General features: G+C 27.9%; 1 protein-coding gene across 2 annotated transcripts; it reads left to right on the top strand.

Annotated features, from left to right (window-relative positions):
- The first annotated feature begins 31,678 nt into the window (after nucleotides 1-31,678).
- LOC129987880 (adenylate cyclase type 5-like) lies at nucleotides 31,679-66,670 on the top strand. 2 transcript variants are annotated; one of them, XM_056095862.1, is made up of 18 exons: nucleotides 31,679-31,766; nucleotides 35,521-36,341; nucleotides 36,495-36,644; nucleotides 37,444-37,565; nucleotides 38,389-38,628; nucleotides 40,605-40,763; nucleotides 41,964-42,194; nucleotides 43,175-43,322; nucleotides 45,641-45,738; nucleotides 48,805-48,889; nucleotides 52,493-52,621; nucleotides 52,960-53,076; nucleotides 55,362-55,525; nucleotides 57,102-57,348; nucleotides 59,896-60,042; nucleotides 61,593-61,797; nucleotides 64,195-64,319; nucleotides 65,782-66,670. In XM_056095862.1, exons 2-18 carry the CDS (start codon nucleotides 35,739-35,741, stop codon nucleotides 65,929-65,931), a joined length of 3,120 nt encoding a protein of 1,039 aa, XP_055951837.1. In that variant the 5' UTR covers nucleotides 31,679-31,766; nucleotides 35,521-35,738; the 3' UTR covers nucleotides 65,932-66,670. The 2 variants fall into 2 exon arrangements, with proteins under 2 accessions (XP_055951837.1, XP_055951836.1); XM_056095861.1 differs by lacking the exon at nucleotides 31,679-31,766 and adding an exon at nucleotides 33,598-33,671.
- The last annotated feature ends 5,419 nt before the right edge of the window (nucleotides 66,671-72,089 follow it).

Here is a 72,089-nt window from a genome sequence, read left to right as displayed (position 1 = left end):
TACTGAAACAAAGCATTTTTTTATAATCTGATTACTGAAATAGAGTCACTCAGAGTTTAAATTTTATGGGCACTAAAGAATATCTTTTTTAATTTATGTAATATCTCATGAATTTATCAACAAAATTTTCTCAGATTCATCATGAACGGATCGATAAATTAACAATTTATAATTTTAAATGCATCAAACACTAAGAAAATAAAATGAATCGTTTAAAATAATCGGTCTAAAACAGGTTTAAAAAAACTACTTAAAAAACGATGTACTTAAAACTATAAGCATATACAAAAAAATATATAACTAATTTAATTACAAAAGCATGCAACTAACCTAAAAATAATTTAAATCATTGAAAACAGGTTAAAAAAAACTACTTAAAAAACGATGTACTTAAAACTATAAGCATATACAAAAAATATATAACTAACATAAATAAAATTTACTTACAAAAGCATGCAACTAACCGAAAAATAATTTAAATCATCCGTTGAGAATGGTTGTCATCACAACAATCAGAATACAATACGCATGCGTGAATTTTCTTCGCCAGTTATGCTAAAGCAAATGCGTGAATTTTTCTACGCCAGTTGGGGTAACGCTATGCAGATTATACATTTTTAATTTCCTTTATTCTGTGTTATTTTAATTCAAAAGTACTTCAGAATGAATCTGAAACATGGATTAATTAACAATGTTTAATTTTAAATGCATAAAACATTAAGAAAATAAACAGAATCGTTTGAAATAATCCGCGGAAAAATGTTAACCCTAGCCTCATTACTGTTGGGAGAAAAGAAAACTGGAGCCTTACTCATTTGGCGGTGGGAAAAATGGAAGATTATTTTGGCGGAAAAATTGGCGGTGGGGAAAATGGAAGATTTTTTTGGCGGGAAAGTTAGTTTTTAATTAATAATTAAAATTATAATTAAAATTTTACAAAAAGGGACCCCAGGTGCACATTCCCGACCTCTAAGGTATACATGTACCAAATTTGGTAGCTGTAAGGTGAATGGTCTGGCCTGTAGAGCGCCAACACACACACACACATTGAGCTTTATTATAAGTATAGATTACACTTCGTTATTTGCAGTAAACTGTTTTAATCGAATTCATGTGTTATAGTCATATCAAATTATAAAGTGAAATGTTTTTTTAAAGAAATGCATTCACATTAATAATCTAACAATCTAAAGAGTCAGTAATCTAGGTGAACACACTGGTAGCCAAAGGCAGCTAGAATTTTGTTAATACTAATCGAATTCATATGTTTTAATCGTATCGAATTACTGCTTTTCTTAAATAAATGCATCCATATTAATAATGTAACACTCTAATGAGTCAGTTATCTAGGCGAACAAACTGGTAGCCAAAGACAGCTAGTATTTTATTTATCTTAAATGTCCATAATTTAATGAATGTATTAATTATTAATTATTTCATCTTCATCCAATACCGCTGTGTCATTAAAAATTAGTATTCAAATACTCATTAGCACAGAAAATATTCTTTGACCAAGTAACTAAAACGATGGAAGAAAAACAAGTGAGTTCGGAATACCGACAGTCCGAAATGGTCTACAACTCAGCACAACTCGCATTACGGAAGAAGTGCAAAAACACAGGAAAAAAATGCATACAGGTGTGAGAGAATAAATAAATATAAAGATGGTTGAGATTTTATGATCACGAAAGACATAAAGAACGTGAACTAATTATCTACTGAACCAACAACCTTGCGTTTTAGAGGCATAAAGACTAAAGTATAGTAATAATAAAAAAGTCAGCTAAGTAATACTTTTAAGCAAAATGAATATTTAAAACCCACTAGCATTAACATAAAGACATTCTGCTTATAGATAAGGGGACAGTAGACTTTGAAATAAGCAAAAATGGAAATTTTATTTTTATCGTTTCATCACCAAAATGTATATTTATATTCAACTTAAATAGTATTATAAAATCTATTGTTCAATAAAATAAATATTTGAAGAGTTAAGAGGGGGGGAAAAGCACATCTTAATTACTTTTCTTAAAATGATATTGTATTTAGATTTCAATATCTTTGAAATCTCCTAGGTGTCTTACTTTTTGAAGAAATTAAATGAAATCGATAATAAATCTTTCAGTCAAACATTAAAAAAAAATGGGTTATGCATTCTATGTTTCGAGTTTTTATCGCTAGTTAAAAGTCAATTTCAGTTCTAGAAAAACATAAAATTTCTATGAAAATTCAGCGTGCGCATAAAAATATTTCTAAAAAATTAGTATTTAATTCGAATTACAAAATCATATATAGCTTCGTTCCTAATAAATTTACATTGGGTGATAAGAAAAAACAGTAAAAGTTTACAATTGGGTGCCCCTTGATTTTTTTGGCGATTTTTTTGACGCCAAGATCGGAGCCAAGGGGATTTTCGGTCGGTAACCCAACAGTAACGTCAATGAAAACAAAACATTAAGGAAACCAGAAGTAGTGCTTCATCGCTGAAATGTGTCGCCAATCGAGGGGGCACCCAAATCTACAATAGAAACGAAAAAAATAATAGAAAAATTAAAAATTAAGTCGCCTGGAATATTTTGAAATTTTTAAAAATTATGTATCTTTTAATTTTTTTAAAAAATAATATATTTCGTTTAAAAATATTTTTTAAAGAAATTTCACTTATTTTTATTTTAATACATATACATAAAAAATTTCATAACCTTAAATGAATAATTCTCAGAAGTGCCTAAAAGAGTCCACTGTCACCTTAATTTCTAAAGATTCTGATGAGTACCGATGTTTCAAACATCATTGGGTTCTAAACTATATTTTTGGAATGGCTGTATGTAAGTGTATATGTGTGTCTGTATGTATGTACTTTTCTAAATAAAATTTCAATTTTTTTTTTCGCTATAAAAATTAAATAAAAAGGATGACAAATTTACCAAAATTATTTTAGCATTTTTATTAATGGAAGGGACCAAAATTATTTTAGCATAAATTGAAGGGTCCTATACAAATGAAGGGTGGTGATTTATATTTCAAGATTTGTCCATGTGGATAGTAAAAATTTGAGACGATTGGTTGTTTTCGAACATATTGAAATGTTTTCATGTTTTTCTCAAAAATTTTTTATTTGTATTTAAATTTTTAAATTTTAAATAATGAAATTTATGTAAACACGCCTTTATGTATGACAAAAATGTAAAAATAAATTTTGCACCTTTTTGAAATTTAAATTAGTTTTTTTTTAAATTTATTTTGTATTCATTTTTTTAGTTTATATTTTTTATTCATTTTTATATATTTATATGTAATAAAAACATTTCATCTTAGTATGTATTCCTTAGAAGTCGCTTTGTCTCTCTCTCTCTCTCTCTCTCTCTCTCTCTTTCTCTCTGTGTGTGTGTGTGTATGTATGTGTGTGTGTGTGTGATGGTGCTTTGCTAGCCAGACCGTTTGACCTACAATTAAATTTTGCACGCATAAGGTGCGAACGTGTACCTCAGAGCGATTTTTCCTAAAGTTTAAATTATTCTTTTAGTTAATAAAAATTAAACTGAATTTTAGAGTTTTCCCTGTGATAACTTCCGAAGTTATTATTACATAAAAATAAATTTTACACCTTTTCGAAATTTAAATTAGTTTTTTTTAATTTATTTTGTATTCATTTTTTTAGTTTATATTTTTTATTCATTTTTATATATTTATATGTAATAAAAACATTTCATCTTAGTATGTATTCCTTAGAAGTCACTTTGTCTCTCTCTCTCTCTCTCTCTCTCTGTGTGTGTGTGTGTGATGGTGCTCTGCTAGCCAGACCGTTTGACCTACAATTAAATTTTGCACGCATAAGGTGCAAACGTGTACCTCAGAGCAATTTTTCCTAAAGTTTAAATTATTCTTTTAATTAATAAAAATTAAACTGAATTTTAGAGTTTTCCCTGTGATAACTTCCGAAGTTATTATTATATAAAAATGAATTTTACACCATCTCGAAATTTAAATCAGTTTTTTTTATTTATTTTGTATTTATTTTTATAGTTTATATTTTTTATTCGATTTTATATATTTATATGTAATAAATACATTTTATCTTAGCATGTATTCCTTACAAATCGCTTTGTCTCTCTCTTTTTCTCTCTCTGTGTGTGTGTGTGTAATGGTGCTCTGCTAGCCAGACCGTTTGCCCTACAATTAAATTGGGTACACATAGTGAGGGAACATGCACCTCAGAGCGATTTTTTTAAATTTAAATTTGCCTTTTAATTAATCAAAATTAAGCTGAATTTTAGAGGTTTTTTTCCCTGTGATAACTTCCGAAGTTATTATTGCATATAAAGGAATTTTACACCGTTTCGAAATTTAAATTAGCTTTTTTTTATTTAATTTGCATTTATTTTTATAGTTTATATTTTTATTCATTTTTATATATTTATGTGATTGTTATTTTTTATATATTTATATAGTAATTATTTTTTATTCATTTTTATATATTTATATAGTAATTATTTTTTATTCATTTTTATAATTTATACTTTTTATTCATTTTTATATATTTATATAGTAATATTTACATTTTTATAGTTTTATTTATTTTTTATTCATATTTTTAAATTATACTATATAGGGCAATTTGTATATATTACCCAATATATACAAATTTTTCCTAAAATTTTGCATTTTTTTTTTTTAATTTGCTTAATTTTCAACAATAGATTACAAAAATTAAACTCTTAAAGCTAAAGCAGGTAACCTCTGGCTACAAATTATTAACTCTTCATTAGTGCTTTGTAATATGCTATTTATCAATCAAATTTTAGAAAAGTCTGTTTTCCTTTTATTTAAAATGTATACAAAGTGAAACTGATTAATTTTCGATAAAACATAAAATAACCTTTCAAAGCTATTGTATTCTTATGTTTAACTGATCTTTCCGAGTCCAAAAATAGATTTCACTCGAGAATTAACGAGGATTGTAAATCCAATTAAACACAAAATAAAGAATGCCCTGGAGAAATGACTCACTCGTTAACGGATCACGATTTTCTACGAAATCCTTCGGCGTATTCTAACAGAATACGACTTCTGAATTCTTGATTCGCCTAATGAATGTCTCGGCTGAGAGAGCCAAGATAAGATTGAGATGTAGTGAAGATTCCATTCTTATCCAAGAATAATCAATAGCAATTATTGCCGGTGCAAATTTGTAACACTTTCTATATAAAGTAAATAATTAGGATGGTTCTCTTACTATTTCATACGTAAAAACGGTAAATACTCTTTTTTGGCGACCTGAAAGAATTATAACCTGAAACCTGAAAGACCTGAATTATAAGACCTGAAAATCTTATATAACTTGTCAAAAATGATTGGGCTTATATTAACCCATTAACTGCCATGATCCAATTGAGATTTTTTTTTTAAATTTTACGTACACCATTCAGCGCCAAAAATATATATGGTGCACCTGACAGTTTAGTTTCATCCTATATATATATATTGTATCTGTCAATATTGTGTGTACTAGAAAGTGTGCATTCTGTGTTTCATTTATTTACCAAAAGCGAGCAAATTTGAAATTCTTTCAATTCTGTTCTAAATATGGAACAGAATGACGTATTTGAAGTATTATATTTTTGGTTTAATTTTTATGTTATAATGTGACATGAATCGAATGTTACTTGAGCATGAATAGAATTTATTAAAATTCGATTGAATTGTTTTCAAATACAAGTAATTTGTCTACAGGGTGTCCCAAAATGTTATATACAAACTTTAAGAGTAATTTAAGCATGCGGAGAGTTGATTTGTGCAATAAAGCACGGAATCGGAACGTAAAAGATGCTACCGAGGGATTTTGTATGAGTTAAATAAAATACACTTTTTTAACTGCACACCGCAAATTTAATGGTAAATAAATTCACAATAGATCAAAGAAGAACAAATTTATATAAGAACTTAGAACATATATATATTATAAAACAAAGTTGTATAAATAACACCGTTGCCTGTCATAATCAATACGACATTTACAATCTACAGTTATCCTCACTCTACATAAGCTTCCGGAGTAATTGAATAGCGACTAAAGTTGAGTCCAAATGGCCATCCCTGTCCTTGTTATAACTATTCCAGTAAAAGATACAACCCGCCATGGAAGAGTAGGTAACTCGAACCCAGAGCCTTATGCGCTCACAGAGGAAACCAAAACCAACCACCATGCAGGAAACGCCCCAATTCTCACATCTGAAGTGCATTCGATGAAATAAATGCAGTAGATGTAGGATTCAACATCAGCAACAAAAATGTTTTAAATCCAAGTCCTTAAAATAAATGTTTAAAAACCTTGCCATATGCAGCGATATATGGCAACAGCACACTTCGCCGTATATTCCTACAAATAGTTTGTCACGCAATTATCAATTTACATTCTGTTATAATCGTATTGCATATTTTATCTGATGCGTCCTTTTCTTTAACCGCTTAACTGTTTGCCCGAGTGCCATACATGCATCTATTTATCGAATTTTGATGGTTGTAAGCAAAAAATAAACCATTCATAACAATTATAATTCGATATTAAAATTACTTCGAATACATAGATAAGTCATGCATTCAATGGATTTCCATTTGAATCAAAATGAGAAAATATTTCCAAAATACAAGGGCTTATCTTATTAGATAGTAAGTCAGCCATCTGACTCTCCGACCCGCCACGAAGGCACACGGATTTAAACCATAAAAATGGATAATCGGACCGCCACAACAGCAACAGTGGCGGGAACTGTGATTGTGTCCTAAGGGCCATCACCGGCCGCGGTACAACCCTCCCCGAAGGAAGTACGTCCCGTCATCGATGGGAGGAGTTAGATCCCCCACCTATTTGTGTACCCTCCAGGGTGGCGAGATCCAACCACCATGCCGGAAGCATCTCATCCTCATTTCGAGGTACCCCCCGGGGGCTCTTATTAGATAGTAAAGAAAATGAAGCAGTTAAGGGGTTAATTTACTTCGCTTCATTTGCATTTTAAATGCCATATTTTATTGCAAAAATGTCTTATGCAAATGTCTTGCAATGTAATGCAAGAAGTCTTTTACCATTTTGTTCGTCTTACTATATAGTACTATTTCCTTAGTTTTCTGTCTAAATTTTTATACGTCCAACTGTATAGCAGCAACAAGCAATAATACTGAAAAAAACCTATTTTAAAATGAAAATGATTCTTTGTTTAAATTTTTTTAAAAATTTTAAAAATGCATTAAAAAATTTTTTAATTTTATTTTTGCTTGATTTTGAAATTAAATCTTAGTTGTGGCTGCAACTAATTACAAAAAAGCATGCCTTATATACATAAGGAAAAATAAGTGATATCTTCAAATATTGAATGTATGAAAAGTCTGGATTAAATAGTAATAGCAACAATGAAAACAATATGAAATTCATTTAAACAATGAAATATATAGCTGTAAATACATATAAGCACGTATTGGCGCCTCTAGGTCACACACAGATACACACACGCATTCATTTTTATTATTAGTATAGATTCTGCCCATTCGCATAATTAATAAGCCCTTTTTGCGGTAATTCTAAAAGAATAAAATCAATTATTAAAATAAAAGAACACGAAAAGAAATTCATTAACCATTAAGTGCCCTACTAAAACAAGCAATAAACACCCACGTGTCAATGGAAAGGAATATATAAGATAAATCTTTCAGTAAATAAATGAAAATACCTGCTAAAGAGAGAGAAGAGCTCTTAGCGGCAGTTTAATTAAACAGTTGTTAAACAGATAATTTAATTACATTATCTAGAACTAATTTATCAGGTAAATGCGAAAAGGGAGAACGAGATACCTCCCTTAAGGGCTAAAAAAATAAATAAGTAAGTAATTGAAAGGAAAGCATTGCAAAAACCAATTGTCTCATTAATTTTCAATCGACTCTCTAATGAAACGAATGTCTGAATAAAGGCCATAACACTTTATCTTAAAACTTTAGTAAATTTTATAACTTTTCTTGTTATTTTCTCATATATGAAGTATACGAGAAAATACAAAAAGAGTATACAAAATACATACGATACAAAATACAATACAAAAAATATAGAGAGAGAGAAGTCACTGTAATAGTCAAAAAATTCGACTTCGAGATATCAACGTACCTCCACCTTTCAGATCTCTCTGAATCCGAAAAACTCATTTTCGGTATCACATCTATGAACACGATAATTAAAAAATGCTACGAGCTAAATGGATGAAATTTGGTATATAGGCTTAAACAAAACATATAAATTTCTATTAAATTTTAATCGAAATCCATTTAGAGGAAGTCTGTATGTCTAGTTGCATGAGTGTGAGTTAACAAGATAATAACAAAACACAAAAGAACTAGATAGATAAATGCAGAATCTATAAAGTGTATCTATATTTATTTTCATATCAAATTTGGGACAATATCCATTAAAAGATTGACCGTCTGTCGATCTGTATTTTCTCATACAAGTATAAGAGATCACTCAAAAGCTCAATAATTTAAAAAATGAAATTCGGTAAGTAATTTTGTAACTACAGTTGCAATTCTATATCAACTTTGATTTCAATCAGACGGTAAAAAGTATTTGGCATGCATATTTGATTTTCTTTGTATCTGTGCATTAACTTAATATCAGCGATTCGTCGCCAAAGATCACAATTAGATCTTGACCATCGAAAATATTGGTGATCACGGCTTGATTCAGTAAAACTATAGAGACACACACCAAGAATTGATGTTTTATAATTATTGCTCGCCAATAGCATGCAGTTAATAATACACAAATACCGATTTTCTTCATTATATTACAAAATAAACAATTTTTAAGAATTATAATAAAAATCCGAGCACTCGCATAGTTCACAAACTGGGCCAAGGTCCATAATTTTGAGCTAAAGAAGGAGGGGGGGAGGGGATTTTTAATAGAAAATATATTGGAAATTTCAGGGAGAATACTCTTGGTGATGTTTTTGTGTGAGCATTGCACATTATGTACGAGAGTTCTCCATTGCGTCTATGTTAATATTACTACATTAAGGAATAAAAAAATATTGGAAATCACTTCGAGTAAAGTCTCTTTGATTTTGACATATGCTAAAATTATGCTTAAACATATTGTCTACTACATTCGAAAATTTCTAGAATAGTTTAAATACAGAAAAGCATTTTTTATATAACTTTCAAGATATTAACAAAAAAAAAACCGGTGTATAAATGAAAAGTTGTATAATAGAAATTGTAATAAGCAGTTTTGTTTATTAAGTACTAGCCGCCTTTGGCGACCAACCGGTTTGCCAATCTTAATGTTCGTTAAAATTTTAATAATTAAATATTTTATGTAATTCCTTCTTTAATAGCTTCTTCATCAAAATATTTTAAAACTTCAAATTTTGATAGTCATATAATTCACTCATAATATTATAAAGGCCTTCAGTCATAACGTAATATGTATCTCTCTAAGTTTCTGTTAGCTACCGTAGAATTTATGCTTTAAATTAAAGTGGAAATGATTAATCTGCAATTAATATAATAATATTTTTTACTGAAACAAAGCATTTTTTTTATAATATCATTACTGAAAATAGAGTCACTCAGCGTTTAAACTTTATGGGCACTAACGAATATCTTTTTTTAATTTATGTAATATCTCAAGAGTTTGTCAGCAAAATTTTCTCAGATTCATCATGAGCAGATCGATTCATTAACAATGTTTAATTTTAAATGCATCAAACACTAAGAAAATGAACAGAATCGCTTAAAACAATCGGTCGAAAACAGGTTTAAAAAACTACTTAAAAAACGATGTACTTAAAACTATAAGCATATACAAAAAATATATATAACTAACATAAATACAATTTAATTACAAAAGCATACAACTAACCTAAAAATAATTTAAATCAAGTCCGCATCCGTTGAAAATAGTTGTCAACAATCAGATCACAATGCGCATGCGCAAACTTTCAACACCAGTTGGGGTAACGCTATGCAGATTAGAAATTTTTATTCTGCATAATCTGTTTTATTTTAATTCAAAAGTACTTCAGAATGAATCTGAAAGATCTATTAATTAAAAATGTTTAAATGCATCAAACATTAAAAAAATAAACAGAATCATTTGAAATTATCGGCCGAAAAATGGTAAGCCTAGCCTCAATAGCGTGGGAAAAAACTGAAGCCTGACTCATTTGGCGGTGAGGAAAATGAAAAGATATTTTTGGCGGGAAAGTTAGTTTTTAATTATGAATTAAAATTCAAATTAAAAATTAAAAAACTGACCCAGGTGCACATTCCCGACCTCTAAGGTATACATGTACCAAATTTGATAGCTGTAGGTCAAACGGTCTGGCCTATAGAGCGCCAACACACACACATTGAGCTTTATTATAAGTATAGATTAATGTAAAAATTCCATTTGATGCTGCTAATGTAATAAATTAATGTTTTTTAAAGTAGTAAGTATTATTTTATCAGAACATAATACTGTAACAGTATTGAAAATACTATTAAAAATTATATAACTAAGAACTTTTTATAAAAGTGAAAAATTATGCTTTTATTACATACTAGCCTCCTTTAGTAACCAGTGGTTTGCCTGTTTTAAAGATTGCTAAAAATTCTAATTAAATAATTTTTGTAACTCTGGTCTTAATGGCTTTTTTAGCAAAATATTTTTAAATTTCAAATTTTGAAAAACTTACAACTCCTACAAATTTAGAAGCTTTATGCTACAATATGTACATTTTGCTATACATTTCTCTGATTTTTTATGCATTTATACATTCTAGTTGTGGTTTTTTATATATTACAAAAAAGAATAATTTCGTTGAAAAAACTAGCTTGCTTAAAAGATTAATCGCCTTTTTTTTTATTTTGGAGTTAAAGAGTCAACATTAGAATAAAAAGTTGACAAACAGTCAACATTCCAATAAAAATAATCGACTTACTTTTTTTTGTTTCATAAAAAATTAAAAGAAAGAATTTATATAATCTAGCGAATTCTGAAAGGTAATCATCTTATATCTACGCATTTTCAATTCGTTCAGTGAAAGACAGAAAGGTCATTTTCATTTCAGAAAGGTCAGAATTCATTTTCGGCCAAAAAATTCATAAAAACGTAAGAAAATTCTACAAAACAACATTTCTAAATAAAATGAAATCAAACGATTCTAAATAGCATATACAAAAGAATTCTGATGAAATAATTAAATTAATAAAATTTGTCCATTAGATGTCAAAAAACGCAAATTATTTTTTATTTTTTTCAAATTCGAAATTAATGTTTAACTTCGTTTAGTTTCTTTACAACTCAATATGGAAAATTATTGCAATGAATTGTGACTTGAATGTTTACATCGCTTTATTGTCGATACATTTCTTTGTTGAAGATTCTAGAATTCAGTCTATGATATATTTTTCTGCAATTTTATTATAACTTTACCACATTCTATATTATTGATTTTTATAAAGAATTTAGAATTTATTATTTTTATATTATATATAGAATTTATTTCATAGTAACATATTTTTATTAATTCTATTAAAAACGAAATTAAGATCCATTATTAAAAACAAACGATTCAAAATAACGTATACAAAAGAATTTCGTGGAGTTTAGTTTAATTTAGTTATATTAACGTCTCGTTGTAAAGCAACACTAGGGCTATTTTGGGACGGTCCTCGTAATTTTGAACCGCGGTCAGATGACGAGGACGACACTTGAGCTGGCACCCCCCTCTCCACAGCGCACCACACCAGCGGGAGGACGTTTGGTCTGACGGATTACGTGCAACAGACCCCCTTACACGACGGTTCTTCAGTGGAATTGGATCACGAACCTGAAACCCTACGGCTCACAAGCCGAGACCTTACCAGGCCACAGCGGCCCTAAGAATTTCGTGAAAACTAACAAATTAAAATAAAAATTGTTTGTTAGCAAGAAATGGCACAAAAAATGTTTTTAATTGAAAACAATGTTAAAATAATGTCAAGAAAATTACTGCAGCCATTGTGGCTTAAATTGTTAGGACGCCATATTGACGATTCCTTTGATAAGAATTCCAGTTTTCAATCCATGATACATATTTTTTCTGTGGATATAATATAATTTTAGCTCATTCTATATATATAGCAGAATAGCGCAATTTTTGTGTATTAACCCTAAAATAAATCAAAAATTGCATGAAACTGAAAAATCTTTCTCGCTTTTCTCGAAATTAGAGTACCACTATTTTGAATCTAAAGCGAATATCTCCAGTTCACATATTCATAACTGCTCATGGAGAAAGTAAGAGATTTCTTCCTTGAAACAAGCCATAAAAATGGATTCTAGTGTTTACTTTTTGTCGCGTATAGTAGGAGAGAAAAAAAAATCCTAGCATGCTCAGCTAAGCGAAAATTTATCTTATCCTTTCTCAATAAAAGTTTTCCACTAACCTTTTCGTTCTTAATCCGATTTACGCCTTCTTCTTCAAATAAAATATTTTTTTCTTTCCTTTTTCTTTTCGCTTTTTGTCGAGATTCAGATTAAACTTTGCTGTGAGTTCCGAAAGCTCTTCGGGATATGTCTTCATCGAATAATACACAATCCTAAGTAGGGGTTTAGGAAGTTACTGTGTTTAGTGTAAAAAGACATAAATAGGCATCTTTACTGTGAGCTTAAGAAGAATAAAATAAAACTGGAAATAGACTGAATCAAGAAGCACCCACATGTGTTTTCGCTGTGGAACCGTAAGGAAGTGTAGGTATATTTGTATTTAAATATATTCACTAAGAAACAAGCAAATAAACGAATACCTGGGGTATATTTACCCACCTTCTGGTATACACCCACAACATTCAGCGCTTTATCTTTAGAATCGTATTTAGGGAAGAGAATCCAATATTGCATTTTAGCCTTTTCCCTCTTTTTTGACTACCAAATTTAGTTTATTTAACTTTTCGTGGTTTTACTTTTTCGTATTAAAAGTATAGAGAAAATATTGTTATCGTCAAAAAAATTACTCCTTGAGATCGAAAGACACATTTTTGGAAAATATGCGTCTGTCTGTGACAAAGATAACTCAAAACTCCTTTGATCTAGACGAATGAAATTTGGTATACGATCTTCACACCAAATTTGTAGATTTCTTTCAAATTTGGAATAAAATCCATTTAGATCAAATCGGTCTGTCCGGTTGTTTGAATATAAATCAACACTATAATTACAAAAAGAAGAAATCTAGCTGAATAGAATTCAATTCACATATTTAATATCTATACTGTTGATGCCTGTCAAATTTTGAGCTAAATCCAACAAAGTTTTGATCCTCTGTCTCACTATACTTTGAGAACCATCAAAATACTATAACAAAAACGCAGTGACTTAAATATATCAAATTTGGTATGGGATTTTGCAACTACAAGCGTGATTGTTTGTCAAATTTGGTGTTTCAATCGGTTGGGCGCTTCAACGCATGTTCAACGCGTCTAAAACAAAATTCAATTTTCTGATATTATTAAGGTGTACGTACACACTTGAAGATTTTTTTTTTAAAATTTAACTTTAAAAATCCAGTTTTTTCACAGTAGGTCATTAATATATGTTTAAACTCATTTCAGTGACAAAAAACCATATTACACTAATTATTGATTAATTAAATAATATTTAATGAGCTAATTAGCCTATTTTTTGAAACATGATATCTTAAATTCTAATTTGAACAGACACATAATTCTAGTTGGAAGTTATACCTAATATTAGTCTTCATGTTGTCTTCCTCAATCAAGTTATAAAAGTATATAGTTTTTTTTAAAACATTTTTTTCATCAACAATGAATAGAAAAAGCGAGATTTTTTCTGTCATTTTAACTTTTAAATAGCTATAAAAATTTATTTCTATATATATAACTTTGATTGAGGCACAAAACATCCGCTATTTCATACAGATTATTTTGATATATAAATAATTGTATTTGGTTCATTTCTTGTTGAGTTATGATTGTTTTAATGAAGCAACATAGTGGAAAAATACCATTCTTCATAAAATGAGTTTTGAAAACACCGTAACTAGAGTTTTTAATGAAAGCACCTCAAGAAAAATAATTATAACTCGAGAAATATTTCGAATATTGACAATATCTTGGTATTGTTTGAAAACTAAAGGATCAGACAACATTATTAAGCCATAAAAAAATATTCGATATTTTGAGCGATTTTCGAAGTTTCAAGTGTGTAACATACACCTTAACCATTAAAGGGAATAATCGCCAAAGAACTCGCCAAGAATGGCATGATAGATGTAGTAAAAATGCTATATTCGTGCCAAAGGTTAATATTTCGTAGCTATTGCACGCCAATGCCATGCAAGGCGTTCTCTGGGTTAACACCTTTATTAGGGAGAATGCGAGAAATAATTGGGACATATAACTTAAATACGAAAAACTTTTATAGATAACATCAATATAACCGTTTTATACTGCAATAGAAGCATTGTCAAAAGAATCACTGAAGATAAATCCAATAGAGATATCCCATAATCAAAGAGCATTCTTTTCTAAATTTTCATTCATTAATTAATATTTCTCTTTTGTTTCGCCTCATTCATGTGCCAAATTTCTAAATAGACTAGACTCGTCTCATTTTATATTCCCATCTTATTCAGGATATTAAAGAGCAATTTAATATCCCTGGAGAAAGTTTATATTCGTTTTTACCTTAAAACGCATCTTACAAAAGAAATAATCTGAAATAAAGATAAATCCTCATCAAACACACAGGATAATCTCGTAAAAATAATATAATATTAAAAATCGTTTTCAAGATAGGAATGAGAAAATAATAATAATAAATTTAAAAGTGCATTAAAGGATCATTGACAAAGCCGTTTTTTTCCAAGCTGCGTAATAAAATTTTTCTTCCACATCAATTTTAAAAGTGCAACGCTTATTCTTCACATGCTTTTGTCTTCCTTAGTCGCTCGACAGCTAGCAAAATATCTGCTTTGATGTCTCTTATTCTTCTTACTTTTCACTTTTCTCAATCCTATCTTTGTGAATTTACGAATAGGAGACTATTATATTAATCATTAATTTTGTAATACGCAGGCGCAGAATTTATATAAGCGCATTTTATTCATTGAGAGCGCCGCGGTGGCCTGGTGGTAAGGTCTCGGCTTCGGAACCGGAGGGTTTCAGGTTCGTGACCCGATTCCACCTAAGACCGTCGTGTAAGGGGGTCTGTTGCACGTTAAATCCGTCCTGACCAAACGTCCTCCCGCTGGTGTGGTGTAGAGAGGGGGGTGCCAGCTCAGGTGTCGTCCTCGTCATCTGACCGCGGTTCAAAATTACGAGGCCCGTCCCAAAATAGCCCTAGTGTTGCTTTGAAATAATATAACCAAATATAACCAACCGTTAATATAACCAAACCAAACCAAACTATTCATTGAGTATCGCTATTTCTTGCAATATTACGAATACAGATCAAATGGCGAATTTAAAAATTTTGAGTCCCTAAGCAAGGTACATTATGAAACTCTTCCTTTTGGTCAATTTAATTACATATATCTGCACATCTTTAACTTATTTAATATTTTTATTATTTATTTTAGGTTGATTTTTTTATTTAATATCTTTGAAAAATACATAATTTTTTTTTATTTTATTGTGACATAAGACTGCACGATTTCCATCTTTGTACTGAAACTTATCTAATAGTATGTTTTATATTAATAATGAAACAAATAAGTTATTGGCCAATCATACTTAAAAAGTACTAGCACTGCCTTTATATGTTTTATAATTAACAGAATTTTTATTTTTCACAAATTTAATTGGCACCAAAATTAATAATATATATATTTTTTTAATTTAACTGTTTGCCACTCATTTCAATCAAACATCCCTAGAAAGTTGCATATTCTCCCTTATTCTTAAGAGTGCAGGGGAAAAAACCGAGTCTGGATAACTAAAGTAATTTTGCTTGGATTTTAACTGGCTTGGAATATGTTAGAAATGTAAAAATCTCGGACGAGTTCGTAAACGACCCATCTAGCTCAAAGGGGTGGAAATGTTGCGGGGCAAAAATTTTCATTTCACTATAACTTTTCTAATATTGCAGATAGAAAAATAAATCCAGTTAGTCAAAATAGCGCCTCATTAAGACAAACAACTATTGTATTTAAAATGTTTCGACAAATTCAATATCTTTGAAGTTTGGGACTGAAAGGTGATTTTCAAATCCTAACTTCGGTTGTTTCTGACATCAACAATTTATCTTGCCAGATAGTAATTTAGATGCCGGCGTCCTGGTCTAGGGGTCACGCGTCTTCCCCGTGATCTAGGCGTTCCCCGTTCGAGTCCTGGTTCGGGCATGGTTGTTCTCTTCCTTGTGTTCTATCTGTGAGATGCGTGAATGAGCCCCCCTGTAAAAAGGGGTTGTGCAAGCGAGTGTGTGTGTGCTATCTTCATTTGAGCTAGAAGTCAGACATCTGCCCTCGGGTGCTCAGGGGCCTTTACCCTCAGAAGGTACTGCGCAAAAATTTGGCTTAAAATAGTCACACGGCAAAAAAAATAAATAAGTAAATAACTTAGATGTAAAGGAATCAACCTTTACATTCCAGCTTACTGAGAGGAATTTTTTTGTGTTATCGTAGATGAACTGTCAGACTTTGCATAAATGTCCAAAATTAGTTAGAAATCTGCGAATTTGATGAAAAGTGAACGCACTAAATCCCATGCCAGCCCACCTTTTGTTCATAGACAGATATAATTCCAGGAATATGTTTTTCGGATTCATAGAAATCTGAAATGTGGAGGTTAATCGAAATCTGGTCATCGGAATTTTTGAAGATTACAATATTTTTTTTCTATTTTTTGTCTACGATAAAATTAAAAGTGGGAAAAAGGTAATGGATAAATTTCGATTCTATGAATTTTCTTTATAACGAAATGGAGACAAGATACTAGACTGTACTTTATTCATAAGAAGAAAAAGAAATTCGTTCCTTGTTTCATTTTATAAGAAATTCTTTTATATGCTGTAAATAATTAGAGATATCTTTTCTCACTGTCTTAAATTAGATTATACAAAAATAATCAATAGGAATGCCTGAAAAGTAGAGATCCCAAGAATTCCCGAGATCGAATTTTTTGACGATAACAATACTTCCTCGCTGTATATGCATGTAATACAAACTTTTTTTTATTTTCTCGTATACGTGGTATAGAGAAAATACAGTAATAATCAAAAAATTCGAACTAGGGGTTTTGACAAATTTTTACATTTTAGACTCCTTGAGTTCAAAAAGCACAGAATAGGTAGAAATGTCCGTCTTTTTTTTAATTAAATTTTTCAAAAGTGTCCGTCTGTCTGTTTGTCTGGGACAAAGATAAATAAAAAACACTTCAAATTAGAGGAAATGAAATTTGGTATACTGTCTTTATACCGAATTCGCAGATTTCTATCAAATGTTGAGCAAAATCCGTTCAGATGGAAATCGCCTGTCCGAATGTTCGAATATAAGCTAACACGATAATTACGAAACGAAGAGAGCTAGATGGATGAAATTCGGTACATTAATTTACATCTATAGTGAAGAGACTTGTCAAATTTTCAACGAAATCCAACAGTGAATAAAGTGTCGGTCTGTACTTTCAGAAGCGCGATAATTCAGAAACTCAATAATTTAAATGTATCAAATTTGGTATGGGATTTTGTGATAACATTTCTGTATTGAATTTTTGTTTCAATCGTTGAAAAAAACTCGTTTAAAGCAAGAATTCAATTTTTGAATACCATTGACCACATGCCAGGGATTAATCGCCAAATCCTCACACGACAGATTCAGTAAAAAGGAAAAAAATCACGCCAAAAGTGTAGTTAAAAATGCACGCCAAAGTTAAAAATGTTCTTTGGCATGACAAGTTTATTAGAGGTTTGGTTTGGTTATATTAACCTCCCGTTTGAAGCAACACTAGGGCTATTTTGGGACGGAACTCATAATTTTGAACCGCGGTCAGATGACGAAGACGACGCCTGAGCTGGCACCCCCCTCTCCACACCACACCACACCAGCGGGAGGACGTTTGGTCATGACGGATTTAACGTGCAACAGACCCCCTTACACGACGGTTCTTCGGTGGAATCGGGTCTCGAACCTGAAACCTCCGGTTCCGAAGCAGAGACCTTACCACCAGGCCACCACGGCAAGTTTATTAGAGAGTATGCGAGAAAGTTTTAAGGAGACCACTCACTTTGTTTTTTTCCTTGTTTTTATAACTTTATGTACAATTTTCATTAATGAATTTTCTTTATAACGAAAAGATACTCAACATACATTTGTATTTTATTCGTAGGATTGAAATTAAATATTCTTTCAATTAAAATTTATAGAAAGTTCAAAGAAAATTAAATTCCTTTTTCCAATTTCAAATTTTTTTATATATATTAAATTGTTGCCGGAAATAATTAGAAGTATCTTTTCTATTATTTTAGATTAGATGAAATAATAGAGAAGCCTGAAAAGTAGAGATGTGTGAAAATCTCGAGGCTGAATTTTCTGACGTTTACATTTTTTTTTTTTTTTTTTTATACGTCGTATATAAGAATATTTTTATATAAGAGTATTTTTCCCCTCGCTTTTATCACTTTATGTACAAATTTCTATTCAACGTATTTTCTGTATAACGAAAAGAGACTAAGCACTTGGCTGCACTTCATTCATGCATAAGAAATTAAATATTCTCGTAATTTCCTTTTCCAATTGGAAGTATGTTAAAATATTGCCCGAGATAATTAGATTTAGGTAATGGAAATAATTGTATTTTCCGTTATCTTGATTAGATAAAATAATAAATAAGGAGATCTGAAACTTGGAAATTCGTCAAATTTTCTGAAAATACTTTTACTTTCCCTTTTTAGACTATTCGTAAAAGAAAATAAATAGACCTCATTTAAACAAGTCTTCGAAAAAAGCAAGAATTTTTTCATTTCAATCTTAACGTATAACTATATATGAAAATATATCTTGTAATATAGAAAAAAAAATTTTATGAGAATTTTTATTAGATTGCATACTATTTATAAATTGCGACATGCAAGATAAAAGAAAAAAATTGTAGCAAACGTTGTGCATGGCAGACCTTAAAAATTAAAATAGTGCAAAATAGACATATTGCTTTTAATAAGCTGTTGCTAAGGAAGGTTTTGAAGATCTTAATTAGATTTTTAATTAAAAGTTAATGAAAATTTTAACTCTTTGACTCAATAATTTCAAAGCTGATTATAAAGCAAAAACCCTTTTAACATTTTTTTTAATTAGAATTTTATGAAACACTTTTTAATGATTATTTTATTTCTCTTTTATTTTAATAGTTTTCTAAAAAAAATTTCGGCATATTTTACAACATTTCTTTCAATATTTTATCTACTGGATTTATACTTACAAGCAATTCGATATTGAATGCATTTTTTGCGTACGTATTATCACTGACATATAAATAAAGTAAATTCAAAAAAATAAAATAAAGATGATCGAATTCATCATGGTCATTATCATAATTCAGTTTTTTTTTTAGTTTAGTTATATTAACGTCCCGTTTTAAAGCAACACTAGGGCTATTTTGGGACGGACCTCGTCATTTTGAACCGCGGTCAGATGACGAGGACGACACCTGAGCTGGCACCCCGTCTCCACACCACACCAGCGGGAGGACGTTTGGCATGACGGATTTAGCTTGCAACAGACCCCCTTACACGACGGTTCTTCGGTGGAATCGGGTCTCGAACCGGAAACCCCATGGCTCACAAGCCGAGACTTTACCACCAGGCCACCGCGGCCTATATCATAATTCAGACTAGAGATTCGAATTTACTTTAATTTTTTTAAAGATATTACGCCATCAAATGTTTTCGATCGACACTTATAAAATTCCTCTAACATTGTCAAAGTTATCTTTTCCTCAAAGGTATATTACTCTCTAGTTTGTTTGTTTTTATCCCTTCCCATTTTTTTTTTTTTCTTTTTCTTATTAGAAATTTGTAAAGCAAAAATATTGTAATCTTTAAAAAATGTTACCTTTAGATTTTGATGGATCTCCATGCATTGATGCAGGATCCCCCAGTGCCTGCATTTAGAATGATGTCTACCATCTTGTCCTCTGTGAATAAATAACTTAAAACCGCATTGCACCAAACGGATAAAATTTGGTCTGTAGTTATTTTTATCACCAGAAAAATAAATTTGCATTAATTTTAGTGCCAAACTTACAGTTAACTATCTGCCTGTTTGCCTAACATCATTTACTTATCATTTCAGATTTCAGTATGTATCACTTTTGGATGAATTTACTCCTCATAGGGGTAATACACAATAAAAGGGTAGTTTTCAAAAATTCTTTATTAGATTTGTAATATTTTGTTTCAATTAACGTTTCTACATACTACACAGTAAAAAAATAAATATCTCCTCCTCCATCAGCCATCCTAAATCCAATTTTAGTAAAATCAAAACCCACTGACACGTACGCAGAAGCGCAAAAACTTCCCTACCCTTCTATCTTACATACAGGGTGTCCCAAAAAAATGTATACACATTTTAGTAGCTGATAACTAAGTTATTTCTTCTTTCTTTACAAACTGAACCCATTGAACCGAGTGATGGCAGACAGACTTGAATTTGAAGAAAGGAAATTTATTCTAAAATGCTACTGGAAGTATGAAAATGCAGTAGAAGTGCAAAGACAATTTAAGAGGGAGTTTAACAAAGAACCACCAACACGAGTTACCATCACTCGAATTAGAGATAAGTTTGAAGCTGATGGAACTGTTCAGGACGTCCATAAACCTGCAACAGTTGTTCAATTGAGGGCAACCATTGAACATGAATGTACGAATATCCCAAGGGAATTGTTCCATCATGTGTGCTATTCCATCGTTTCGCGTTGTCAGCAGTGTCTGGAGCAGAACGGACATCAGTTTGAGAACATGCGATAACAAGACAATAGAATGATATTTGTAGAATCTTTTACATGTTGAAAATTATTCGAATTATAATAAACCCCAAATTTACAATTATTTAAAGTGTGTATACATTCTTTTGGGACACCCTGTATATGAAACCGATAATATGTGAATGCGTTAATTCAAGTAGATTAGTGGTTCTTTCCAAAACGTTCACGTACACTCTCTAATAAAGGTGCTATTTTCCTCCCTGCATAAAATTTTCAAGGCCACGAATGCCTTGCATGGTACTGGTGAACAATAGTTATGAAATATTGATCTTTTAATTAAATTTATCATTTTTACTAAATCCGTCGTGTAATCCTTGGCAATTTTTTATGATTAATCCCCGGTATGCGGATAATAGCATCCGAAAATCTAATTTATGTTTTAGATGCGTTTTTTAAATCGGTCGAAATCAAAATTTGATTCTGAACTGCAATTGTAGTTACAAAATCTCATGCCCAATTTGATATATTTAAATCATTGCGTTGTTATGTTATCGTGTTCATATATTTGTGAAAGTACAGCCCGAAAGAAGTAACATCCTTGACCCATTTGTTTCTAATTTGATAAATATTCACTCTTTAGAAGTTAAATCAACGTCCCAAATTTTATCTATCTAGCTCTCTTCGTTTTGAAGTTAACATATTCGGACAACCGGGTATACAGACTTCCTCTGAATGGATTTCTCTCAAAATTTGATAGAAATCTACAAATTTGTTGTAAAGACCATGTACCACATTTCACCTGTCTAGCTCAGAGCGCTGTTGGGTTATTTTTTGTCACAGAGACAGATATAATGCCAGAACTGACTTTTTTGTACTCGGAAAAGTTTAAAATATGGACATTTTGTCAAAATTTTGAGTTTAAATTTTTTGACGATTACAATAATTTTTCTATATTTCGTATACGAAAAAATAAAAAAATAAATAAATAATAAATAAAAAAAGCATAGAAAAATAGAATTCGATAAATTGTCTTGTTAATTAATAAATAAAAATAAAAGAATGAATTTTAATCAAATTTTGGTGAAAAGGAAAACTTTCTAAATCCATACTCCAGCTGTGATTTTCTGCGTCAGACAAAATAGTTATCGCTTTCAAATTCCAGTGAATATATATACACACAAAGGATTCACTCATAGTCAGATTTGGTCAAAAAGGAAATGAATATCTAAAGTTCTGAGGATTTTCATTTTTTCATATTTCAAATTTCTTCCACCTAGATTTTTGCGTTCTATTATCGTATTCACAAATATACGTACAGATATACGGAAATACATTCCCTTCTACAGATTTCGTACAAATTTTGGACGCAGTTTACAAAATAAGTGTTAATACCACAGTATAATTTCATTGCTGTAGCTCGAGGCGGTTTTGAATTATCGTGTTCATAAACAAACAGAAATAATTCCAAACCACCTGGAGTTGTCTCACCAAAACTTTCTCGCATATTTTTTAATAAAGGAGTTATTCCAGCGAACGACTAGCATAGCATTGGCGTAAAATGACTAACTTTTGGCGTGAATTTAGCATTTTTACTTAATCTATCGAGTGAGTTCTAAATTGATGAGTTCTATCTGAATCTGTCTTGGGAGTTTTATAGGGATTAATACCCGGGATGCAATTAATAGTATTCGAAATCGAATCTGGGTTCTAGACTTGTTGTTTCCAACCGTTTGATATAAAAATACATAGAGCTACAACTGAAGCCACAAAATCTCATACCTAATTTGATATATTTAAGGCACTGCGTTTTTGAATTATCATGTTTATATGTTTCTGAAAGTATAAACCAACAGACTGTCAACCTGCATTTGGCACAAAATTTTATAAAAGTCAGTACCATAAATGTTAAATCTGTGCACCGAATATTATTAATCTAGTTTTTTCCGTTTTGTAGTTATTTAGTTACCTTATATTTAAACAACCGGACAGACAGGCGTCCTCTGAACAAATTTTGCTCAAAAGTCGATAGAATTCTGCAAATTTAGTGTAAAGATCGTATACCAAATTTCAACCGTGTAGTCTATAGCGTTTTTGAGATATTTTTGTCACTGTTAGACAGACTGACGGACTTTTTCCAAAAATGCATTTTTCGAACTCAGAGAAGTCAATATATAGACTCAGATAAGTCAATTACGTGACAATACATCAAAATCTCGAGTTCGATTTTTTTTTTTTTAATCATTACAATACTTTCTCTGTAATACGTATTTCTATAATGTAAAAATATGTTTCTCAGACTGGAAAAAGGCCTAAAATGTAAAAATTGGTCAAATTCTCAGCGGAATTTTTTATTTATGATTACAATATTTTTTCTTCATATACGAAGATTAACAATAAGCATAATGTTTATTTTACTTACAGTGTATTGCAAACTTATTAAAATGGAGATTTTTAATTTCATTAAACCCGATTATTTGCTTCCTCCTAGGGAATATTTAAACTCTAGGAAGGTTGATATCCTAATCATTTTCATGCAGCATTCCTCAAAATTTATCACTGTTTTTGCCCGCTAGTATTAGAAATGACTAAGCCTGGATCCTCCCAATTCTGAGAACCGCTCAAGACAATCTAACAATTTATATCAAGACGTCTACGAGATTAGATTAGCCAAGACTTTTATCTTTTTTCGTGCTGTCACCATATCTTTGTGACAGAAAATCAAGGGTGGGGTTTTCCGTGTATGAGTCTGCACACGTCCTTAGATTCAACATATTCCATAATCCGGCAGCGATCGAGCCGCTCGTGGAATTTTTTCGGTTGGTTGTTGAACATCCAAATCCAAAAAGTGACAAATATAATCGAAATGTTTTGATAAATTTTTAAAATCTTATCGATCAATCCTCTAATTTATATATCCCATGTAAAAATGATTGGCAAGATTGAAATCGAATCAGCAGAAGGGGTCTTCCTGGAATTTTCTCATGTATTTTGTCATAAATGTACTTGTGTATTAACCGCATGCCATTGATGAATAATAGTTACGAAAGAGCTTATTAGAGTGCGATCTTTGATGATTCATCGCTGTAATGCTATTGATGCACAATAAATTAGAGAAAAAATTCTTTGTTTTATAATTCTTTTTTCCAATCGATTAAAACCAAAATTTGACAAATAAAACATTGACATTTATAATATGATCATATACCAAATTTCATATATCTAAGCCACTGCCGTTTTAAGTTATCACGTTGGCATGTTTATGAAAATGCAAATAAAAAACATCTGAGCGGATTTGGTTTCAGTTTGATAAGTATCTACCCTTTAGATATTAAATGCATGAGAAAAATTTTATTTATCTGTCACACGGGATTCTAATGAATGAAGTGAATGCATAAAATTTTCTGAAACTAACAAAAAAAATTGAAAGTTCCATAAATTTGTAATGATTTTCAGAAAAAGGCTCTCTAACTATCATGAAATTAAGAGTTTTCATTTTCTTTTTCAATTCCTACTAATATTTTACACTCTCCTTATATATATACTAGCCGCCTTTGGCGACCAGCCGGTTCGCCAATCTTAATGTTCGTTAAAATTTTAATAATTAACTATTTTATGCAATTTCTACTTTAATAGCTTCTTCATCAAAATATTTTAAAACTTCAAATTTTGATTATCATATAATTCATTCATAATATTATAAAGGCCTTCAGTCATAACGTAATATGTATCTCTCTCATTTTCTGTTAGCACCCGTAGAATTTATGCTTTAAATTAAAGTGGAAAAAATTTATCTTCAATTAATATAATAATATTTTTTACTGAAACAAAGCATTTTTTTATAATCTGATTACTGAAAATAGAGTCACTCAGCGTTTAAACTTTATGGGCACTAAAGAATATCTTTTTAATTTATGTAATATCTCAAGAGTTGGTCAAAAAAATTTTCTTAGATTCATTATGAGCAGATCGATTAATTAACAATGTTTAAATTTAAATGCATCAAACACTAAGAAAATAAAACGAATCGTTTAAAATAAACGGTTGAAAACAGGTTTTAAAAAAACTACTTAAAAAACGATGTACTTAAAACTATAAGCATATACAAAAAATATATAACTAACATAAATACAATTTACTTACAAAAGCATGCAACTAACCCAAAAATAATTTAAATCATCCATTGATAACGTTGTCATGGCAACAATCAGAACAGAATGCGCATGCGTGAATTTTCTTCGCCGGTTACGTAACGCAAATACGTGATTTTTTCTACGCCAGTTGGGGTAACGCTATGCGGATTAGAAATTTTTAATTTCCTTTATTCTTTTTTATTTTAATTCAAAAGTACTTCAGAATGAATCTGAAACATGGATTAATTAACAATGTTTAATTTTAAATGCATCAAACATTAAGAAAATAAACAGAACCGATTGAAATAATCCGTCGAAAAATTTTAACCCTAGCCTCATTACTGTTGGGAGAAAAAAAACTGAAGCCTTTCTCGTTTGGCGCTGGGGATAATGGAAGATTTTTTTGGCGGAAAAGTTGGCGGTGGGGAAAATGGAAGATTTTTTTGGCGGGAAAGTTAGTTTTTAATTAATAATTAAAATTCTAATTAAAAATTCGAAAAAAGAAACCCCAGGTGCACATTCCCAACCTCCAAGGTAAACATGTACCAAATTTGGTAGCTGTATGTCAAACGGTCTGGCCTGTAGAGCGCCAACACACACACACACACACACACACACACACATTGAGCTTTATTATAAGTATAGATTTATATACCTTGTTCAAATTTTCAATCGTTAATAAAATACTTTTTATTCATCCGCTCAAGTTCAAATACATTTTTTAAACTTGTAGTGTATGACACTTAATGTTAATACAGTTTCTTTTTTCAAATATTAATTAATGAATTAAATTTGTCCAGTAATTTCTATTTGGTCGCCAAAGTCGCCAAATCCGTCGCCATATCATCAAGTTTGTCGCCAAGCTCTGAGATTACTGATGCGACACCCGCTCATAAATAATATAAGATATATATAAATAATATAAGAAAATAAATAGGAATTCAATTAAAATAATTTATATTGTACCTAATATTGTAATTCTGTCATATGTATATACATATTTATATTAATTGTAATTATTTAATAAAAAGTAACTTAAATAAAATATTTTTTTGTTGACCTAAGTAGGAACTGACGTAATTTTTTTTTATATATTACTTGTTATTTCTTCATATGAAAAGTATACAAAGAGATAGGCCTCATTAAATCCTAAAAACGCATTTTCATAGTTATATCTGTCTCTCTGTGAATACGATAACACAAATCCCTTTGAAATAAATGGATGAAATTTGGTATATTGTCTCTACTCCAAATTTGTAAATTTCTGTCAAATTTCGAACGAAATCGATAGGAAGAAAAGAAGGGGAAACTAGATTTGTAAAATTTGGTACGCAGTTTTATTATCTAAAGTATAGATACATATAAAATTTGAAACCAAACCCTTCAAGAAATTTATTGCTTATCAGTCTCTATTTTTGAGAGCATGTCAACGCGATAGCTTAAAAACACAATGACGCATGTATTTAGTATGCAATTTAGTGATAGAGTTCGTAAGATTTATTTTCCTTCGACCATAACCCGGGGAGATGCTTCCGGTATGGTGGTTGGATCTCGCCACCCTGGGAGGTACAGAAATAGGGGGAATCTGACTCCTTCCATCGATGACGGGACGTACTTCCTTCGGGAAGGGTTGTATCGTGGCCGGTGATGGCCCTTAGGACTCAACCACAGTTCCCGCCAGTGTTGCTGTTGCGGCGGTCCGGTCATTCAGTTTTATGGTTCAAATCCGTGCGCCTTCGTGGCGGGTCGGAGAGTCAGGTGGGTGAGGACTTTCTTTCTACCGTTCTGTGTTAACATGATAATGTTTAATGAGCTGGCGCGGTATTAGTGATTTACGACATTCAGTATGAAAATTCTCAAAAGACTACAAATCTCACGGGGCCAGAACTATCAAATTTAGTACTTCGTTATTTTTTAGGATGGTAAGTATTTTCTGAGAAAAGTTTTTCAAAAATTTAATTCGATTATCTTTTGAAAATTAATCACATTTTTATCGTGTTTTAGCTTCGATACATATTATTATTTTTAAAAATATTTTAACATTACTTTACAATTTAAAAATTAAATTTATAAATGAACCAATTTTATTTCAAATAAAACTATTTTCTCTAGTTTTAATCATTTTTAAACAATACTTTTAAGTACATTTTAAAACAATACTATTCAAAATTTTATTGCTGATTTTATACTGATGCGTGTTGCTGCGATATTAAATATATATATGTAATGATATTTTAATATCTAATTTAATCCGAATTAATTTCCTAAATTTTTGCCTAATTCGGCCCATGTCGGGGTTATTTTAAAGTGTTCTCCTGTTTCCTGATCCCATTCCACTGTTGAAGCTTTGTAAAAATGATGCGCCATCAGTTCCACGTGTCAAGTGAAAATGGTCCCTTCGGTGCCCTTATTCAAGGTGAATACGAGTATTCAATTGACCCATGGCCGGAAATCCCATGTTATATAAGACTAGTGATCATTTGTTTCTTCTCTTCCTTATTTCTGCTTTGTGCCGCTTTGTGGCGGACGTGTCTTGCCCGCGTCTCTGCTTGTAAATAATTATGCTTTCCCGGAAAGGATATTAAAATTAATTTAAAAATGTAAAATTTCTCTTCAATGTCTTCGAACCTCATTCTTACAAAATAAGCTTATATATATATATATATATATATATATATATATATATACACTTATTATGGCTGCTATGCAATTAAAGATAAATTTAAAAGAAATAACTACTGACGAATCAAATCTAAAACTTAATCATGCTATAATACTTTGGATTAGATCTCTTTTAATTATTTTATGATAGTATAATTAGTTATATGTTTTACAAATAAAAACTACATTAAAAAATCAACAATTACTCATTTTAGTAATCAATTATTCAAATAGAAGAAAATTTCAATAAAATTCTTAAGCTTGTTCCTACTTGAGCTTCATAAAACACGAAACAAATGAAAACGAATATAATCTTAAGATTGAAGCTGCATCAGCTTTATAGCGATATTTATTATTAATATGAGCATAAGTCGACTATTTTTATCACAAGTTCTGTATTCTTGAAAGACGTTGAATATTTTATTACTTCAACGCCGAGTTCTTGATACTGGTTTTTATTTTCATTACCAACCAGTAGAATTTTGTACTTGCATAACTTTTCACTTTTTACTGGAACTTAGGAACTCTTTTCTTTTTTTTTTTTTCTTTTTCTTTAGTTTATCTATGTTTTATCTTTTCCGCCTTTACTGATTATTACTTTTTCCCTAACTAGTCTTCTAACTAATCCATCATACCCCTAACTACTCCACTGCGTAGCACAACACTAAAAGGATCGAAGCATCTCACGTTATTTTAAAAAAGGGGGAAATAAAATATAGGAACAGCAATAAAATCGTATCATTTAGCAACTTAAATTTATTACCGAAATTTCAAAATGTACAATGAAAAAGTGGAAAAATTATATTTTCAATCATATTATGCATAACACTTTTATTTTCATATGTGTGTGTGTGTGTGTGTGTGTGTGTGTGTGTGTGTGTGTGTGTGTGTGTGTGTGTCCGTCCGTCCAAATGTAACTAAATTATTCTATATATTACTTGCAAAATACGAAACACCGGCTTTTAAATCAAAGTATGAAATATACGAATTATGTGTGTGTGTGTGTGTAATGATATCTCTAAATCTCAATTAAATCCTATTTAATTTCCTAATTTTTATCTTAATTGAGCCCATATTAACTTCATTCTAAAATGTTATCTTATCTCCTGATCCAATTATCCAATTCCACTTTTTTTTTTTATTTAATCAATGCAACAGAAGCTCTGTAAAATTGCTGAAATCGACAAGTTCCCACACTCTGAGTGAAGGGATTTAGATAATTTGCGGTCCTAGGCAGTGCACATTATGAGACCTCTCTTTTAATAAAATGATCAATTTAGTTTCGTATTTTTAATTAGTTCATGATTTACCACAGCTCAATCTTTTTTCAATACTTTTTCGTAAACGTAGTATAGATAAAGTATTGCAATTGTCAAAAAATTCGAACTCGATATTTTGACAAATTTCCACGTTTTAGTCTACCCTGAATTCGAAAAACACATGTTTGGAAAAATGTCCGACTATCTGTGGCAAAAAATAACTAAAAAAAAAAAGCTTTGAGCTAGATGGATGAAATTTGGTATACGGTATTTACACCGAATTTGTAGATTTCTATCAAATTTTGGGAAAAATCTTTTCAGAAGAAGTCTGTCTGTCCGATTGCTCAAATATAAATTAACAAATGAATATTATAACTAGAAAACGAAAACAGTAGATAGATAACATTCGGTACACAGATTTAATATCTATGATGCAAACACCTGTCAGATTTTGAGCCAAATCGAACTAATCCAACAACTTTCAGAAACATATAAAACACTATAGTTAAAAAAAGAAAAAAAAAAAAAAAAAAAAAAACGCTGTAACTTAAATATATCACTTTTGGGAAGGGATCTTGTGACTACAAGTTTAATCAAATATTTTTTTTTTTCAATCGATTAGAAATTGTGCGTCTAAAACACAAATTCGATTTTCAGATATTATTAACTGTATGCCAGGGATAAATCGCCGAAACACTCAACCGGTAGATTCAGCAAAAATGTTAAATCGAATTTGTATCTTAGACAGACTTTTTCATACTGATTGAAAAAAAAAAAAAATTACTTAGAACTACATTTGCAACCACAAAATCATATACCAAATTTCATATATTTAAGTCATTGTGTTTTTGAGTTATCGCGTTTACGTATATCTGAAAATATAGACCAACAGACGTTCAACCTTTGTTGGATTTAGCTCAAAATTTAATAGTTATTTGCACTATAGGTGTTAATTCTATGTACCAAATTTTATCCAACTAGCTCTCATCGTTTTGTAATTATCGTGTTTACTTTTATTCGCACAGCGGGATAGACAAACTTCCTCGGAACAGATTTTGCTCAAAATTTGACAGAAATCTCCAAATTTGACCAGAAAACCGTATGCAAAATTTCACCCGTCCAGTTTAAAACGTTTTTGATTTATCTTCGTACCAGAGAGACAGGCGGACATTTTTCAAAAATGTGTTTTTCGAATTCAGAGTGGTCAGAAATGTGGAGATCCGTCTCGAGTTCAAATTCAAATTCTTTGCCGATTACTATTACTTTGTATGCGAGAAAGTGTAGCAACACATGCAACAATTCTCATTATTTTTGTATTGAAATGCATTAACTCACTTTTTTTATATCGATTCTTATTTTTATATCAGTTTTATATCAATATAATTATATATATGATCAATTTATTTTCGATACTTTTGAATAATTTCTAAGGAAAGATTTCATTCTATAATACGAATTAGATTTATCTTCTAATTATTCACAAACTAATTTTTTTTTTTTTCTCATTTGGAAATTTGATAATTGCTTTGATTTAAGATGTTGCGTTTGTAATTTTTAATGTTTCCAACTTCCCCCTCCCAAATACGTGCAACACAAAAGGAGGAAGTATCTGTTTATGGAGAGGATACCAAGAAAAAGGGGTATATATGTTTTAGTTGCCATAAGAAGGGCGGCGCAAAGACAATATGTTATCATATATTTTATGTTATTAAAAACAGTGATTGACTTCTCTAAAAACAGAAGTCAATGCTATGTTTCATATACCATATAAATTCTTCACAAAAATCAGGGAAATCGTCTGGGGAAAATCTTTGGAAGAATGCCCTGAATTAGCAAATAATAATAATAATAATAATAATAATTTTATATCAATTATGTTTAAAGAGCTAGAAATATCAAATTATTATATATCAATGGCTTAACAAAGGGATCAAAACCAGAAAGGCATATAGATGCCCCAAAAGTCAGGCGATCATAAGAAGGTTCCTCAAAGACATAATATATGGGTACATGCAATTTCTTTTTTAAAATCAATATGATATTGGGTCAACAAATCATATTATAATTTTCTTAAACCAATATGCTCGTGTAACATTTATATCCGCAACACCACGTTAAAAAACTCATATTTTTTCATTTAAAATTCTTCAGTCAGTTGAGAATCAAAACTCTACGAAAATCACCAGAAAAGGATTGCGATTGCCTTGCTTAAGCTTTATTTATACCAGCAACGCCACTGCAATTTTTTATGTATATATTTATCATTTAAAATTCCCAAATTGATCAGAGGATCAAAACTCAAGAAATCACTGGAAAGTTTTTGCGATTAAAAAGTGATATAAGAAGTTTGAGTCCCGCATCTGAAAGGGCGGGAACCATAACCATAAAATAAAAACAAATTAGTTTCACAGAAAAGTCAGGCAATCTTGTTTTGCTCTGAGATAAAGAGAAGACAGATTTTACCGTGTGCATCTACCAGTCTCTTCCCCTGTCTCAGCTCCATTTGACAATGAAGCAGCAAGTGCGAAACCTTCGTTATTCCAAGCGAGCCAAGAGATTTTCTCATTGCTACCGAAAAGTGGTGCTACCGCGCAGGTCTTGTATCTCTGCCCTCCAATGCCCAATGAGGAGACACGACTGCGTTAGCGAGCAGATCAGATTTAGAGTGGTCAGGTGGTTGGCAAGACCGTCAAATCGAGATCTCCGAAAACTAAAAGAATGCGTGCACTTGCGGATAGCATATCATGAGATGCTCTCTGGCACAGTAAGTGGACATCACACAATTTTAAATCTTCAACACACACCAAACTTGTCACTTATGCAATTCCGACACCGTTCCGGCTTCTTTCTTGTTTTTTCTGTAAACAGACGGTTAATTCCAGGAAGTTGTGTGTCGCAAATTTATGATTTTTAAATGGGATAAACCCATGCGAAAAATTATGAAACTTTTTGAAGAAGTGATATCAACACGTCAGGTTTTTGATTTAATTATATAAAAGTGTTTGATATGTGCTAGTTTTATTTTTTTAAAAGCGTGTTATTGTAGTATTTGTTTTAGTATCAGCCAAAATAATTTTTTGAGTTGATTCGTGGCCAAATAAAAACAGTTTCCAACGATGTTGCTTATATTGCTAGCTAACAGAAATTCTGTTGTATTGTAAATAAAAATTATTTTCTCTAAAAAAACTATTAAAAATATTCGAATTAGAAAGGGTTTTTTTTTTATTTGTACATTTTTACGATCGTACTTTTATAATATTTTAACGGTAAGTAATTTATGTAATTTATACTGATTATTATTGAAAATTTCATATTTGTTTTTATTTTATAAAAATAACATTTTTACGTTCAGATTTTAATGCTTTCTTTTTCTAAAATCAAAAATATAAATATTTTTTTAAATTAACATTTGAACTAAATACAATAATGTTGTCAACATATTGTCCTGAAGTTATATTAGTTTGTTTATCCATATATAGCTTCCCAATAGTACGTTATTATGTTCAGCTAACTTTGCATTGATGTACCAAATTTATTATCATGATCTTCAAACTTAAAATCCAAATATAATTAGTATGCTTACTGTTTAATTTTAATTCTATTTTTATCATTTTTTTTTCAAAAATTATATTAGGTATTTACTTTGTAATTAATTTTAAATTATTCTTTTTAATTTCCTTCGAAAAATATTCCTGTCAATTTAAATATTTAAAAAAATTATATTAAAAACTTAAAATATATTTAGTTTTTTTTTATATCAAAATATTAATAGACTGTATAAATATTTACTGTTTGATTTAAATTATATATATATATATATATTTACTTCTAGATTAATAAATGTTTCTTAGTTAGAATTCAGAAATTTAAATATTAAAGAAGAAAAACTCCTAAAAACTTTATTTTGGAATATTCAAACTTATATTTCCTTGAATAAAATATTAATAACAATTCAAAAATTAAAATTATTTTGTCACTGTAATTTTATTTCTTTTAATTATCCTTTTTTAAAAAATGCATTTATGCTTGGTATGATCAATTCTTATAAATGTATTTAAATTAATATTTATTTATCTATGTGTAATTAATTTATATAAATATTAGCCCATATAAATATGAAAGTACATGTTAAATTTCCTGTAAAATTTTGGGAAGAAATTTGTAGTTAATCCATTTTAAAAATTTATTGACAAAATAGTGAACAAACATTAATGGAATATATATATGAAGCATTAATAGAATTTATATCTGTAAAATATTATTTGAAATAATTTAAAAGCTACAAATTTTTTCTCGTGCGCTCATACGGTACATTGCTAAATTGTTTCCCACTGAGAAATTGTATTTCATCTTTCCTTTTCAATACACCAGGAACAGCTTATATGGAGAATAGATAAGATGAAGAATTTGAATTTTATTTTTATTTTTTTTCCTCTCTCCCTCTCTTATCTGGAGATTTCATAACAAGTATTTGCGGACGATCCAGGCACAAAGTTCATAAAAGGAAGCATAGTTGTATGAGGTCCTTTTTATCCATTTGTTTAAAATATTTTATCAGATTATGATGAATAATCTATTAAACTAGTTTAAAAGTTCTTTAGTCTCTTAACCTTACATATCATTTTTCTTTTAAAATATATTTATAAAGTAGCTATTTTGTTACATATATGTTAGTGTTTATTCTTTTGGAAAAGGATCAGTTTTGTGCTTTTTCATTCAATTATCATAAGTTTTGAGGATAATGAATGCTTAAAATATATACATAGTTTGCTATATAAATATATTGAATTCATAACTGTGAAGTTTTTCTGTGTTTTAACTAAATATAAGCATGTTTAATTTTCTGAAAAAATGAATATGTATCAATTCTTGAATGTGTAGCATTAAAAAGAACAAGACAGATGGGTTTATATTGAGGTCCATGTTGCACATAAATAGAGAATTTTTAAACTAATGCTTTAAAAAATTTTATAATTATATAAAAGATGGATAGTTGTATTTAAACTTGTTGATTTTGTGTTTATTAAATGTACTATTCTGGTTAAAAAAATTTCTTATTCCAGGTTAAAATCTTTAATTTAATATGTTTGCTTCATTTCTATGTAACTTACCAATTATTAATTATCAATTAAAATTTTAAAGTTACAGTAAAAATTTTTTGTCTGGTGTATCTTTTTTTCTGAAAAAGTGACATGTTAATTCTGCATTAATAAATGATCCAAATAGAATAACTTGCAGAAATAAAAACTTATGTGAGAAAAAAATTGTTTCTATTTTAATTAAAGTTTGATTAATCAAAATTTTTCAATTTTTTCTGTGTCATTTAAAATTATGCTTAATAATCTGCTTAGAAAGGCTTTAAGATGAATAAAAACTGTTAATTGTTTGAAAAGATCTGTTAGCCAAAGCATTTTTTAAAAATAAACTGCTGGAATTTATTTTTTTTATCTCAGGTTGTTTAATGATGAAATAATATTAAAAAAGCATTTAAATTATTTTAAATTTATATATGTGTGTATTTGTATGCATTATTTTCAAATTCTAAATCATTTTAATATATTTTTGTTAAAATTAGAATGTTTACAATGTCAGAATAGAAACATCTTATATAAAATTGTGAATGTAGTATAATAAAATAAAAGAATAATTGGTTATATATTTAATAAAAAATTTTTATTATTATTTTTAAAAACTTTTTTTAGGTATTATTTACTTAATTAAAATATTTTTCTTTTGCTTGCCTCAAAGAATTTTATATATTGTATTTTTATTAAAAACTTTTCATTTATATTTACTAGTAAAATGTTGTTATCTTTTAATATTTTTTCATTTTATTTTAATGGGCAAGGAAGATTTTTCATCATTTTTTATTGTTAAAATATGTATAAAAAATGCTTTTTTACAATTATAATAGATTGTGCAAGATCTTTGAAAAAAAAGTTCAGTCTCTCTCTCTCTCTCTCTTTATATATATATATATATATTATTGGAATAATTAAATATTTTTACTATTAACTTTTCATATCAAGTATTGCTTTCTTCCTTTTGCATTTACTAATTTACTATTACATATTTTTTAAATTTTATGAAAATGGTTTGTCATGATAAGAATTTTTTTTAATAAAAATCTTTAAAGCATTTAACAATTTTTATTAATTAGTAGTTAGTTTCATCTTGATACATTTATTTTTAGCTCTTAAGTTTTTATTGATTAGTAATTTGTTTCATCTTTATTCAATTTTTATCTGTCATCCTGTAGAATATCATTTTACACAAGCATGTTAAGTTGCAGCATTAAATGAAATCTTGAAAAAATATTTTACTGGTGATTGTTGATACACATTATTTATTAAGTTATTATATGTCCAATAAAAGTTTCTTTTATAAAATTTTATTGAATAAATTAGTTTTTAGATATTTAATTTGATATGAATTGGACCACCATAATTTAAAATTTCATGAAAAAAATTGCTTTTGTCTTTTAATAATCTTTTTCCTTTTTTTTTTTTTTTTTTCAGATGACACCTTTCAAAAGAAATGAGTGCATTACATGGTATTGCAATGCCTGTTTTTCTTCTAAACAGCATGTTTATGAAAGGACTTCTCATCAAGGTGGCAATGAATAATTTGAAAATTACTTAGTAAAAAGAAAAAGCTCATATATAGTGGGCTTTTTATTCAATAAAAATTATTTTGAACCCTTTGGGATGACAATTCATCAAATATCTTTGAAAGAATGGCTTCATCCGGGAGTTCCATCAGTGAAGTTTCAGTCAAGGAAAGTCAGTTACGTTCAGACCAAAAGAGATTATCCTTGTGGAATTGTCATCGCTTTTGTCTCAATGCATTTAGACTGCCTCGATTTAAAAATGTCGAGGTTGAAATCTTATATCAACGTTACTTTCTTCATCTAAACCAAAGGAACTTAACTGCACTTCTTGGCATTGTTTGTGCTGTTGGAGGTGTTATGCTTGTGTTCAATTATGTACTGAGTGACCATAGATCTTTAACACATGGAATAACATTTGGTGTGTTAGTGACATTGTACTTGATTATGGCCATTTTAAGTATTCAGTCATTTTTCAATCAAATTTATTTGTTCATATTTTCCTACACCATTATGATTTCATTTTTCATAACTGTAGTCCTAGTAGTCATTGATTCACCAGTGCCCAGTGCCATGTCCAGTATTTGGTGCACCGTATTTTTTGTTTATTTTGGTTATACACTTCTTCCCGTGCGAATGCCCGAATGTCTCATTTGTGGAATCTTACTATCAGTTGTACAGATGATTTCATATACAATAGTCAATGATACAGATCCTTTCATCTGGAAGCAGGTAAACATATGCTTATATATGCTCTAACACGTGCTCTAACTTCATATACTTTCTCTAGTGTTAAAATTGAATTTTTCCGTGTAATATAGTTAGAATTATATGAAATGCAAAATAATCTATTCTGGAATTAATTTTATTTTTATTTCATTACAGTTAACAGCCAGCTTGCTATTATTTGTTGCGGTTAATATGGCTGGTATATTTTCTCATTTCCCAAGCAAAACATCTCAAAGACAAGCATTTATGGAAACTAGACAATGTGTAGAAGCTCGATTAAACATTCAAAGAGAGAACCAACAGCAGGTATAGGTCAAGTAAATGTTACATATTTAGTATTTTTGAGGTATCGTACAAGTTGCTTTTTTTGTTGTTGTTGTTCATCTAATATTTTCTTTAACATTATTCTTGTCATTTATTTTCTTAAAGTGTAATATCATCATATGTTATATTTATATGCTATAGTTAAGTTTGTATTTAAATAACTGATGTAACTAAATAGATTTGGATGATACGGCTTTAACTTGTTTTAATAATACTTATAGGCATCTATATCTTTATTTTATTTAAATCAATATCATCACATTTCATACTTTGTATATTAGCGTTCATAAAGTTTTTACATAAAATGATGTGACTATCTTTGATATCTCATGTAGTGTAATTTTGATTGACTAAAGTTGGGAGATGATAAAAACTTTCCTATCACAATATTAGAAATAAATAAAAGATCAAGGTGGCATTGTCTTTCTTTTATGGATTGAAAGAATTTTAATATACAATGCAACAAAATGTGAAAATAATATCTTACATTATTGGTGTTTAAAGACTATTTGGAATGCAATTGCATGATACATCATAATAATTTTAGCCATTTTTGATAAGTTAAAAGAATATTTAGTTTGAAAATGAATGAGTTAATGATATATTCTTTTATTTGTTGAATGTTTGATATACAAATGTGTAATACATCACAGTATATTATAGCTTTAATTCCAACTAAAAAATTTTAAACTGTGTAAGTTTTAAATTCTTTCTTTTTTTAATGTTTTTTATAACTTTCAAAATAATGGGTTGTTTAAGTTTTTATTTATTCTTTTTTTAGGAACGTTTGCTTTTATCAGTGTTGCCGAGGCATGTAGCAATGGAAATGAAGGCAGATATTGCTAAAAAACCAGAAGATACTATGTTCCATAAAATATACATTCAAAGGCATGAAAATGTTAGGTAACCCATCAAAACTTTTATAAACTTATGTAACTTTTTCAAGAATGAGTTTATATTTTAATAAATAAATTGTATAATTTTGTATTATTTGTAATTAAAAGTCAAGATTACATTTAAAAATGAAAATTTTTGTTATATTTTTAAAAAATTATAATTAAAATTCTTATTTAAAAAATGAATTCAAAACAATCATAAATTCATTTTTACATGAACATTTTTGTTATATTTTTAAAAAATTATAATAAAAATTCTTAATTTAAAAAAGGAATTGAAAACAATCATGAATTCAGAATTATGTGTCAAAAATTTATGAAAAGTGTGTATCATTGCATTTTACCATTTATTTTTAATATACTTTATTATTTAAACCTTATGTTATATTTAAATTATATGTATATATATATATAATATATCATGAATTAATTATATATTTTTCTGTATTGGGCTTTCTTTCATTCACAATACATTTTTATACAAGGAAAAAAATAGTTTTCTAAAAGCAAATTTATCATGGATAATTTTAAAATAAATATGAAATGGTAGCATTGATTTATTATTATAAAAATGGAAATCAACTTAAAATTGTTTTGCCAAATTTTAATAATATATTTTGGATTGGTATAGGTTCTAAATTGTTATATTTATAACTGTTGAGATATTAAAAATGTAGTGTGAATTAGTATCAAATCAATTATTTTATGACCCTAATTTCAATATATACTATCCCAATTGGATTTGAAATCCTCCTTTTAAAAAATCTTGTTTTAGATTGTAGTACTTTAAGTGTTCAAAAATATAATTAATAATTTTGTTATCTTTCCAGCATTTTATTTGCAGACATATGTGGATTTACTAGTCTCTCATCCCAATGCACTGCAGAAGAAGTGGTGAAAATTCTGAATGAGCTTTTTGCACGTTTTGACAAGCTGGCAGCTGAGAACCATTGCTTAAGAATAAAATTATTAGGAGACTGCTATTACTGTGTTAGTGGACTTCCAGAACCACGTCCTGATCATGCACAGTGCTGTGTAGAAATGGGGCTTGATATGATAGAAGCTATAGCGTAAGGTCTAAATTTTCTCAGTTTAAAATCTTAACCAAATATTCTCTCTAATACATGATTGTTCAAAATTAGTGCTTTAATATAATTGGTTGTATTTATTTGAAAGGTACCTTTTCAAGAGATAATGAATTCAAATTTTATATGCACACAGATACTCTTTAAATACTTTTGTTATATGGTATATATGTATCATACCTTTTTTGATCATGAATTTTTTTCCCCTACAAAATTTAGTAGTATCTTTTTCTTTTCTTTTTTTTCAGTGTTGAAATTATTATTGTATGAATTTTTAAATTAGTCTTAGTAATTGGTCATGAAACTACTATCTTATTAATACAACCATGTTGGTGAATAAGTTGTTGAGCTAACAGAAATAGAAATCTGTATTCTTAGCCAAAACAAACCCAAATTGCATTTTATATGTGTTTGTTTTCTTCATTTTATGGAACATCCTATGATTGCATCATCATGTCCAATAACCATCAGTGATTTGAAAGTCACCATTATTTTAGCCATCAATAGGCATGTGCTACAGAAGGTTGAGCAAGAAATGTATCTTGGATTTAATGCATGATGTATAACAAAAGGAATGCATATTGACCTGTTGTATGCACATCCAAATCTTGAATATATTTTCTCTTAAAATAGGTAAATTTCAAATAAATACAGCATCCTCTTATTAAATAATAAATTTCTGAAATCAGAATATTCATTTTAATTAACCTTATAATTGTTGCTGTTACTGTTAGTCATTCTATTCAAAAAGCATCAGAGTATTTCTGCTTGAATCATGCATTGATAAGATGAAGTTTTCAATTTTAATTAGAGCAAAAATTGCAATAATTATTACATGCTATAATTTATTTATTGATTCTGTCTTCTTATTTTGCTTTTTTTTTTCTTAAATAGTGTACCTCTACAACAGATGCATATCCAAACATATTTTATTTGTACTGTTAATTTATAATAACTTACTTTTAAGTCGTTGTTCTTTTTTTTTTATTGGGAGAACAACAGTTTGGGGATATAATTTTTTAAATTTTATACTGGACAACTGTTTTTCATTATTTTTAATATTACACTACACTTTTAATTGTTCAACAAAGTTGTGTTACATATAAGTATTAAACTTTGCATTCTTAACCAGTTGATATATAATCTAAAAACCTTTCTTGCAACTTTTTATTTTTAAAATATATCCCATGAAATGCCTGACAGAATTTACCAGTGAATGTATATTATGTATTAAAGATAATCTTCAAAAATTCTGCTTATTTTTTTCATTAGATTTGTGACTTATCATTGCCAAGTTAATTCTGCATTTATTTTTAAGCCAATAAAATTTATTATCAATAATTTGAAATTCTTAATTAGTGATTTTCATGTTAGGTTTAGTAATTGGTAAACAATTGCTTTACTTTTATAGATTGGATAAAACTTTAAGCATATTTGCTCCTAATTTTGCTTTAATAAGTTATACTTAAATAACCTGCATACAAAAAGTATTCTAATTAAAATTTTAGCTTGGAAAAAGATTTCAATTTTTTTTAATATTCTCAGTGTGTTTTAAAAACTGTATTTAAAAAGTTATTAAAATGTTTTCTTGTAAGCAGTCTATGCTTATTTGAACATTTTTAAATGTGTAAAATAATAATATAGATTAAGTTGTCTGGAAATTGCCTAAAACAATAATTTTCTTCCACTTTTGTTTTCAAATATTAGTTAAAATTTAAATAACTTTGCATCAAATTAGCTTTGTAAAGTACTTGGCTATTTAAAATTAAAATAACCATCAAAAATTTTATTGTTTGTTTAATTAGTAAGTATCTTCATAAGTTTTTAAAAATTGGTTTGTGTATTTTTGGGATTTTAAGTTTAAATTCATTTTAGCATTTAAAATCCTTTTTTTATTATTATTTATGTTTCTGTTGAAAAAGAAGCATTTGTTCCTAATATCTTTTTTTATTTGGGCTTAGTTTAGTTCGTGAAGTAACAGGAGTTGATGTCAACATGAGAGTTGGAATCCATACTGGAAGAGTCCATTGTGGTGTGCTAGGTTTAAGAAAATGGCAATTTGATGTATGGTCAAATGATGTGACTTTAGCAAATTACATGGAAGCTGGTGGCATTCCTGGGTAAATAATAAAATTGATCATAAAGTTGTGGCTATTGTGCATGTGTTATAGGAAGCTAATCATTAATTTTTTTTATATATTTCGTAAACTTTTTATGTGTTGACTTTTTGAAAATTTTGACATCCATGCCAAGAAAATATTTCATATAGTAAAATAGCATGTGGAATATATAATTTTTTCAGAATAATTCCAATTTTAAAAATTAATTTTTGTATTCTGATTATACATCACGTCATATTGTGTTCTAAAACGATGAATTTAATAGATTACATATTTCAGGACGGAATTTAAAAAAATGTGTTCACTTTTTTATATATAAAATGGCTTCACGCTAATTTGAATGCATATTTGTTTGTTTTTAAATGCTAATGATAATTGCAAGACACATGCACACAATATCTTTTCCTTTTAATTTCTTAAAGTATCTTAAGTTCGTCCTTATGGCATTTTCTGGTTCATTTTTAGTTTATAGTCATATTTTCAAGATTGAAAAAGCAAAATCATAACTCTTCTGAAAACTTAAATAAAGAAGGATTTATTTTTACAAAATTGCTCTTTAAATATTGCTAATAATCCTGTATTTTGAATTTAGAGATAATGTTTGATATAAAAGTCAGCACTGATGTGTAATAAAATGCTAATAATATATGCATATGGTTAAATGGATTTTATAGCTTTCTAAAATTAAGTTAAAATTTGATTTTTAAAATGTTATTTGTTTTGTACTTTACTTGATTTTAAAGGGTATTACACATAATCAATATTTTTTTATGGTTGAATTTTTTTTTGTCTATTTATGCCCTCTATTAAGAATTGTAAATTATATTTTATTATTGTTTTTAACGCTTATGTTGCTGTTTTATTATTATTATTTCTAACTGTTCAGTTTTAAATTTCTAAGTTTTTACATTTGTCTTTTCACTTTATTAAAAAATTATTATTATTTTAAGTTTTTAAAATTTATTCCAAAACTTTCCTCAAAATTAATATTAATATCTTAGTTTATTTATTTATTTTTTTTCTTAAAAATAATTAGCTAAACTTACAAATTTTGTAACTCTGCTTTTCTTTAAAATTCAAATTTTTCTGCCTAACAACTAAATACACAGATGATTATCTCAGACTCATTAACATAATCATTTAAAATTATTGTATTTTAAGTCATATTTATTTAATATTTATTGTAATTTGTATGTGTAGGCATGTGCATATTACAAAAGAGACACTGAAGTTCTTGAATAATGAATATGAAGTAGATCCTGGCTATGGTGGTCAACGACATAAATACTTGAGGGACCATAACATAGAAACGTTTCTGATCGTTCCAGATGAAAAAAAGAGAATCAGTTCTGTTCGCCCCCCACAATATTCAGCTCCAAACAATATTTCTAAAGAAATGAGGATGATGGGCCATTCAAAACTTGATAACAGGTAAATGACTTATTAAGTCTGTGTATTTGCAATGATTGCAGAATCAGTTTCTGACTATTAAAAAAATCAAAGTTTTCATTTTCTATGAATCTTTAACAATTTTAAATTTCATGAATGTTTACTGTCTGGCATATATATATACACCAAAGTAAAAGTTATTTGATTTTTAAATGAAAACAATTAATAAACTTCATGCTTTAAGGCTGTTTCATAATATATATTTTACAACATCTTGCACTCTGAATAAATAAATTTATGTATATACTGTTTAACATAATGTATTGAATTAGGCAATATATTCATTATTTTATTTATTTATTTATTCATCAATCAGGATGAAAGGTCCCTCCCATGGAGCCTACGCGAATTTTTATTAAATTCTTTGTAATAGATTAAGTTTAGTGCACAAAATTTAATGATTTAATGCCAAAATATAAAAAGATGGCAAATGTTACAAAATTTTAAGGAAAAGAAATTATCAGTGTTTGATTAAATTAATTTTAAAGTTACATGAGCTAAGGTAATTTTTTCAGAACTATTGCGAAAGGATGAAGACATTATCCAAGTTCTGCTCCTCCTCTGAAACTTCTTCTCTAATCAATGATACCAAGTTTGCATGCACATCAAATATTTATTAATTTTGAATATCATCGTTGTGATGTTCTGATCCCCAAAGCCCTGATTCGGTTATTGGAAATCTTTAGAACAGGAAAATGCTGAGAATTATTGAGATGTAGAATTAACTAATAAGATTAATTAACTTATCCATTATTCATACAGCATCTATTTATTAATAGAAAATGAATATAAGGTTACATAAACCAATATTCAAATGATTTTCTGTTAACTAAAATTAATTAATTGTGTATTGAGCCCTATAGTAATATGATTTTTTAATAATATAATTAGTTAAAAAATAATTTAATTCTTCTGTGCTTATTGTCAATTAATGTTGGGGTATTTTTATGCTTTTTTTACAGTTACAAAAGACGAGAATTCAAAAACCCTCAGGATGAAGTCAATGATTATTTGTCACGTGCTATAGATGCTCGCAGTATAGATAGGTTAAGAGATGAGCATTGCAGACCATTTACTAATACTTTCCATAAATCAGAAATTGAAAGCAAAGTAAGCCAATCATTTAAGATTTGCCTTTATGCTGAGATCAGAAAATTATATTTGATGATGTTTGAAAAATCACTGTGGTTTATTTAGTGCTATGTTTACAAGCATATGATATTACTATATAGCATATGATAAGCATATATATTTATGTGAATTTGATATATGAACTATGTGTTGTTTGTTGATACTAAATATTCAAATTAATATTCCCTGCCACTTTTAGCAATCTATTGGTTTGTCTGAATTATTGGTTATACTTGACTTCAGTTAAATTTCTTAAATTTCATTATTCTATCACAAAGTGTTTTTCAAATATTAAAGAAGTATTGTTTTAGTACTCTGCACTTTCTCTGTTTATTGAATGCAGGAATCATCTTAATAATCAAATCACATACCTGAATCACATAAAAATCATACGTCAAAGTTTGTATTGTCTAATATCTTACTGCATGTTGTCTTATCTGCTATCATGACTTCACTCCCTTATTTTCTAATGCATTGTTAATACCAACATAACATTAAATTAGTATTGAGGAGTTTATGTGTATTATGGGAACACAACTAACAGTATGGTAAATGAATTGTAACATCTAAAAAAAAATTACGGTATAGAAAATACAATCATTCAATATACCAAATTTTTATTTCCAAATATACTTAATGTTTTAAGGGATTTCAACTATATATTTTATGAAAATAAATGAATTAAATTCACAGAGAAAAATTGAGCATTGCCAAAAAACTTAAGGATTGCCAAAAAACTTAAGGAAACATTGCCAAAATGATTAAGGATTTTCATTCCTTGACTTTAACTATGAAAGAAAAATATCCTATTAAGTATTTGAAAAAACAATTAAAATGGCTTGAATTTTACCGCAAAAATAAAAGTTGTTACTGCAAATTATGCATAAAAATATTTCAAAAATATTCTTATTCAGTAATGTTGTTGGAAATTATCCTGGAAAAATGCCAAAATTTCACTTAATTTTTAATTAAGATTTCTAAAATATTGCCCTGAGCATCATCTCTTATATTATCTGCCCCTATAACGTATTAATACTATATTTGCTACCTCTAGATCAAACATTTTGTCCTATAGAACACAAAAAGACACACATGAACCAACAAAACACACATTCTTCTTACTTAATATTAAATTTCCATTTCATTTTTTCAACTGCATATTGCTGAAATTCTGCAAATTAGTTAAAAGTAATAATTTCAAAGCTCCTTTTACAATAGTATTACAATATTAATGTATAGTATTAAAAACAATAAATAAATTTTAAGTTAGAACATATATTATAAAATTGAAAGAAAAAAAATCATCTCTGTATTGCAGAAATTGATTATTAATAATGCATTTCTTATTTTACATGAGTTATGTATATATAGAGAGTGAAGAACAATTGTTAATTATAATCTGATATGCACATTGTCTGTGAGTATTAAGCACAACGTTATGAATTAAATTCACTGAATATTTTTTCATTGGTATGTGGACAAAAAAAATAATTTTGAGGTTTTTCAATGCACTCCATTGATTCTTTCAAAAAAGGGGAAGTAATTTCTGCACAATCTTCTTCATCATTGCTTTTATTAGTACAAAGACAATTTGTCTTCATTTAATTCATCATTTATAAATTTGTCTTATTAATGGTATCATAGTTAATTCCTTACAATTGATCTCTGTTCCAGATCAAAATATTCCAGACGACTTATAATTAATGTTTTGTATCCTATGAATGAAGTGTTTTAATATTATAAGTGCTCGAATAAAGCAAAATTGTTAAAGAAAGATATATAAATGTGAAATATATAAATAATCAAATACATTATATTATTTATAAGAATTTAATGAGGGAAAAATCTAAATCTATGAATTCAATTATTTGGAATATTATTACGAATTTGTTTTATATCTGTAATTCCAGTAAATAAAGAGATCGTAAAGCATCAGATTTTATTTTATATGCTGCCAATGGCTCAAAAATTCAAGCCTTTGTCACCAAAATACTAAAAGTAGATTTTGGACTTAATTGCCAATTTACTTGGACATCAACCCTCCATATCTGGTGACCCGGGCGCGATTTGAACACACAACCTTCTGAATAAGAGTTGAGTTGTTTCTGACATTCAAATCTGATTTTGTCCAGTACGATGAGTTGTCACCACAGTTTAATTGGATAGCAATTTCTTGGTGAGGCAAAACCTACAAACAGAAGAAATCAATTCACTTAATCTCTTCTCTGTTCTTTTCCAGCTAAATAAATGTTACTCATTATAAAATGAAAATGTAAATATTTTTTTTTTCTTTACAGTACATGAAAGAAGGAGATAAAATGTTATCAACATATTTTACATGTGCTGGCTTCATGCAATTATTTATTTTCATTATTCAGCTTGTTATACTACCAATGTGAGTTATACAGTTTTTATTTTTCAAAATATTTTATATATTGAAGTTTTTTTATTAAAAAGTCTATTATTTAGTGTTGGTATTCTATTAATAAATTTTAATTCCAATATTTTTTTTCATATAAAATTTAACTAAGTTATATGTGCAGTTTAGAATTGCATCATTACACTGTTTTGCAAAAGTATGTATTTGTAAAACTTCCTGACTTTATGAAACTTTTTTTTTTTAACTTTCTTATTAATAGATAGAAAGTTAGCATATTTCCAAAGATAATAATAGCTTTTCTGTAACTTTGATTTTATTGCATTGTTTAATTTTTTTATTTTAAAATTTTGTAATTTCAAGATAACCTACTATTGCAATTTTTAAAAAAAATGCTATTGAAATTATAGAAGAAAATTTAACCTCAGAAAAACTTTTGTCTTACATATTTCAAGGATATTATATACTGCAATTTTCAAATTATTAATATTTATGCTCATTTTTTATCTAATGAAAATGTCTCAATTTTTAGAACAAAAGTTGTATTTAAATTCTTTAAAACCTACTGCTTAATTCATTAATCACTGGCATATTATGTATAATAAGGTACTTCACTCCCATCACTTAAATTAAATGTATTCTGATGTTTTTACTTTATCTAACATTTCAGTATTTATTCTTTTATTCCTAAACAATTTTCATTATTCTTCCTACAATTAGCGTGATTTTGAAGTATTTTTTATTTTGATTTTTGTTGTTGTTGTTGTTCCATTTAATTTTTCTCTCTATAGTATTGCAAATAACTCAAAAGTGATCTTATTTTTTGATATTCTGTGGTATTTTAATATATTTTTAATAATAGTTTTTTTTTAATTTTTTAATTTAATTTTACTTCACAATTGTCTTGGTGGCTTTAATATAAGTAAAAGGAAATTTATTGGGACCTATACTTTAAATCATTTGGTGTGAATGGATGAAAATCAGTATTTTTGTTGGTTTTGGCACATCTATCTGCCTCTTAAAATTTTATCCTATCCTAAATAAATCACTGTTTCTTATTTAGAAGAGTAGATGTAGTAAGTTGTTAGAATTGTTTATGAAGTTTTTCCTGTGCCATCTGAAAGTTAAATGTAATTTTAGTATGCTTTATTAGATTTATATCTCATTTCAAAACATCATGAAGACTGTCAGGATGGACCTCATAATTTTAAACTATAGTCTTTTAAATTTATTTTTAAAGTCTATTCCAATTTTAAACTATTTTCAGCTATAGTGAAAGGACAAACTCTGAGTCAGCACACTCTTTCCAAACTTCCCTTATTCTGACTGAGAAACATTTGATTTGGTGGGTTTAGTGTCTACCAGAACAGCTTGTATGATGGTTTCTTCAATGGAATCAAATTTTAGTTTTTTATCATTTTCTCTTATGTACAGAAAAAAGCGTTGTAATCATCAAAACATTCAAACTCGAGATTTTGATGAATTTCCATGTTCTATACTTGCCTAAGTTTGATAGCACTTTGAACTAGATGGATAAAATTCAGTATATGGACTCTTGATCAAAGTTATCATATTTTGAATGAAATCCATTCAGAAAAGTTAGTCTGGCTATTCAAGTCTACATGAACTCATTAATTACAAAACATAAAGAGACTGATACATAAATTTGGTACATTCTCATTAAATTTTGAACCATATATGTTGTGTTTGTTGTTTCTTATGGCACTTGCCACGGACAAGCTCGCTGTTCAAAGACAGTCGATTTAAGCCTGAGGGGGAGCGCCTCTTGTTTTTATTGTAGAGCCAACTAGGGCCAAGAGTACGACTGAACCATACCTGTTAAAGGTTTTATGTACTTTGTATTTTATGTATGTTTGTGTAGGTTTTATGTATTTCTATACTTTTGCAAATGTGTAAAAACAATAGTTCATAAGTGCAGTAGTTTATTTGGATGAAATTTGGTATGCATTTTGTGACTAACTGCTATAGTTGTCAAATTTTGGTTTTTATCAAATAGAAAAAAAAAGTTTTCTAAAATACATATTTGCATGATATACATTCAGTAAAAATACTAGATTCATAGCAAAGATCTACATTTCGTAACTTTGTATGTCAATGCCATGTAAGGCTTTTACGGCCTTTCTAAAGGCCCACAATTTTATTAAGGGCGAGACAGATAGGTCCTTTATTAAGAAGTATACGAGAAATTTTGGGAAGATTTTTTTCATTGTGCATTTTATTCTTTTTACTTGCCTGGCACCAATTCTATTACTTATCTATGATTGATAATAACATGAATGATTATATTGATCATCAGATAATAAGTCAAAAGAAGAAGCATATTCTATCTATTGTCTTTATAATACTACATTATGATTTGTAAAATGTATTGTAGTTTTACACTTTAACTGTTCATTTGATATCTGTATTTGATAAAAAGGGATAGGCTTGCCTTTTCAAAGAATCCTCTCCCTCCCCCATTCTTTCCAACTAGGGAAAGAATTTCTGAAAATAATACCAAATTTCCTGTTGTTCATATATCAAAATGTTATAATAACGAACAAAATTATTTTTATCTCGCCAGGTTCTTTATTATTTTCTTTTATTTTAACATTTTTCTATCTCCAGTTGCCTTGCTAATGGATCTGGTGCATATTGAATATATTATGCCAAATGTACTGATGTGGTGCAGAAGTTTGGAGAGAGAGTGCCAGCTCAAATACGTCATCCTTTTTGTCTGACTTCAATTCAAATTACAAATTAGATATACCAATAGTGCTTTTTATAATTGAGACATTAATATGACTAAATTAAACTAAGCACTAAGCAGGAAGACCTGTAGTGCAGAAAATGTTATGAAAGTGAGTGTGTAAATAAATTGTAGTTTCAGTATTCTTGTATTATTTTTCAAAGGGAAAATATTCTATGAAATTTATATAAATTAAAACTGATAGAGTTTCATTGTCATTTTGATTTTCAATGTCAGAAAATTTTGATATTAATTTATATTATTTCCATCTCAAAATCTTTATTTAATTTGAATTTCTTTCTATTTATATGATAATTTTTTTATATATATTTCAGATACTGGTTGCAACTAATGTTTCAGTTTTGTGCTGGTCTTACATTGTTATTTATAATTATTACCATTCAGGCTCCTAAAAGTTTGGTAAGAATTTTGTTTTTATTGTTACATTTATCATGTGCAATTTACATACACTGAAGAGATGGAAAAACAGATACAAGTATGCATTTGTAAATAATGGAAAGTATGCAATTAATCTTCAGCAACTCATGAAAATACTTAAATGGGACAAATGTGCCACACTTTTACAAATTTTCGCAGTGCTGAGCATCAGTAGGTATCAACATACAAATTGTTCAACAGATCATTCATTTATATGAGCTGAAGGCTTACTCTTATTCATTTGTTTAATATAGGCACAAAGCTTTATGCTTCTCTTTGGCCCTCCAACATATGATTGTTGATGACTGGAAAACATTTTATCTATCTAACAGGTCTCATTACCAGCTGTATCCTGTTATGGAGACGACTATATGAATCCATGCTTTCTATATGTCAACAGCTGACTGCTCGATCTGGTAGAACTTCTATGATGATTTGTGACATGTGCACTTGAAAGTTATGATTGTATATATCCATTCATGCCCTTTTAACATTCTGATGTATTTTTAGAATTTCTTGTAGGACACTGCAACACTTTATATATCTAGAGTTGCTTTTGAGTGATTACTGGAACACTCTTCTGAATTCAGACTTTTTTATTGGCAGTTTTTATCCCTTCATCAAGATTTATCTGGATTCTATTCAGAACAGATTTCTACCATTTCACACTCTTATAAATTTGTGAGGTGCACTGCAGAATTTATGGTGTGAATTCCCTCCAGGATGCCTTCAGTCATTAAATAGATCCATGCTATATCATGTTTCAGCATTTTTGCATACTCACAATTAACCTTCTCTATTAGCACATAATGCCCAACAACATTGTTACAATATCTACATGAATGTTGGCCAGCATTCAGAATGTCAGATAACATTGCGGAGATGTACAGTTAATAGGGTTACATGATATTAGGTAGTTGTACTAGTTTTTCCATTTCTTCAATGGTGTTCAACAAATACTAGCCTAATACAAAGCTGCTTTAAAAGAAAACAGGAAGCATCAGAAGTGCATTTTTTTGGTTCTATTTTTGTTTGGAAAAATAACTAATTTTCTAATAGTATATTTTGAAATCTCAAAATTCGACCTCAAATGGTAATGAAATCTGAAAAATAATAATGCACTGTTTTCTAACTCTCTGTCCCTTGCAGCAACAATGCTACAACATATAGAAGAAGAAAAAAATTCCAATAGTCTAGCATTTTTCCATACTCTAGAAATTTATTGTATTTTGTGCCTTTCGGGGAATGCAAATTATTACTTAAAAATGGCTTTTTTCTTTTCATGAAATGAAAGACTTCTGATGCTTGTAATTGTGCAGCTACTATCCAAAAACAATTTTCAAACTGAAACAATAAATTTCGGCTGTATATAAGCCTCTTCTCTCTTAAATGTTTGCATAATTTTTTGCAAATTTTATGTTGAGATTTTCTAATTATATGGTTGAAGTGGTGAATACTTTGTAAATATCATATTATAGTTTTTCGATATGTTATGAAGGACAAAGAGGTTCTCTTTGATCACCTGACTGGATGTGAAAGAAAGAAGTTTCTGTCCTTTTTAACCTTTCTTAGTCTCCTTCCTTCATTTATAACCTTTTTTGGTTTAATAGCTTTTGTTTTGAAGAAGATGGCTTAACTGATAAAACACGCTGTCTTTCTTTAGAACATGCCAGGATTATAAGAAAGGTCTCTAAGTAGAAGAGTGCACTTTGTGTCAAAGAAACAGTCAGTTCTGTTTCCAACTTCAGGTAGAAGGGTGCATTTAATATTCTGTATCAAAGTAGGATTTAAAAACATGTCTGGTGCATTTAGCAGATGAAAAATAGTATGTATTTGTCACCTTTGATGAGCAATTGGTTTGCTGGGAATATTAATTATATATAATTTGGATATAATTTCATGTTCATGATTCCATCGAATTGTCTGACATTAAAGTTGTGCTATTTTTATTGTCTCATGTACTGTTCCTTGTACACCGATGTTCTTTTCTTTGTGAACTTGAACTTTTTTATTGGAGATCACTCCTATGGCACCATAGTGCTATCAAAAATATAGATATCTGATTCATTTCTTCTGTCATGGTACTGAATTTTCACTTTTTTTATCCATTTGCAAAGTACATGAATGTTGGAATCTTTCTTTCATCAAAATAAGAAAATCAAGTGATTAAATATTTAATGAAACAGTGGAAACATTTTGGATCTAAGAGCAGCAATGCTATCTGTTGTTGGAAATTGTCAAAAATATTTTTAAAAAAATAGTGAAAATTCAAAAATTTATACAAAAAAAAATCAAAATTAAATTAGTGTCATTAAACATATAATTTTTTAGGTTTTAAAATAATTTACAAATTGTTTTTATATTGTAATATTTTTGGAAATTATGATGGAAAAGGATCATAATTTCGCTTAATATTTAATTAATTAAATTTCAAAAAAAATTGCTTAGATGTGTACATTCCCACCTTCCAATTATATATGGGCTATGTTTGGTAGCTCTAGATCATATGGACACCAACACACACATGTTCATCTTTATTGTAAGTAGATGTAATCTAGAATATATTATAAAAGATGTAATATGAATTCAATTATGTGCATTATCTACCTGTTGCAACCAAATAAACTGTTGTTGAACATTATATATGTCTGCTTTCATCATTGAAATAAATAAAACATCCTTATCTTTCTTATTTTTAATTTTAGGTTAATGCAATAAATACCCTTGCCAGTAAGCTTATGCCTATGAGATTTATTAATCATATTTCAGAATTATCTATTGCTGAATTGTTGGAAGCAGTGTATTTCTATTGTTTCCTTATTTATTCATTTTTTTTTTTTTTTTTCAAATGAGTTAGATATATTTTGGACAATCTTATTTTTTACAATTGCAAATCAAAGAAAATGTTATATATATTAATAAAAAAGTGAATAGCAGTGTACCTTATTTGTGTATATTATATTAAAATAATAATATCCTTTGAGGATTTACACTTTTTTTTACCTATTTGCGATTGTAAATTAATTTTTAGATGTAAAAATATATAAATTTAATATTTAATTTCCTGTTATACAGGATAAACTGAATTCATATTCTGTATAAAACATGTAAGTTGATTTTTAAAACAATATTTTTGTTCTTCTGTTGTTTAATAATTTATGTACAGTAATTAACAATTATATTCATTTAAGATATATTTAAATCATCATATCATTAACTTATTTCCTGCCTTAGATTTTCTGCATTTCAACAGAAATTGCATTAATTTTTTAAAAAAATATTACCAAGTGAGCACGCACATTATTGGTTATGAACTTTTTGCATTTGTAATATAATATTGCATTATTAACAACAAAGTTGTTGCAAGCGATATTATTTCGTTTTATGCTTTGATTGCACCTTTAAATTTTTATAATCATTTTCAAGTTGATGTTTGCTGTAAGAAAATAATTGCTCTTAGAAAATAATAAAGAATAAAAATAAATTTTTCTTTTCATTATTTGAAAAGAAATAAAGAAAAAATACTATAAAAGTTTTTAGAAATATAAATAATAAATATCAAATAAAAACTTTTTTGAATTTTAGGTTGCAAAACAAATGCTACCTTTATCATGTCTTCAAGCAATAGAAAAGATAACACAAAGTAGATCCAATAGCCAAATTTTAGCAATGATAGTTTTGCTCATCACATTTACAAGTACATTCATTCCATTGGTAAGTATTCAGTTTATTGTATTGTTCTTTTATCTAATATCTTAAATGTTTTACCTTTAAAGGAATGAACCTTGTTCAATTAATTTGTTAAATTTTCAAATTGCTTAAACTTTTAAAAGAAACTTGTAGTAAAATTATTTGCTTTCTATTAAATTTTTTCATCATCCCTATTGGGTAAAAGTTAAAAAAATACATCTAGAATCAATCTTTTCACATAAATAAATCTTAACAGTCTGCGATTTTTTTTTTTTTTTTTTTTTTTTTTTTTGCATTTTTTGATCTTTAAATTTATTATTTTATTGATAATTATGTTTGGTATATATTCATGATTTATTTAGGCTGCTCTTGATACAACAGAAACAATGGAATGCTGGTTAAGCTATCAAAATTTTACTCAGAATTTTACAATTCACCCAGATGTATGTTCAGATACTATTCTTGATGGATTTCCATATGTAAGTTATTTTAATATTTTTAATCAAAAAATTATAAATGTTATTTATATTGGCTAATTAAATACTGTATTGGCTTATTTAAATTAGTGTACTGTTTTCTTGAAATTTTTGACTGATGTATATTGAAAATACAGGATGGTTACAAAATCTTCCCCTAATTACAGAAAATTGTTAAAAAACGATTATAATTTGGCATATGGTTGTTTCAGTGTATTGTAATCGAAGATATATAAGACAAGGATTTCTCAAACACAGTTTCTTTTCTTAAAATACAATATTGTGGCAAATGCCATTGCTCCATACTATTAACAGGCAACAAACATTATGATGAATGAATCTGTTAAGACAATGTATGTGCTTCCAAACCTTGGCACTATAATTGTTAATTCTGAAATGATAAACCTAATTATTTATCTTTTTCTAAAACTTTTTTTGTGACTATAAATAAAAATGTCTAATTTTAAGGAATTTTATTAATTTTAGTGATAACAGATGCTACAATATAATACAGGGTGGTCACAAAGTCAAACAATTTACAAAATTTATGGTAAAAATAAAACTGTTCTGATTTGGCATATAGTTTTTTTCAATATATTGTAAAGATGTTTGCAAAGTATTTAATTTAAGCACTTATGTCAGTAAATTTCAGTGTTTCTTGGTAGTTTGCAAAATATCAAGGCAGTATTTCATTTATCTTTAAGTATTCATCATTTTGGCTGTGACACTAGACACAATATCTATGATCTTAACTTTGAATGTATCAGTATCTTCAACTAGTATTACAAACGTTCTGTCCTTTATGTAACCACAAAATTAACTTTGAAACTAATAGCTGCTTCTTAATTCATGGAATCAAAGAGCAAATTAAATTTTTTCATTCATTAATGATATATTGATAACAATTGGATAGAAAAATCACTGTGTGCATTAGATATATTATGTGTTGAGTAAGAAAATAAAAATAATAAATATCTCCTTGTAAAAATTATATTATAGTTAATAATCTTTTTTTAATATTAATACAATTAATAATACTATGTCCGTTTTTTAAGCCTAATGTTGACTCCAATATACTTTAAATCCTTTGACTACAATTTAGATTTGTTTAATTGAAGACAAAATAATAATCAAGTAGTTTCAAAATGGCTTACAATTATAACTAAAGTAAATTCACTGATATGCCATATGTGCATGAATCTGTATACATATTTCCAAATATAGAAATATTTTACTTATCAATTTTTAATGCTATATATTTTTAAAATGTAAGCAACCTGACTTCACTGAATTTTCTTTTTAAAGTAAAATTGCTGTAATATAAGTTGCTTCCAATTGAATATGATTCAATAAAGATTTCATATTTATCATGAAAATTGATAGAATTTTAAAAAGAAAACTTTCTTATAATTACAAAATTTACAAAGTTTGATACAAATTTTGTTTTGAAAGCTTAAAATTTCTTGAAACTACTTTTAATTTGATAAAGATCTACTAGAATTTGATTACTATTCAAATATAGAGTTCAAGTTTTACAAAATTCCAAAGAAAAATAATTTTTTAAATGGGTGATATTATTGTGCGAATAATGCATATCTAAATGATATAATGCCTCATTTTTATAAAATAATAATAATAATAATTTTAAATAATATGTAGGCTATTCTGAATTTGTCTGAATTAAAAGCTGGAGGATTCAGGTTCAAAACCTAGTGTCACTAAAGAACTGTTATGTAAATCAGTTTTGTGCAAGTTAATCTATTGGAGCCAAGTTTCCTCTTAATAGTGTCTAGTGAAGTGTAGTTCAAAATTATTTGGGTCTGCACCAAAAGAACCCTAATGTCAATCTAAAATGGAATATTAATTTAACAAAACTAAATCAATTCTTATCAAAAGAAAATTTTCTTGAATTCCCTATGATAAGTAAGATGTTTTTTTGTATTCCTTTGAATTTATTGAAAGTTTATTGTGGGATAACTGTAATATGTCTTATTATAAGATTTATCTACATTTCATTTGATTTTTTTTCTTAATTTGTATTCTTTTATTATTTTAATATTTTGCTTAAATAGATTTAGAAAAATTTATTACTTTGAATTGAAATTTTGCAAATATGTTATCTATATCTGCGACGCTGATAATGTTTTATAATGCTTGCTTAAAATTTAAAGAAATTATTGTTGCATTTGTGGTTCTTGAAAAGAGTAAATTGTTTTAAAAAGTGTTTTATGAACAGAATATGAAAGGAAATTCGATTACTTAAAAAAATATTCTCATTTCTTTTTCAGAATATTACATTTTGTATGATGCTTGTGATGTTGTCTTGTGCTGCATTCCTTGTGCTAACTACCATACAGAAACTTCTGACCTTAATGCTCGCATCACTAGTTTTTTGTGCTCTTGTTCTTCTAACCCATGTAGAATTATTTGATCTTTTTGACCTAGTACACAGGTAAGCATTATGTTTTATGAAATATGTTTTGTGTAAAGTAATACTTTGCAATAAAAGCATTTTAATAAATGTATTAAATATATTAATTTTTACTCCTTATGAGAAGTTAATTGTTAAAAGCATTTTTAAAAACTTTCTCTATGTAGTTTCACATTTAATTAGTTATTATTTTTTATTGAAAAATTCTTTTTTATAAGATAACATCATTCCATATGCAATAAAGAACATCACTTCAGAATGTCGCTGAATTTTCGCTTGACATTCATTTCTCATATAGGTAACTCATTTCTTTTTTGGTACTCTAAATAATTGCTATGGGACTTGTATATCAGACTGGTTATTAATATTCAAAATCATTTGTTTTCTAATCTTTAGTACTGACAGTTAAAAATTCAATATTTTTCGAATAAATTGGTACATATTTTTATAACAATCAAAAATTGCTCCTCTAAATGTATATACAACAAGTTTAAATTTATTTTAAACAATATGAATCCTAGTTAAAATCTTAATTTCGTTGTAACTTTTCTTTTGCTTTATCAAAACAGCAAGTGATATATATCACAAACTATGGCATTTAAAAAATAGAAGAAAAAAAGTATTTTTCTTGCATTTCCTTGATATTTAAAATTTTTTTTTTTTTCCATGCCACTTGCCAAGTATTAGACAATATTAAATCAATAATAATCACCAAGTTTCTGAAAATAATTGTTGGTATATTTTTCTTTTACATTTACCTTTCAAGATAACCCATTCTTTTGTGAATTTTGTCTAATAGCTCTTAAAGAGCACCTTAGTAAAGAAAATATATGTTTAAATAAATTTCAATGAGAATCATTGTTTTTTTTTATAATGTGTCATAAACACTCATTATGTTATTATTTTAAAAGTATTTTTCTAGTATTCACAACTATTTGAGAAAGCATTTGTAATGAAAATGTTTTTAACAACTGTTGGAAAAGAAGTCAATATTCTAAACTTCAAATATAGATACTCTGGAGATAGAATTTTAAAGAAATCTATTGAAATTTTTTCTGGTGACTCTGCTTGCTAATAGAATATAACAATTTGAGGAGCATCTTTTTTTGTAATTGGAACAAAAAAAAACTGAAAAAAAAAAAAAAACTGAAGCTGTCTATGGGCAGCTGATAATATTATACACGACTCAACTTTGAGGTATTAGCATTTCATTAGTGTAAAGTCAAGAGTTGATCAATATGGTTTTTTTTTTTTTTCCTTCCCAGCTTTCCACTTTAAACCATTGCACATTCACCTCTATTGTAGGGCACTTCAGATATGGCATGGGGAGTTGTCATATAAGTAAGTAGGTTCTCACTCCCCTGATGAATATAAAGTGGTTTGGGGGCACCTCAAGTTTGTGGATGGGAGGGTACCATATAAATAAGTGGTTTCTCAGTTCTCCAGTGTATATAGTAATGATGTGGGGGCTGAGCTGCCTTTATACTAATGTTGATTTGAAGAAGAAATATTTATGCCTAATATTATATATATATTCTAAAATTTAAATGTCTGTTTAATAAAGACAATTTTTTTCATATAATATTTCTATTTTCAGCCCTGATGGTAGTGGTGTACCATCAAAATATTCTTTAACCATACTGTTGCTACTTTTTGTGGGAGCTCTTGTTGCCCATGGGCACCAAGCTGAAGCTACCTCTCGGCTGGATTTTTTATGGAAATTGCAGGCATTAGAAGAAAAAGAAGACATGGAGCATCTTCAAGCTTATAACAGGAAACTGTTAGCTAACATACTTCCTGCTCATGTAGCTGAATATTTTTTAACTGCAGATAGAAAGAATGAGGTATAATGTTTTTCTTCTTTTCGTGTTTTATTAATGAGTAATTGCTTTCGTCCGGGGTAATTAATTAGTGTTGGTTAATTTTTTTATTGAATTCTTTAAACCTTTCAGAATAATGAGAAAAAAAAAAGAAGAATGCATTACATATCAATAATAGCAGATTCAAACTTGTGTTTTTCTATGCATCTATCATTGATTAAAAAATATTTTTTATATTGTCTATGATTACTATAGAAGTTATAAGAAGCTTTTTAGAATATTCCACATTCCTAACTCCTTTTAGGTTCCAAAAATATGCTTCAGCTATAGATTACAACTTTTTTACAATTCCAAGAGTGTATGCTTGTAGGAAAACAGCTTTACTTACTAACTAGCCACCTTTTCCACCTTGCTGAAAATATTGGCCATGTTTAATTTCCATATGTTTCTTATGCATAATTATATATATGATTCCTTCAGCAAAGTATTTTTAATCATCAGTCTATACTCTGTTTCACCCTAACTTGGCAGTAGTGTATATTCTAGGCATGCCAAATCACAGTCACTGTCAGGGGAACTGGGTTACTTTAAACTATAAAGTTACTAGAAATGCAGATCGCTGGCGGAACTTTATCTCGCAAATTTTTCGCCAAATAGTAAATATTTATTAACTTTATTATATTATCATTTTAAATCAGAGAATTAATTTTTTCCTTATTTTCATTATTTTGTTCAATATTATTGATACATTATTTTAATAAATCATTAAAGTTATTTCATTTCGTTTCATCGTTTCTCAAAAGAAAATCCTAAATCTTTCAATATTCTGTAAAATGTAGTTCGGTTAATGTTCTTCGAAAAGATATCTGTATCATCGTTCACATCTTTATCTATTGTTGAGATCTCATTTTTACGAAAAAATGCATGGATTTTTTGTCAGATACAGGATAATGTAAAATCATCATATTTTACAAGACCTGAATGTTTACCTACTGAGCCTGGTCGCTTCTTTCCAGGGGTACTTAAAGGCCTGGATGCCTTTATTTCTGTTTTCATGTTGCACTATTTGTTGATTTCACTCGTCTTGAAGGTGTGCACAGCGTATTCGGTGATAACTTTTTCGTTTTCAGACATTTTGGAATTGAATAGAAATGACGAATCGAATAAATATTCAACATTCAAAACTAATAACTACTAATGCGATTAATAGTATCAAAAATATCATCTGGTAAAAAAGCGAGAATAAAAAAGTACGAAAGATGATAGTGGTTGGAAACTAAATGAAGCTGAGTTGGCGGAGACGTAAAAGAAAAGCGTGCCAAATATTTGACCTTGAAGACCAGTTCTAGCCAAAGTGGAATTCATTATGCCAATCGTTTTGTTTTATTCGTTCGCTTAATTTACAAAATACTTAACAGATAAACACTTCTAACTTGAGAATAATTTTTAAAACATACTAATAAAAAAAGAATTTCTGTAATTTATGATATTATTTGATAAATTTCTGAGCATTTTAACTATTTTAAAATCGGAATTGATGGGGAACTCTTTCCCAATGCGGAGCGTCACATTTTCTGCCTTTTACAATACTGCCAAGTTAGGGTGAAACAGAGTATAATACATATAGTAAAGCTGTGGATGTTTAATAGCCATATACTTGTTCTTTATATTATGCACATGACTTTCCTAAGGGAATTTAAACCTTGACATTAATTAGACATTAGTGCCATTAAAACTTAGATGTCTGGAAAATCTATTTCGAATCATGCATTGTTTTTATTAAAATATAATTTTGTTTACTAATTCTAAATGTAAATTGTGCAGATAATCCTTTTTATATTATGTAATAATCAAACTAAACATTTTTAGTCTAGCAAAGTAAGGTAAAATCTGATTGATTTAAAGAGAAATTATAAATTCTGTTGTTTTACTTCTAATAAATAAAATTTTGAAATTTTGACCATAGGCAGACTATTTGCAAAATAATTTAAAATATGCATTTTTAAACCAAATTTGCATGTACTGATATTTTTTATTCATGTTATACAAACATAAGCCAGGTTCTTTGAGGAATATTTTTGCAAAATACTCAGTTTTACATTGTTTAGGACAGTATTAATTTTGTTTCATTCTCTTAAAAATGACAGCCATTTTCCTATTGTCATTATTTTTTTTTTAATTCGAAAATATTAACTATCCTGAAATAGTCATTGAGTTGAAGAATAAGTTTTATTCATTTATTTTTAAATGTCGATCAATTATTTATTTTATTATGAAAATGATTTCTGTTTATAAATAATATTTTTCTCAAAATTAGAAGTTCATATTTTTTATTGGTTTTATCAAAATTATTTAGTTACTAATTTAATTTACAGAAAAGTTATACTATCTCTAATCTTTGCTAGTTTTTTTTTAAGATATATAAATTATGTGAAATATTTATTAGTTCTTATTTTGATTAAATACAATTTTTTAAGAATTTTCCATTTTGGAAACATGTTAAAGGAAAAGTGCTGAAATAAATGAGAGCAGGAAAATTACATGATGGTAAATTTTTATTTTTTCTTGCAGGATTTATATCATGAGCAGTGTGAGAGTGTGTGCATTATGTTTGCATCAATACCAAACTTCAGTGAATTCTATATGGAATTAGAGGCTAATAATGAAGGAGTTGAATGCCTTCGACTTCTAAATGAAATTATTGCTGATTTTGATGAGGTAAATACTGAAAAGATTTTGCTTTTAGTATGAGTGTTATTGTTTATCAGCTTTGATTTTTGTATTTTTGCCATATGAATAAATATTCTTTTATTCTTTAGAATCTAGCTCATTTAGCCCTTATTTTATCCTCATGTCTTTTATTTTAAACAAATTACATTATTGTACTATTAAATTGTTACATATGCAAATTTCTGTTTCGAAAAAAATAAGGTGATACAAATACAAAGTATTACTCATCAAATATTAAATCATCAGTATTAAATGAATAAGACTAGATAAGACTTTGTAATTAAAGTCACTGACAACGGAAGTTAATGTGACCAAAGATGATATATCATTTTGTCTAGTTAAGCAGACTTTAATATTTGAACATAGTGTACAATTCAATATTAATATTTCATATTTTAGGCTATAAAAATGTGTACATTAAAAAATTGTTTAAATTTATGAAATTATCTTCGTGGTCCTAAGAAGTATAGAAACATAAGTTTGATTTATATATTGATGATGCAGTTGCTCATAGCTTTCTGTATGCTATCAACTTGAGTTCTTACTGTTATAGAACATTTTAAAATTTATTCTGGAATATTTGTTGCTTTTCATTAATTGCTGTTACTGGTAACATTCTGCTTATTCAGTAGAATATTTCTGATTTTTATTTGGATGCATGAATTGTAATAAATTAGGACATAAGTGCATTAATGTTTTGTCTCCTTGATGGCTTGGTGCCTAAATTATTTATATTTCCTTTGCCTCTGGTAGTTTGCCACTACAAGGAATATATTGCATGCATTTTGACACTCTGTCCCATTATCATGCACTTGCTTCATGGCTTTCTAATTAAAGAACATTTTAACTTTTGAAATAAGTATGATATGCATACGAAATTAGGTTATTTCATGTTTGTTGGGAAAAATATGATATTTGAAAATCACTAAATTTCTTAAAATGATCAATGTACTTGGTGCATAAAGAGAATAAAAGTATCCAATATTTTTAAAATCTTCTATTTGTGTAATAATGATATTTGAGAGTAAACCAGAAATTTCTAGCGTCAAACACTATTTCCTATGTTCCTTAAAGCTGAAAATGCATTATCTAACTAAGACAGGGGGGGGGGGGATAATTAATAATAGAAGGTTGTGTCATGCTGTCATAAAAATCATAAATGTGAAATTTTTGTGAATTATGTTTGTATGTGATTTGCATTCCATATAAACTGCCATGAAAAGACATGACCTTATATATATTTTTTTATATCATTACCATTAAAAAATATTTTTTGTGATAGATGCTATACTTTTGGTTTTTAAAAGTATGAATATTATTAAAAGTAATAAAATTTGTCATTTTCAATATTTTCTTTTCTTTCAAACTCTCCCTCTACTCTTTTAAGATTAAGATTGACTGGCAGTAATATTTCATTCAATTCATTTTACTTTGAAAGAGTTGAAACTTACTTAAGGTTAATATAAGATTTAAAAAAAAAAAAAAATGTTACTTTTAAATGAAACTTGTAATAAAATGTTTCTTTTTCTTACCTCCAGATTTTATCGGAAGAACAGTTCAGTTGCATTGAGAAAATCAAAACTACTGGGTACACATATATGGCAGCATCTGGTTTAACAGCCAGCACCGTTGATTTGGTAAATTATACTCATGTTACAAGAATGGCCGACTTTGCTTTAAGACTAAAAGACCAGCTGGATTATGTTAATGTACATTCGTTTAACAATTTCAAAATAAGAGTAGGTAAGAAAATTCTTCTTGTTTACAAGTTGTATTGTATTTATTGTATTTACTAACGATCTTTGGTGATGAGTTGGTTTGCTGGGAATATTGATTATGTTTACTTTTAATTACATTTCTCAAACATAATGTTCATGAATCTTTCAAGAAAATATTTTTAAGCATCAATATTAAAGCTATAGTAGTTTAATAGCCTTGCAACTGCTGTATTTATTGTGTATTTGAACTATTCTAATAAAGTCGAGTCCCATGACATCACACAACTAATAAAAATATGTCCCATTAATTTAACATCTGACATTTGAAATATCAAAATTTCACTATCTTATTCATCTTGTAAACGATGCAAAGATTAAACATAATCCTTTTTTCTTACCATCAACAATGTAAGAAAATCATGTTATCAAATATTTAATAAAATGATGAAAATAATTTAAATTTGTGGAAAGCAACAATTAAACTGGAGTCATTAAATTTTTTAGAACTTTTAAGATGGTGTTACAATCAATTTTGTGCTACCATATTTTCTAAAGTTATCAGAAAAAAACGCCAAACTCTTATTTTATTTTTAATTAATTTCTTTTTAAAAGAATCACTTTGTTGTGTATATTCTCTAACTTCTAAGTAAATTTTTGCCAAATTTGGTAAAATAGTCTGTCCTGTAAAGTGCTTGCACACATATTTTTCCTTTATTATTAGTAGAAATGACTTTAGCTTCCTATATCTGAAAAAAAAAAAAAAAAAACCTAAGTTGGGGTTTAAGCCTTTCTTAATGTTTTCTATTATGCTATATATGTGCTATGTTAGTATATTTTTTTCTTCAACTTGGCTTACTACTTTGTATAGGCAAAATGCCACTAACATTGTTAAGATTTTATTCACAAAACTTATCAGGAGGAAATTCTAATTATCCAGAAGATAATTTTAATGTATATTTTTTTTATATATATTCTATGGAGAAGATTTATTGTCAATAAGAAAAAGGGAAGGATAGATAATTGCTTGGGCAGTTGAAAGCTGCAACAAATTTTTGTTTCCCAATTCTCTCTTCTCCAATAAAATTCCTATTTCAGAAAATATTTTGAATTTTATTTAATCTTAATTTAGCTCTATAATCGCCTTGGCCATGTGTCAGTTGTGAGTAGAATTATCATGTTTTTCAAGTTATAAGCTGAAGTTAAATCTTGCATAAATGTTGTAATTCATTATAGAACTTGCTAAGAAACCATGAAAATCTTAATTGTTTTTGTTGTTTTATTCTTAGTCAAATCAATGTGACAATACATTTCTAAAATCGAAATATCTTATTTGGCTGTAAAGAAAACAGTAAAAAAAACAAAGTGGCTTTTGTTTAATCCGTAAAATATAAAACCTGAGCCCTAATTACGGTCATATAAATCAATTTCAGGTCTTGAAAATGTGTTCATCATGAACTTCAAAAACTTTAACTAATTCTTTAATTTTAATGTACAAAAGCTATTTCAGAAAGCCACATCAGTTTGGAACTTATCAACTTTACACATAAATTTCTTAAATGTTTCATGTTTATTTGTATGGTGTTTCATATTCATAATTTACTTTACTTATATGTATGATACGATTTTACAGCTGTAAAAGACTGAAAAAAATTAGAATTTCCAATATGAATCAAATATGAATTTCTAATTTACCATGTAGGGACCTAATCTTTTTATAATTATATTATTTAGAATACAATTAGTGTTCAGGGTTGGACTATTATAAATTGGCAACTGTGTAAGAGACCTGAATTTGGAAAGAAGTTCTTATTTTTTCATATTTTCAGAGTATTTTAAGTTAATGCTTTCATTTAATTTAAAAGGACCTTACAATCGAATTTACTCAAATTAGAATCATGCATAATTTAAATAGTGAAGTGCTATTCTAAGAAAATGGCTTATTTACCTTCAGGATTTTTTTAATCATATCTTTATACAATTTGAAGAAAATAAATTGCTTCATAATTTTAAAAATTGTATCCAGTTCTATTTAAAAAATATTTAGATTGTGTTAAAGAAGTTGCCACTGTTTAGAATTAACCAATTTTGAATCTTTTTTTATATGCCAAATATTGAAAATTTCTAATTGATCTGTAATTAAATGTTTTATTTTTATATTTTCTGAAAAAATGTTGTTTAAGCTGCATATATATAGATATTAAAACTAAAATAAATAAAAATATATCTGGTTTACAAATCAGGGAAGAGAAAATGAGGGACCAAACACTTGCACAACCAAATGGCTCGTAGAGGCATAATCCAATCCTGCTTTTGTTATTTAATAAAAATTTAAATTTACTGTCACTCTTTTAATCTTTACATTTTTTTTATTTATTTAACTGAATGGCATCATATAATGTGTTAAAAAATAACTGATTTGTAGGTTTGAATGTTGGGCCAGTTGTCGCTGGTGTTATAGGAGCCAAGAAACCTCAGTATGATATTTGGGGCAATGCTGTTAATGTTGCCAGTAGAATGGATAGCACTGGTGAGCTGTCTAAAATTCAGGTAAAGTGTACTCATGATAATTTTCCCATAAAATAAATTTCCCAATGAGCTAAAGCTGTACAAATTGAATTCACTTTTAAAAGATTATGTAGAATGAATTATTCCTGGAGTTATTTTCAAAATCAAATGGATCAATAAAATTCATAATTTTATACGATAGACTAGTTATATTTTCTCTCTATTTTCTAATAAATATTTTTACTATTCAAAAGCTATTTAATTTAATCTAATTAGTTGAAATTTCTTGGGTAACATCATTTGATTTGTGTAGATTTTTGTTTGGAGTATATTTTAGATTGTTTATTTCTGTCTATTTGCCAAACTAATAATATTTGATGATCTAAGTTATTCTTTGCTTAAGAGACATTTTGTAGGTATGAATACTAATATCACTAAAGTACACAGGAAAAGTTTTGAGGTCAAATGTCCTCTTGTTGTTGTATTGTGGAAATTTTGAACTAGTATTGTTCTTATCATCTGGCATTAGTTTAAAATTAAGATGCTAAATCTAAAATTATCAGTATTTTGAAATTTTATTTTTATGTAACTTTTAATAAAACGTATATATGTTTCATAGACAATCAGATAATTCAAGTCAAAGTATTAAATTATAAATATTTTATTTATTCTTCTTTTATGAAAAAAAATTATTATTTCCTGATTTTTTTAAAAAAAGAATTGGTGTTATGAGAAGTTATTAGATATTTTTCTGCTTATTGAAAAAAAATAATTTAGGAATCAAAAAGTTTCTTTCAAATTAAAACTTTTTAACTGCCTCCATCCCTCTTACGTTGTAAAATATATGAAATTTTCAAATTTTTACTAAGATTCTTCTAATAATTTTTATTTATGATTGATAATAACAGTTTATTATGAACTTTCCCCCTTCATTTAGTTTCACACAAATCCGCTTTTGTATATAATATATGACAGCTTAAGGATATATGACAGACCTGCATCAAAATTAAGACAACACATAAATATTTAGATAGCCAAAGTCATAAAGAAGATGGTTCGACCTTTTACAGAGAGATAAAAGAGCTGCCATGATAAAACATTGGTGGAAATAATCATCAAAAGGTAGCTGGAACAGCACTTTGGGTGACAAAGAGTTATTTGAATAGTTAGAAGCATGAGACCATCAAAAAGAAGAGGGGGGGGGAATTACAATCCTTTAGTCAGAAAGCTGCTTGAGATACATTTCTTATTATATATATTTAAATTATTGCCATGTTTTTATATTAATCAAGATTAAAGGATTTTCATTATATTTTTATTTCAATTCAAAGGCATTCCACAAAGTTACTTTATAGTGATCATCTGGAAAAAGATTAATGAGGATTCAAACATGAGGATGTCAAATGAGTTATATTAAAGAAAACATGACAATGTAACTGCATTTTATTTGTGTTATAAACTTTATGAACATGAAATAAATAAAATTTATTAATATTTCTTTTAGGTTACCCATGATGTATATTTGATACTAAAAGAGCATGGCTACCCTCTTGAATGTCGTGGTTATATCAAAGTTAAAGGAAAAGGTGAAATGTTGACTTATTTTCTCACTGATTATAAAGATAGCCAGTGTCCGAAAACTTCAACAGTTTAACGAGCAGACTTTTTACCCTGCAGTCTTCCCTAGGCATGTGGAAACATTAAATCTGAAACTCACAATCATGTATTTATCACACTGTGAATTGCTCATTGATTCTGTAAATGATATTTACATCTGTTATACTCCAGTGGCTGGCATACTAGTTAATCATCCTCGTTATGTGAAACTGTCAGTGCATGCATTTAATTTTGAATATCAGTATTTTAGACATAAACTCTGCAGCAGACACATTTTAATCAAAAATTAACTGTAATGTTTTTATGTACTGTATATCATTTGTCTTCATTGAATTATGATTTATTGAGAAGAATCTTGGGTAATTTTCTATTGGTCCAACAGCAGTCAATACCAAACTTAAATTTTTGGTGCAAAATATCACTTTTCTGTCAATGTGTTAGTTGCCAAAATATACACTTGCATGTCAGTCATAGAATCAGTATGTCATATTGGCATATTTTTTGGCTCATTTGTCTGTTATTTTTTTGGTAACTTTTTCTAACAGAAAAGTTTGGCATATAATTCCACTGCTGCCATGCTAAGGGAAAAGTACTGAATCTTGTTTTGGTCTTTTTTTTTTCCATTTATTCTAAATCATTTTTTATGTATCAGAATTTTCATGCCATTCAAAAATCATTTATTTATTTATTTCTATTAAATGTTCTCAGATTTTTAATTTTACCTGTATTTCTTTTTCCTTTTTGTTTCATTCGAGTTTCAAAACTTTTTCTGCCAAGGTTACTAACCCTATATTGTTTTTTTTAATAGCAGTTATGTAGTTCTGTATATAAATGAGCCTAGCAAAAATTAAAAAATAATTCTCAACTTAAATCATTAATTGTATTAAAAAACATTTCTACTTCAAGGTAAGAATTAAAAAGTTAATGAATTATTTGAAATATGTATTTAAAATGCAGAAATATAAGATTGACATCCTTGTGAAACATTATGATTATATTTTTACTTATTTTTTTAATTGCATAATGTAATTGCAAGATACTAATTATCTTATTGTATGATCTTATTAATTTCATGTAAATTGTTTACACATGCCTAGTTTCCATTTTCAAAGAAATTTTAATGACAGTTATTCAACTAAAAAGTGTACAACATTTCAATAGCACGTGTTATTGATATTGGTCACTGAATCATTATGTGTTTATTAATAGTTTTTTTAATATTAACTGAAGATTTTTTTTATATGTTACATTTATTTTCTAAAATTTTATTATTCAGTGGATGAAATGTATTAGTTTCTTATTCAAATATGATATTGTTTCCAAAAAAAATATTTGTACCTGTAATTATTTGTTTATAATTTAAGAGATTTATATATTTTGTCTAATGTTCCTATGTTTCTGATGTCTAGTCTATTCACACTTGGCTTTTTCCACTGGAAAGTCTAATTTTTTTATGTTTTCACAGCCTGTATAATATGCTGGGAAACTCTTCCAAGTTATTTTATAATTTTTGAAATTCAGTTTCATGGATTGCTTAAACTAGAAAATTGTATACTTTAGTCATTTCGTGCAGCAGTAAGCAGTAGATTGAGAGTTTGTATCATTATAATTATTTTGAATTATGCATTTTGTTGTCTCCAAAAAAGCAGTTTAATTTAATTAAAATGTTGTTTCTTTTGTTAATCTTTTAGTAAAATGAAAAATTGCTAATCATTTGAATACTTTTTCAATTTAACTTTTATGATGTGTTATTATTTCAATTAAAAAAAACTGCTCGTGTTGGGAAAAAGGATTGCAGATGTGTTTCTTATTGATTTTGGAGATAATTTGAAAAGATGAAAGATAAATAATTAGTAGCATAATATTTATTGACATCATATATAACATAGTAATTATTTATAATTTCAATTATTATTTTGATGGCAATAATATTTTCGTAATAATTCAGAAAATATAAAATACTTTTCAAGTCAATATTAAAAATTGACGTGAGAAGCATACTGAAAAGATTGATAAGAAAATTTTAATTAATCATTACTAACTTATTAATTTATTTCGTCAGGATTATTTTTATTTAAAATAGTAATTAAACTTTCTGCTGCCTGAAACAAGGCTTAACCTAATTCCCTTAAATGTAATTTCATATCACATCCCAATTATAGGGTGATAATAATTTTGATGACAAAATAGTTTCGGCTGGAAATTTTGTATCCTTGTACTAAATTCGATAACTTTGTTTTTCTAAAAAAAATTATTTGTGATGTACATAATGATTGCTTGATATTGACTTGTTCCCAAAGACGATGTGGATCAATTTTTACAGTAAAGGTGAAATTATTGTGGAAGTTCAACTGTTTGGAGGTGTCCATGTCCAGTCCAGACTCATGGTAAAAATAATAATAAAAAAAGCTGTTTATTAAGAATGAAAATTTCCATTAATATTAAAATTTTGTCACGAGTTCTGTAAGGAACATGTAGGTTAATCTTTGTATATAAATTTATCATATTGATTTAATTACAAATTGATTTATTAAACAATTATTGATTGCAATTTTTTTTTTAATTAAGAATGAAAATTTTTGTTTTAGAGTAATTATTTATGAAACTGTATTAAGTTTTTTTGTTTTTTTTTTGTGTGATTTTTTCCTCCTTATACTAAGGTATGACTGTAAGTTCTAAGTTTAAGTATTTGATATATTATTTATGCTAAATATGATTGATATAAATGTAAGTAAATCAATGATAGTTTTCATGTTGCATTATTTTATAAATTAATTTACTAATTTGCGTTGCTTTAAAACATTATTTCTAAATAAATAATATTTTAGGGCACTGAGGAAATAGATATGGTTTAATTTTTTTTTTTTTTTAATTTATACTTGCTTTGTATATTTAGGTTAAAAATGTAATTTTTTTTTTTTTTTTTACCAAAGCATTTGCTTTTAAATAAATACATATTTTTTTATTTTGTTGTTTAATTTTTTTACTATTTATTATATTTAATCTTAGTATCTGAATTTGGAAAAAGTTTTTTATTCATTTATTTTTTATGAAATAATTTGTTAAATTATGCCTTTTTCATCGAATCGCATTCAGTAATATATTACATTATCCTTTGATCTCATAAATTCTGGATTTATTAAATGCTATAATAAGCATATTATAAAAATACTATAATAATTTATAAATTTTAATCTAGTCATAATGTCATTTGAAAATAGTTCAAAAATCCAGAAAAATTAAAATATATTTATTTATTTAAAATAATTCTAAATTATTAATTTATTTTAATATTAACATACATTAATAATTTATTCAGATATATTTTTACTGCTTTCTGTTATAAAATTATATTTGCTGTTATAATAATTATCTACACTATGAGGCTTATAAAAACAGAGCTTTATATCTGCAATCGAGCTTTTGCAATTTTACTGTGTGATAAATCCATGTCACACAGTGTGACTGTATTTGAGGTATAAACTTGAAAAGCATGATTGTAAATTAACATATATGAAAGCTATCTCAAAAACGTGTTTACTATTTAGTCTTTAAAATCCTGTTTTATCACTGTGATATTGCATGTTATTGAATATCTGATGTATATTATTCATAGAAATGATTGATTCTATTTGTTATAAATTAGAAAATATTCTTGTTCCTAGGTATTAGCGATAAAATGTTGCTTCCATCATAAAATGTATAGTAATTTGACGTAATTTCTTTTTATACATTTCCATAAATGTTAAAGTAATGTCTGCTATTTGCTTGATAATGAGATGTTGACTGTTTTTAGCTGTTTAAATCTTCCAGTTATTTGTAACATTCAATTTTGTTTCAGTATTCAAAAATTGTAACAAAATTAACTGGAATCTTCAGTTTAAATATTAGAAATGCTTATGAATTAAGCATTGAAAAAAATGTATTTTTGGAGGAAATTTTTAAATATAATTCAAATTAGATTTATTTATTTACTAAAATATTAAGAATTACCTCAATAATTCGAATGTTGTTGTTATCTGTGTATCCAAATCAGTGATAAATGTACGACTGTAATACATTTTCATGATTTGGGTTTGAAGATTTTTATACATAAACATATTCAGTTTTCAGTGAAAATTGAATGTATTTAAATTTTATTCAGAAGTTATCATATTGATTTTTTTTCAGCTAGTCTTGTAAATGTTTGTGTTACACTTAGAGTATGTATATGCAGTTCATGGCACTGGTTATATCCTCAGTGTTTGTCTTCAGCCACTAATGTGTTAAAATTTATAGCAGTCATGAAACACATTGTATCACACGGAGCGCCAACTGTTTACTTCAATTGCTGTACATAGTGATCTCCGAGTCTGTTTGAATTTAGTTTATATATTTTTCCATTTTTGCTTTTTTAATATTTTACTTAGTGGAATTTTTTGATATATATAAATATTTAAGCATCATTCCCATAGGCTTTCAAATATTTCATGCTGTTCATGCATTATTTTCCTCGAGATTAAAGCCAATGTGTAAAAAAATGATTGCAGAACTAAATTCCAAATTTTTTTTATATAAATGATGGATTTTTTTTAAAATTTAAGCTTTATTTTCAGAGCTAGACTTAAGATTAATGTGCAGTCGACAAAGTTGAATTATTTTGGGGCAATTTCTTGCAAAATGTAAGTGTGAAATTTTTATGGCAACTCTAATATCCTTTGTTTCCATTTCCAAAATAGTGAACTTCTGATGAGTTTTTTTTAGATGATTAGTATGATTTTGGCATGCTTGAGGATAAACTGTATATTGATCTTAAGTCTTACCATTTTTAATGGCAGAACTTTTGCTGGTTAATTTTAAAAGAGGATCTCGATCATAATTTTTTGGTCAGTGTATATAAAGATCTGTATATTAATGCAATGAATTTTCAGTTGTTGTACATAATGTTTGTATCCATTAATAAGTAGACATTCCTGATGAATTCTGAACTGTTTCAGCTGTGAGAATTTTATTTTCATTAAACTAGTTTGCTTTCTCAGGTCTTTTTTTGTTTTGTTTTGTTTTAAATAAAAATATTGGCATTTGTAAAATGCATGCTACAAGAATTCATATCTTATGCTGCATTTATAAATTAAATTTGTATCTCTTAGACCAAGGCTTCTGAAAATTGTATCCCCTCCCTAACTGGAACTGCAAAATTATGAATGCTATTTGCTTTATAAACATAATCAAATACATCTGTATTTATTGTATATATAAGTTTTCCAAATGATTATATTAAATTAAAATTTTATTTTTATATCATTAATTAATTACTCAACTTCAGGATTTGGTTTGTATATTGCAAATGATAAATTGAATTATATTTTCTATTTGAATTGGTATCGTGGCTCTTAGCTTACTCAGAAAAAGAGTAGAGGGCTAAAAGTTTTAAGAAACTATATATTAGCATTATTATCAACGTTTTTCAGAAAAAAATGTCAGTTATTCTTACATAACTTATTTAAAAAATTATTTGTACTTGCATGGTTAGAAGATAATTTCTTTGAGATACTGGAAAATGTAGATTATATCAGATTACAGATTTGTTGGGCTAATTTTTAGTTAAGAGGACTAATTTTTAGTTAGGATTAGACTGGGTTACTTAAAACAGTTGCACCAGTTACAAATTGTTATAGTTTTCTTGTAAGTAATATGAGCACAAAATTTGAATGCTTTAAAAAAGAAAGTTTAAATTTTTGTTTGGATATATAATAATAATAAAATGTGACTTGCTATGAACACACAGGGAATGTTCATGCAGGTACTATGAGACATATTCACAGATACTGGTATCTATTTGATAGCCACTTGCATGTTCTGCAGGTGGTTTTCTAAATCTTCTGAAACTACTTACTGCATCTTCATTTCATTATGCTGTGTTCGAAATTCTGTCTTACTGCCTTTTTTGCATATTATAATGAATATATTGCATATGGAGAAGTTTTTCATTGTAGTGAAATGGATTATCACATTAATCCATTTCCATTTTCTTTTGTCATTCATATGACCAATGCTTATTATATATAATCCACATGACCAATACATATTATATACAATCCATATGACCAATACTTATTATGTATTGAAGTTTTGTGGTGTGACAAAATGGTTCCAAGTACCTTCACAATTTGGAATAATAACTTGGATTTGTATTTTGAGGAAACGATTAAAATT

Source organism: Argiope bruennichi, chromosome 10, assembly GCF_947563725.1.
Source record: "Argiope bruennichi chromosome 10, qqArgBrue1.1, whole genome shotgun sequence".
NCBI lineage: Eukaryota > Metazoa > Arthropoda > Arachnida > Araneae > Araneidae > Argiope > Argiope bruennichi.
The sequence above is the reverse complement of the archived record's forward strand: the minus strand, read 5'-3'. Positions and strand labels throughout refer to the sequence as shown.

What these genes read in the sequence shown, in the direction of transcription:
- LOC129987880 (XM_056095862.1), top strand. Translation starts at nt 35,739, where the DNA reads ATGGCTTCATCCGGGAGTTCCATCAGTGAAGTTTCAGTCAAGGAAAGT. An exon ending in AAAGAGAGAACCAACAGCAG is followed by an intron (nt 36,645 to 37,443) that starts GTATAGGTCAAG and finishes TTCTTTTTTTAG; the next exon opens with GAACGTTTGCTTTTATCAGT. An exon ending in CTTTTTGACCTAGTACACAG is followed by an intron (nt 55,526 to 57,101) that starts GTAAGCATTATG and finishes TTCTATTTTCAG; the next exon opens with CCCTGATGGTAGTGGTGTAC.